The sequence below is a fragment of the Psammomys obesus genome, unplaced genomic scaffold (genome assembly GCF_907164565.1).
Source record: "Psammomys obesus unplaced genomic scaffold, mPsaObe1.curated_primary_1811, whole genome shotgun sequence".
In the NCBI taxonomy this organism is placed as follows: Eukaryota; Metazoa; Chordata; class Mammalia; order Rodentia; family Muridae; genus Psammomys; species Psammomys obesus.
The window spans coordinates 9,559,579-9,631,667 of record NW_026585580.1 but is presented as its reverse complement, the minus strand read 5'-3'; the positions used below and the strand labels follow the sequence as shown (position 1 = coordinate 9,631,667).

Genomic DNA, 72,089 nt, shown 5'->3' with positions numbered 1-72,089 from the left:
AGGAGGAGGAGGAGGAGGAGGAGAAGGAGGAGGAGGGACAAGGCAAGGCTGCCCACTCTCTACATACCTCTTCAACATAGTTCTTGAAGTTCTAGTAGGGCAATAAGACAATTAAAGGAGATCAAGGGGATACAAATCAGAAAGAAAGAAATCAAAGTATCACTATTTGCAGATGATATGATAGTATAGCTGATTGACCCCAAAAACTCTACCAGGGAACTCCTACAGCTGATAAACACCTTCAGCAATGTGGCTGGATACAAAATTTACTCAAAAAAATCAGTAGCACTCCTGTATACAAAGGACAAAAGGGCTGAGAAAGAAATTAGAGAAACAACACCCTTCACAATAGCCACAAAGGACATAAAGTACCTTGGTGTAACCTAACCAAGAAAGTCAAAGACTTGTATGAAAAAAATTTCCCGTCTCTGAAGAAAGAATTAGAAGAAGATATCAGAAGATGAAAAGATCTCCCATGCTCATGGCTTGGCAGGATTAACATAGTAAAAATGGCCCTCTTACCAAAAACAATCTACAGATTCAATGTAATTCCCATCAAATTACCAACACAATTCTTTACAGATCTTGAAAGAAAAATTCTCAACTTCATATGGAATAAAAAGAAACCCAGAGTCCAGAGTGCTAACCATTACACTATGGGAAAAAAAAAAAAAAAAAAGAAACCCAGAATTGCCAAAACAATCCTCTACAATAAAAGATCTTCTAGAGGTATCTCGATCCCTGATCTGAAGCTGTACTATAGAGCAACAATACTAAAAACTGCATGGTACTGGCATAGAAACAGAATGGTGGATCAATGGAACTGAACAGAAAACCCTGACATAAATCCACACACTTGTGGACACCTGATCTTTGATAAAGATGCCAAAACCATACAATGGAAAAAAGATAGCATCTTCAACAAAATGGTGCTGGTCTAACTGGATGTCTACATGTAGAAAAATGCAAATAGATCCATATTTCTTACCATGCACAAAACTAAAGTCCAGGTGGATCAAAGACCTCAACAAAAATCCAGACACACTAAACCTGTTAGAAGAAAAAGTAGGGAAGAGCCTTGAACTCATTGGCACAGGAGACAACTTCCTGAACAGAACGCCAACAGCACAGGCTCTAAGACCAACAATCAATAAATGGGACCTCATGAAACTGAAAAGCTTCTGTAAAGCAAAGGACACTGTCATCAGAACAAAATGACTACCTACAGGTTGGGAAAGGATCTTCACTAACCCTATATCTGACAGAGGGCTAATATCCAGTATATATAAAGAACTAAAGAAGTTAAAAAGCAACACATCAAGTAATCCAATTAAAAATAGGGTTCAGAGCTAAACATAGAATTCTCAATAGAGGAATATCGAATGGCAGATAAACACTTAAAGAAATTGTCAATGTCATTAGCCATCAGAGAAATGCAAATCAAAACAACCCTGAGGTTTCACCTTACACCCATCAGAATGGTTAAGATCAAAAGCTCAAGAGAGAACACATGCTGGAGAGGTTGTGGAGAAAGGGGAACCCTCCTCCCCTGCTTGTGGGAGTGTAAACTTGTACAACCAGTTTGGAAATCAATCTCGTACTTTCTCAGACAACTAGGACTGGTGGAGAATGGAAAAGTTCATCCTGAGTGAGCTATCCCAGAAGCAGAAATACACAAACGATATATACTCACTCATATAGACATATAATATAGGATAAACCTACTAAAATCTGTACACCCAAAGAAACTAATCAAGAGGGAGGACTCTGGCTAAAATGCTCAATCCCCATTCAGAAAGGCAAAGAGGGTGGACATCAGAAGAAGGAGAAAACAGGGAACAAGTCAGGAGCCTGCCACAGAGGGCCTCTGAAAGGCTCTGCCCTGCAGACTATCAAAGCAGATGCTGAGACATACAGCCAACCTTGGGCAGAGTGCAAAGAATCTTATGAAAGAAGTGGGAAATAGCAAGATCTGGAGAGGACAGGAGCTCCACAAGGAGAGCAACAGAACCAAAATATCTGGGCCCAGGGGTCTTTTCTGAAACTGATACTCCAATCAAGGACCATACATGGAGATAACCTAGAATCCCTGCAGAGATGTAGACCATGGCAGTTCAGTGTCCCAGTGGGTTCCATAGTAATGGGAACAGGGACTGTCTCTGACAGGAACTGACTGGCCTGTTCTTTGATCACCTCCCCCTGAGGGGGGAGCAGCCTTACCAGGCCACAGAGGAAGATAATGCAGCCACCCCTGATGAGACCTGAGAGACTAGAATCAGAAGGAAAATAAGACCTCCCCTATCAGTGGACTTGGGGAGGGGCATGTGTGGAGAAGGGGAAGGAAGGGAAGGACTGAGAGGGGAGAAGGCAGGGAGCTACAAGGGGGATACAAAGTGAATAAAGTGTAATTAATAAAAAATTAAAATAAATAATAAATAAAAATTTAATTTAAAAAAGCTGGTTGTTTCATGGCATCTAGTAATTTATTCAGCCTGTATTATTTTCATTATAAAAGTAACTATTGTTCTTAGAAATTATACCTATACGACCATGATAAGTGGTTGTAGCACAGCCCTAAACCTAGACTTACGAATTTTAATGAAATCTGCCTTTCAAAATAACTAGATAAAATAACAAATAAAGTAAACTGTCAGGTCCTGAATATTAAAATTGTAAATGATGAGAGGTGATATTATTAAAATGTAGTTTTCATATATGGATACATATCAAGGTTTCCCTATTGTAAACAACGAAAGTAAAAACTGCTGTTGAACAAGAAACTTGGAAAAGAAATAGAAACTTAACAAGAGATAACGAGCTGGGGCAAGAGTTCACTTACTGGAGTACTTGCTTGATGAATGTGATGACCTGAGTTTGAGCCCTGGAGCCCATGTACGAAGTACCGAATGTGGTCTTACAAACACGTGGTCCAAGCGCTTGGGAGACAGAGGCTGCCAGATCCCTGAGGCTCACTGACCGGAAGACAGTCTTCTCAAAATGGGATTCTTCCCAAGCAACAACAACAACCCAGAATGGTTAATAATATTCATGCTGACTATTGAGGTGACTATTTTTTTGCTGCCACTGCTGCTTATGTAAACTAATTTCATTCAATACTTTGTAATTACTGACAATTTTTAATACAGCTAACATTTTAGAGGAATGTTGGTCACTCTTACACCAAAGACGGTAAAGTATCACCAACATATTTGCACATTATCTCCACACATTTGGTTTCAATATTAGGTCTAGTACTCACCAATAAATATTTTTAATTAAAATATTCTAGAATCTGGCAATATTAAAAATTGTATTCATAAACCTGTTTATATAATCGTGTCTTCCATATTTTCATTTGGATTATAAAGTCCAAACTAATTTATAACCCCTTCATGAGTAAGTTATCATATCAACCCCAGCATGCACGTTATGGACAGCTATTCATTTATCTGATAGGTTACAGTAACTTCAGCTTTTCTCTTTTGATACGCAGTTGGTTAAATTGTCCTGCAGTCCTCTTTGGAAAGTCAGAATCATGGATGGTACCTAAGCTTGCCAAAAATAGTTATTTGACCCTGCTTGAGGAAGCATGGCCCCTACTGTAAATATCTTTCTATTACGGATTGAGCTTCATGGTCGATTAGTTCAACTCAATGCAAAATATAGATTTATTTGGAGAAGCTTCAATAAGAAAATTTGAAAAAGAGCTTACCATCAATTTTTTTTTCACTTGACCAGATAAGAGAAAGCAAGCTCATGATGGTGATTTAAATAGGCAATCAGCAGGGTGTCAGATCAGGCTGATGAGTCCCTTGGAGTATGGCAGATGACTTGATCACCAAAATACCGGAAGAAATTTCCCCCCAAGTCCTATAAGTAACCATACCATGAGGTATTCTGATAGTCAACTGTCTTTCATTTTGTCCTTGAAACAAAATGACTTTTCTTTTGTTCAGTACTCTGCTTTGAATTGAATAGTACACAGTGACCTCAAGATACTATTTATGATAGAGAGCTCACTTACTTTTCAAAATGTCAAATGTGTAGTCAAGTGGCAAAAAGTGATTTCTCTGTGGAGACTTAAGTTAGAAAGTAATAAATGTAATTTTCACAAAACATCAGTTTTAATAGCTATCAGTGTGTTATAAACACAGTGAAATTTACAGCTGGCTCTGAGTCAGCACTCTGTCACCTCTGTCCTCAGCCACTACCTTCACAAACTCAGAGTTGAAAAAGGACAATTCACCTCACCTGTGTATATAGCAGCTGTCTGTTACTGGAACTCAAGGGCAAATAGAATAAGAGTCTCAAACAACAGTGATTTTGTCTTCTAATCATTCATACACTTGGAAAGTTAAAAAAAAATGAACACTTGTATAATGTGACATATGCTCCTTATTTGGCCTTCAAGAACCCCCCCCCCCAATTATGCCAGTGTGCAACCTCTGAGAAAGTACAAGAAATCATGTATGAACCATATCAGTCTTGCTCCAGTATGATCTACAGGGTCACGGCACTAACATTTCCAGGGAACCTGCTGCAGTTTTGGTATTATCAACCCTAAGTGTTGATTTGGAATATTGTTGTTATTAAGACTCTCAAGTTAATTTTTTAAGCATGAAAGCTTGAGAAACACCAATCTAACAGGAGTACTTAGCTTGATTTGGATAGAGGGTATCATTAGCTGCTTGCTCTGGCCACAGTTAAAGTAAGTTTCCTAATGTCTCAGAACCTCTGGCTCCATGTCAGTTCACTAATTTACATATCACTTGTTCTGACACCAAACAAAATCATTACAACAATCAGATAATGACAAAAGCAAGGTGGTTTTATTTTATTAATTACTATCGCCACTCTTAATTTTCCAATGGAGCAAGAGTATTATTATTTTTCATTAGTTTATGTTAAAGTATGTTTCTGTGATATTAAAGAATGTCTCTGATGTTCCCATGTATCTGTTGCATCTTTGTTTCTGACACACGGAAGTATTTTTTCACACCACTCCAAATTTTTGTTATGGACGAGGCCACAAAAAGAGTCTAACTAATATTTTGGGAGAGTCACTTACAGGATGAACATGGGCTGTTGGAGGTTTCTGCTTTCTTCTGCTGCCCACACAGATAATAGAGATCTCCTCAATCTGTAGCCTTAAATATGAAAGATCAACATATACTCTATTGGCAAAGGGCAAATACATGTCATGCAAAAGATATAAAAACTGCTCTCTATGGAACATTGTATTTTGGAGAGATATGTTACTGTAACAAGTCTACAACTATAAAACTATTTTGCAATTCCAACTTTTTTCTTTTTTAAATTAATTTACTTTTTTATTAATTACAGTTTTTTTTCACTTTGGATCCCAGTTATAACCTCTTTACTCTCCCCCTCCCAATACCACCTTTTAAGACTAGTGTTGACTTACACACTCAAATAAAAGTAGAAGTAATCTCACTAAACACTCACAGGTTAAAACACTATTTGACTCAGCCTGGCCCTTTTTGTCTTCTCTACACAGTCTAACACAAACACATATACAAGCACACACACACACACCTTCCCTGTGGGCTTACAACTTGAGCTTCCTGTAATCTCTGGTTCCTACAATATGAAACTGTTCTCATCCTAATATTGCATACTTACATGCTTTTCCATATTGTAAGGCTGGAAAGTATCACTGAAAATTTTAATTTTTCTGAAGATGAATGATTTAGGCTTATATTCATTTTTAACTCAAAAAATTTTAAAGTTTCTTGAAATCCAACAGAGTACTCCAGAAAGATTAAATTTTCTATCATTTATTTAAAAATTTCTATATCTGAAATAAACATTCTCTAAAATATGATTTACCCTAATTTTAATTTTTATTTTTTATGACCTCCACCACCAAATAATATCTTGAACAAGGGTAACCTGTCTTTACTCTTTTCCATAATGTAAAATATGGTAATGAAAATTGCGATTCAGACACTTGAGCTCCTATATATGAAGTCTATTTTTCCATTCTCAGTAGTTAGAAATATAAGAAAAGGTAGATATACCAGTAAAATTTCCAAAGATCACCAAATATATCAGAAAACCAAAGGTATACCAGTGTGATTCTAAGTGATACAAAATTGTTTCTAAAATTTATACTCTGGAATGTTAATGATGATCAAATAATAATAATTATTATTGTTATGATGATGATACTAACAATAGATACCACAAACTGAAAATTTACTATGTTATAAATGAGAAATTGGTGTGAGGATGTTTTCCTTTTTTTTTCCCCAAAATCCCTTTTAGATAGGCATAATTCCATTTAAAATTGGAAACTGAGACTTAAGAGTTTTAGAAACTTGTCCACAGTGGCATCATTAATTTTTTGAAAATCAAGTTTAGAATTATTCTACAGAGCTATCTGTCTGCCCCCTCCCTCCAGACTGAACTATAATGTACGATCTAATGATCTTTCTTGAAACAATATGTTTTGGGAAGAATCTTTAACCAGGAAGGACTGTAGCTTAGCTCTAGATCTATGTCTGGATTAAACTCTCTATTTGACTTTGGAGAGAGCCATTATCACATCTGAAAAGCTAAAAATACAATGTTTTTCTGTGGTTTTTACAAAGAGATACTCTATGAAATAGCAACTTACAAAAATCTATATGTGTAATCACTTTTTATTCTTAAAATACTTGACATTGTCTGTCTGCGAGCTTCTATTTAACCCTTCTTAAAGTCCACAGGAGGATGTTTTGCAGCTCACAAAAGCCATGCCCCTCAAAAGAGGAAGCTTTCAGCTGACCAACATCGCAAGCTCTCTCACCGGCCAGGGATCCCCCAGTAAGGAAAAAGCATTCTCTCACATCCCACACTTGGGACTAAAACAAAAAAACATATTCACATGAAACAAGTAAGTTTCCAAAGATACCAAGAACTTCCACTTCACATGATATTTTCACAACTGTATGCATCCAAATCCATGTGCTTCAAAACATACAAAGAAAAAAATAGTGGTATCACTGAAAGAAGGCAAATTCAAAATTATACTGAGAAAGAGAGCTGTCAGCAACAGGGTAAATGTAAAAGATTTGACAAGGAGTTACTAATGTGGACTAATTTCTGCACACAAATTATACGAATATCCTGAGATAGGTCTGTTAAGTACCACAGTTAACTGGGAAGTTTAAATTGAGGTTTAGGATCTCATAGTTCTGAGTGCTGAAAGTCTAAAATCAGAATACTGGTGGAACATTGATTGACATCTGGGCTCACATATGGAGAATATAAGCACAGGTGGGCAATTGAGGTTTTGTTTTTTTATTAATCCTGATCTTTTCTTTTCCTGAATTTCAGCTTTATGGAGGATAAAATAGATTGGTATATGTTAATGAATGCATTTCAAAAATTTGCTTTTTTTTGTAATGATCTAAAGAAATTCACGGAATAGTCAACTATTTAGAGATGACTCCTATACTTGATAGGAAATGGCAGCATACATATTTTAAAGATGGACCATTCCTTTCAACTCAGTATGAACACTTTTATTTCATTAGATTTTCATTTTTTTTCCTCTAATTTAAAGTGGTGCAAAAATGATGAATGATAAACACTCCTTTTGTTGTTGTTTTTTAATTTGCTTTTAGTTGTTGTCATTTTATTGTTTTGAGACACTTTCTCTGCCTAGCCTTGGCTCATGAGAATTAAAGTTTTGTGAGTGTCAAAATAGTCTATTTGGAAGTGAGTTTCTGTAAGCGGAAATAGGAAGCAGCGAGAGACACTTGAACATGATATTGTTAAAGTGGTTTTTTGTTGTTCTTCTTCTATTAATAAAACATAACTATTGAGTCAAAATCACTTAATATGATACATAAAAGCATCATGATTGATGAGTCAAGCACTATTCCAATTAGTTATAGGTATTTTTATGAATACTACAAGACTGACTGTATTGAGACAGAAAAAAAAATCTTCCTTTGATTAAAAAGGTCTCAGTGGTATGACCTATTATCCTAGGGGCTTACCCAAACAAATTGTCATCGCTAGAAATCTTGCACATGAGATCAAATATTTGCCTTCTGTCTATGGCACAGTAGATATTCATAAATCTAATCACACCCTTCTCAGCATTTGCATATCAGGCTTTTTATGACTTCCTATATTTATCATCTCCATTTTAATATAACCATCTCTTATATGAATTTTGAAACTTAATTTTTTATGTCATAAACTAGGATCCATGAAGTTTTTTCCATTAATACTATATAAGAACAAAAGGTACAAAATCCTTTAAAAAATTCATCTGAATAAATTGTAGTAAGTAATATTATTAAAATTAAATAATTTAAAAATCCAGATATTCTTTGTTCAGAAAAACTATAAATTTTTGAAGTTATTTTTATCAGATTCATATCACTTCTTTAAGCTGCTGTATTCACATCAACAACCTTAAAAAAAAAAAAAACGCTTTAAGATGAATCTTTGTCTCTTTGCCCTGAATTTTACAATTTTTTTCAATTTTTGTGGTCTTATCTTTGGTAATAATTTTATACCTTTTTTATTAAAAACAGACCTCTAAAATTCAACAGATAGCTTAAAGTATAGAAGAACCCATAAATTATTGTTTAAAAGACACCAAATGATATCAGATGATACAATTTAATATTTATTCATTAAAATGCATAAAGTAAGTACTTGCTTAACATGCCTTCAAAAGACCACTACTACTCTGGAGAAATGAATGTGAAAATTAAAATTTTAGCATGATATGGCTAGTTAAAAAAAGGACTTATAAAAATTCTCTAAGAGGACAACAGTATTATAACATTGCAGGCAAAGACTGTGAGTCATTAGTCACTACATAATAAAGGATAGTATTGCCAATTGGGTGGTCTAAATGCACCAGCATTTGCTGCTTTAGAGTTTCCATGTGTCAGAATTCCGGGTATGCAAACTTGAATGTCTCTATGTTAAGTTTTTCTTCTGCTTTTTCTTTTTTTGTTTTGTCCTATTCTATTCTATTTTTGTTAATTATCATTTTAAATGCCTGTTTGTTTACTAATGAGAGAGACAAAGTGTATGGATTTGGATAGGAAGTGGGAAGGATCAGGGGGTGAAGAAGAGAAACCACTATGAAAATATATAGTTAAAAAAGATGAACTATTTTCAAGGAAAAAGGAATTTCACACACTGTACTTTGCTCCTATCAAATAATGTTAAATTCAAACTATCGTGAATCAACCTTTTGATACACAATTCATCCTAGAAATTTTATTTATTTTTGAAATTACAATTACATCATTTTACCCTTCCCTAATCATGCTCCAAAACCTCCATATACTTCTTGTGATCTTTCGTATCTGTGACTTCTCTTTTCTTCATGTATTACTGTTACTGGCAGCGTTCTTCTCTGGAGAAGGCTGTCTATCCTGACCTCTTCATGGCTTATTTGCTTGTGGTTCTTTGTTTGGTGTTGAGGCTTCATAGTCTTTCCACTGTTTATTTCGGCATGTCTATACTTGTCCCTCTTCAGCCCATGTTTAAGCAGTCTTATTGGTGAGACTTTATGAGTAAGGTTTCTAACATTATTTAAAAAATGCAATCTCACAGAATACTCTTTTATTCTCTAAATCTTAAAGTCTTTCTGCCATTTTACACAATGTTTCCTGCACCTTAGCTTTAGAAAAAAAAATTAATGTATTTTTTTGGACTAAGCTTTGTTGATTGCCTTCTGTTAAGGTCTCCATTTATTGAAAAGAGGAGTTTCCTTGGTGAGGGATGAGGACTACATTTATCTGTGAGCATAAGGACAAATAGTTAGAATATAGTCAGGGTCTGTCTGGGTTTGTAGAGCTATGGTTGTAGGTTCTTCTCCAAAATCAATGACTTCAGTAGCCCTGGGTAGTTCATGAGGTTTCAAGTAATGGGCATGATTTCCATCTTGTAGAGAAGATCTTAAGTTCGACCAGAGAGATGCTGATTACTAGGTATGCATTCCACTATTTCACCCTTGGGTTACTAGGCCATGAGAGTGATTGTTGTGCTTCATAGGTGTCAAAGCTTGGTAGGACAATTGGTTGTTTACCTCCTGTGGAAGCTTGGGTGATCCCTTCTGACACTATGAAAATTAGTCCTCAAGGAGGAGACATCCAGGTCAGTTTTGGCTCAGGGGCCTCTAGGCCCAGTGTCTAAGGTGCATGGTGTCTTCAGCAATAGGAAATTCTCTTCTACCTCTGCAGGTTGAATCAATACAAATGTTATTGCCTAACATTTGTTTGTTATTAACACATGTATGGATTCTGCTCATATCAATCTACTACTTAACAGGATGAGAAATTATATTGACATTTAAATTAAGTACATTTGATTCATACCCATAATAGTTCCCCTAGGAATTCTCTTTATAAAATGAAATTTATTATTAAATTGGTTGATTTGTGTATCATTTAAGTGAATTACTGGCGTAATGAGCAATCAATTTCTCATCAGTTCTATGTCTCAGTATTAAAGCCTATAACTGTACTAGATATAGACTGTACACCAAACACATTGGGAATTTGATGTCCTTATATGCTTACATTATCGGACCACTCATCATAGAATTTGTAAAAATAGAAAAACAATCAATTGGTTTTATAAAAAATATAAATAATAGTGATAAAAACCAAAGGCGACAGCAATCACTTTCTCTTTAATCTAGTTGCCAGGAACTTTAATTCTAACTAATCTCTACTTTAGATGAACATGCCACTGCTTTACAATTGAAAGACACTATTTAGTTCTTCTGATATATAAATTTAAAGCTTTATTTTTTTAATCTCAGGAAATCGTGTAAATTTTCTTTGAAAGTTGGATTATTTTGCAGGGTATAGTCAGCCACCTCAACAGCTTGAACAGGGCTGCATCGCAAAGGTCCTGTGCATTTGTTTAGAAATTTATTTTCACTATCTTTCGCTTCCAGGACATCGTTGTGTGCTGCAGTTTCACATGGATACTAAGCAGAACTTTCCCCCTCAGATGCAATACTAAAGATGCCCCCACCTCTCTCTCCTCGCACCTCTCTCTCCCTCCCTCCCTTCTTCTCTCTCTCACTTCTTTCCAGATACCACGGTTCTCCATTGCACAGAGTTTCTTTGCAAAGTCAAGTTCTGTAATTATTAAAGATGCTCACAGCACTCCTGACCTTCTATATATGTGCTGTAATGCTTTGCAGAAGTTGTAATTGACTTAACAACTGCAAGTATTTCTTTTCACTGTTTCAGAATACCTTTTAGGTTTGAATAGGATGTCCGTTTGGAATCTGCATTTAGATTCTGGATATTATTTTCCCAAAGTGGAGTGTTAGAGTCCATTTGTTTGTTTCTGCTCTCCCTCTGCTAATTTTCTCTGCGATGCCTGCACTGTCTGAGGACACACACAATGGCAGGTGATGATAATGGAGGCCCACAGCCCACGCCATGGGGATAAACGTCCCTTTCTTTCTAGCTCCTTATCATTTTCACATATTCTCCTCTGCACTAAAAGCCTCATTAGCTTTAACTCAAGTGGGCTGTGTTTAACTGAAAACTGTGTTTATCATTAAATGAGACTGTTTTTCAAAGTGACAAAAACAGTATTGCCATTGTAGTACTTTGAAGTCTGTTGCTGAGAGTGCTCCATTTGGCATGAACTCAGGGACAGGCTTTCTGATCACCTCCCCTTGGTGGGTGCAGCCTTGCCAGGCCACAGAGGAAGACAATGCAACCACTCCTGATGAGAACTAATAGGCTGGGGTCAGATAGAAGGGGAGGAAGACCTCACCTATCAGTGGCCTAGGGGAGGGACATAGGGGGAGAAGAGGGAGGGAGGGAGGGAGGGAGGGAGGGAGGGAGGGAGGGAGGGAGGGAAGGATTGGAAGGAGATGAGGGAGGGGGACACTGAAATCCAACTGAAATTAGACTTTGATATGATTTAGTTTTTACTCTCCCCAGATATAGAATCAAAATTTCCAGCAACATCTGGTAGTAGCTTCAATTAACTTCCAGAGTGAAGACATGAGAGAGAAAAAAATAGAAATTATATCTTATTAGATGTAAGAAAATGGGAAGAGAGTTTTTAAAAGATGATTTTATAAACTGTTACTAAACCATTCCAAAAATTAGAAGAAAATTCCCATTCACGCTAGTCCACATACAAAATCTATTATACTTCCTTTTCCCAGGGAATCTTCCTTATTACCTTAGAGTCTTCCTCATTACTTAGCCTTTCTGGGTCTGTGTGTTGTGACATGATTATCATTTACTTACTAGCTAATATCTGCTTATAAGTTTTTCCACTATGTTTATCTTTCTGGGTCTGGGTTACCTCACTCAGGAATTTTTTGTCATTTTCCTGAAAATTTCACCTCCATTGGAGGTATTGTATAATAACAACTTAGCCACCAAACCTTTGACCTACAGTCTGTCCTACCTGCAAGATGTGGAAGGAAAGTGGAGGTACAGAAGTCGGGGGTACAGCTAACCAATGCCTGGTCTATATTGAGACCCGTGCCATGAAAGGGAACTCACGCCCAACACTGCCTAGACGACAAGGAACTGAAGGTTGTATAGCTCACAGATCTAGGTTGGAAAAATAATAAAATGGTTACTAGTGATATTCTGCTATACTTGTCAGTTGATGCTTAGCCTAATTGTCATCAGAGAGGCCCCCTCAAGCAGATGATGGGAACAGATACAAAGACCCACAGCCAAACGTTAGGTGGCTAGAGAGGCCGAATTGGAGATCTCCACCTGGTCCCTTCCATCAGACTTTATGGAGGACCGTAGAAAAGAGGCAGGAAGAATTGTAGAGACCAGAGGGGTAAGGAACACCAGGAGAACACAGAATCAACTTAGCAGGGCTCATAGAGGCTCACAGAGACTGAAGAAGCAATCACAGAACCTGCATGGGTCTGAACTATGTCCTCTGCAAATATGGTATGGTTGTTAGCATGGTGTTTTTGTGGGATTCTTAAAAGTGGGAACAGGCATGTCTGATCCTTTTGCCTGCCCTTGGGCATCTTTTCCTCCTACCAGGTTACCTCACCCACCCATGACATGAGGGTTTGTGCCTAGTCTTATTGTAACTTGTTATGCTGTGTTCCGTTGATATACCTGGAAGGCCTGCCCTTACTTGAAGGAAAACAGAAGTGGAGTGGGTCTGGGGGAGAAGAGAGGTGTTGGATGGGGTGCTGAGGGGAGTAAGCAGAGGGAAACTACAGTTGGGATGTACTGTGTGAGAGAATATAAAAATTAAGAGAAAAACACCTGTGTGTCACAGCATAATATTGGCAGTAGTAATAGTAATAATAATAATAAACAGCACAAGACTATAACTAATAATCTGACATGTTCAAGAAATGTAAGAGGCCACATATCATGGCTCAGAGGTTAAGCGCACTGCCTGCTGCTCCAACTGATCCTAATGCTATTGCCAGCACCCACATGTCGGCTAACAACACTCTGTGACTCCAGCCCCAGAGATACCACGTCCTCTTCTGGCCTCTGTGAGCTCTAGTCACTTAAACAGTGCACAAACTCACACAGGGACAAACACTCATACACATTCAATGAGTAAGTAAGTAAGTAATGTTTTTAAAAAGTCATGTGTGGAATTATCTGTTAACTGTACTTAGTAAGAAAAAAAATCAGTAATTTAGTTTTAACCTCAATTTCTGAAGTATTCTTGCCTTACTAGTGAATAACTGTTGATTAGATTGCTTTTAGAGATTTGGGCATCTCTTGGACCGTCTTAGAAAACATTGTAAAATGAAGACCATTTTATAAGCATGTGGCCATCTTCTTATTCTAAGAATACCAGGCCTTATCCCTTTGTATTTTCTTCCCCAAACCAGCTCTGCTCACAAGGCAGTCATAGCATGCTCAGAACTTAACTCAGTGAGTAAGAAAGTTATATTTGGAGGTGAGCAATTATTTCTGGAATTTCTTGTCCTTTGAATCAACTTGCACCCACAACAACATCCTTCTCAGGAATACAAGTGCATTTCCAACTTGACCTGCAATTTTTCTTGTAGTAAGTTCTCAAGTAGAGTTTTTTTTTTTCTCTGCTACTTAAATGTATGAGGCCTAATTCAGTCTCTGACCTACATATTTTATTTGGCATTAAGTGAAGAAAGTTTCAATATTAATTTAGTGTTTTGCTTTGAGAAAATATTCAGGAGAATAGACGGCAAAATCACTTAGAGGGCTAGCAGTGTATGCCACAGATATGGGGCCCGGGAAGCCGTTCACACTTGGCTTCTTTCTCTCTCCTTCTGCTCACAGTTCTGACTATAAATAGAACTTGACTGTAATTAATTTGATTTTATGCTTACAAAGAAATAGGAAAATACATCAAGGTCATCACTACATTTAAACTAATATAACAAATCCATGTAATGTAGGAATTGTAGGAAAAGAAGACTTCATTTTCTTAAAATATAGAATGAACAGAAAGGCAGTTCTCTTTCTTCCTTTATCTTAAATCTTCATTTCTGTGTCTCTAATGACTCTCTCTCTGTCTCTCTGTCTCTCTCACTCTCTCTCTCTCTGTGTGTATGTGTGTGCATATGTATGACATAGCACATGTGTGGAGATCAGAGGATACCTTCAGAAGCAGGACCTCACCTTCTACCTTTTACCTAGAATCCCTATTTTTCCACTATGCATTCTAAGATAGCACTCTGGAAACTTCCCATCATCCTCCTGTCTCTGCCTGCCCTCTCCCTCTAGGAATGCTGGGATTAGAGACATCTCAGTGCCATATCCTTCTTTACATGGGCTCTGTGGACTAGACTTAAGGCTGCCACACTTGAGTAGCAAGTGCTTTGCCCAGGGGTAGTTTTTAAATGTAAATATTATTTGCAACATTTCGTTTTAGTTAAATGACAAAAATCACGTATCTAGGTGTTGAGGAAAATGCAGTGACTTGTATACAACCCACAATATTCTGTGTTAGTCGTTCCTCTATGAGACTCACAGTGATCTCAGAGGCTCATATACATATGTCACACATGTGTTAGACATGGATAATGAAATACCACTGTACATTTCAGTAGTTGATTTCCATTATCCAAAAAGGTTAAAATGTATGGGGATTTTTCTTAACATTTCATAAAACATTTAAGCTCATTAGAAAAACATCTAAAATTTAGACACAGTAGAGTCCTAAGGGACCCAGAGTGACAACTCATGTTCACTTCAATTTGGACAGAGACTTTATTAAGGTTCCCATAATTGGCATATTTTTATGGATTCACTTTCTAATTTGGCACCGACCCTCACTTCACTGTGTAGCTACAATAGTGGCATGCTGGATTGTTATTGGTTTATTTCATTATTACTAAATTTAATTATTTTTGCTCATGTTCCTAGATATGAACAGTGTTCAGTTTCTAATCTAACAAAATAGACTGTTTTACAAATCAGCATTTTAAATTAGAGATATTTTATATTAAATACAATAAAGAAAATCATCAATGAAAAATAGTTTGTGTCTCATTGTTCTTGTGACTAGTGAACCAAGGGACCTTTGCAAGTTAGGTCATTAATAAACCCCTTACTTTCACACCAATGAAATTTCATGGATTTAGTAGCACATAATGAAAAGGATGGAACCTCAAGCATGGTTCTCTTTACCTAAACAGAAAGTGAAGAAAAACAGACTGGTGTTAGGGATAATATTGATTAGCCTTCTGAGTTCTCTGGGCAAACTAGGTGACTTTGGCAGCTCCAGCAGCCTTCTTGTCCACAGCTTTGCTGACACCCACAACAACAAAAGGACCCAGGGGAGGATAGGCAGAGAAGCTCTCCACACACATGGGCTTGCCAGGGACCATATCAACAATGGCTGCATCACCAGACTTCAAGAATTTAGGGCTGTCTTTCCAGCTTCTTACCAGAATAGCATCAATCTTTTCTTTAACTTCGGCAAACTTGCATGCCATGTGAGTTGTTTGACAAGCCAGAACAGGAACACAGCCAGCATTAATCTAGCCCTATGGCGTCAGCATCATCACCTGAGCAGTGAAACCAGCTGCTTCCACTGGCGGTGTTCCGTTTGTGCTCTCGCCAGCCAATTTCAACAGACGTTACTTCTGCTGTGACGCGGACTGAAGCAAAGGTCACCACCATGCCAGGTGTGAGATGAGAACACGAGTCTCCACTCTGCCCACAAGGACAGCGGTAAACCGACCAATTTTATAGACATCCTGGAAGGGCAGCCGCAGAGGCTTGTCGGTTGAATGAGCTGGTGGCAGAAAACAACCCGAAACATGCAGCAGCGTGGTCCCATTGACAACTGCCATCCTTGCAGGGGACTTTCCATCCCGTGGACCATTTGCCTCCTGCATGTTTCCATCATTCCACCGAGAAGTTGACATGAATGCTACCGTGCCAGGGTTATAGCCAATTTCCTTGACGTGGGTGTTGACTTCCTTAACGAATTCCTCCTACCATTTTGGCTTTGAATTTGCTGTGGTTTTCACACCTGTGTTGTAATGGCAAATCCATTGCAGAAAATCACCCTACGAATCTTAAAAGAGCATGAGTCTCAGAGGGCAGACATTGAGCATTAGGCTATAGAAATTGATTCATAGTATTTGATGCTGACTTTGCTTTGATTTGGTTGAACTGTGCTCTGATTCTTTGATCTTGGAGTAAGCCAGTATTTAATTTGTTTTATGATTTTTTTAATTTTTTATTTAACTTTTATTAATTACACTTTATTCATTTTGTATCCCCCATAAGCCCCTCCCTCCTCCCCTCCCGGTCCCACCCTCCCCCCCTTTCTGCATGCATGCCCCTCCCCAAGTCCACTGATAGGGGAAGTCCTACTCTCCTTCTTTCTGATCTTAGTCTATCATTTCTCATCAGAAGTGGCTGCATTGTCAGGGTTCTAGGTTATCTCCATGGATAGTCCTTGGTTGGAGTATGAGTCTCTGGAGAGTTCCCTGTGTTCAAATTTTCTTGTTCTGTTGCTCTCCTTGTGGAGTTCCTGTCCTCTCCAGCTCTTACTATTTCCCACTTCTTATATAAAATTCTATTCACTCTGCCCGTCAGTTGGCCATCAGGCTCAGCATCTGCTTTGACAGTCTGTGCAGCAGAAGCTTTCAGAGGCCCTCTGTAGCAGGTTCCTAGGTTGTTTCCTGTTTTCTTTTTCTTCTGATGTCCATCCTCTTTGCCTTTCAGGATGGGGATTGAACATTTTAGTTAGGGTCCTCTCTTTTGCTTAGTTTGTTTAGATGTACAGATTTTAGTGGGTTTATTCTATATTGTATGTTTATATGAGTGATTTTATGATTTTAAGGGAACTTATGGTTATGGACACTATATTTTCAAAGAAAAATTGAACTTTTAAATTGTTTGAAATTTTTTTAAAGACTGGAATTCTTTTTTTAATATTTTTACATTAATTACATTTTATTCACTTTGTATCCCAGCTGTAGCCCCCTCTCTCATTCCTTCCCAATCCCTCCTTCCCTCCCTCATCTCCTCATAGGCCTCTCTCCAAGTCCACTGATAGGGGAGGTCCACGTCCCCATACATCCGATCCTAGCTTATCAGGTCTTATTAGGACTGGCTGCAGTGTCCTCCTCTGTGGCCTGACAAGGCTGCTCCTCCCTCGGTGTCGGGGGGGGGGTGTCAAAGAGCCAGCCATTGAGTTCATGTCAGAGACAGTCCCTGTTCCCCTTACTAGGACACCCACTTGGAAACTGAGCTGCCATGGGCTACATCTGAGCAGGGGTTCTAAGTTATATCCATGAATGGTCCTTGGTTGGAGTATCAGTCTCAGAAAAGATCCCTGAGCCCAGATATTTTGGTTCTGTTGCTCTCCTTGTGGAGCCCCTGTCCTTTCCAGGTCTTACTAACTACCTCTTCTTTTATATGATTCCCAAGACTGGAATTCTTGATGTTATTCTATAATTTATATAGTGATATTAGCATTAGATCCTGGAAATAAACAAGAAAGTAAAAATAGTGGTGTGTTTGACAAGCTGACAAAGGTTGTCTACTGTACTTGTTAACTTTCATCAACTTAACAAAAACTAGGGTCACATGGGAAGAAGGATTCAATTCAGTTCACCTCAATTGAATTGCCTCCATATTATTGGCCTATGGGAACACATGTGAGGCATAATATTAACTAATGACTGAGGTGGAAGTTTGCAGTCCACTGTGAGCGATGCCATTGATGGGCAGCTGGTTCTGGGTTATATAAGAAAACAATCTGGTTAAAACCATGGAGGGCAAACAGCAAGCAGCTTTCCTTTCTGTTTCTTGCTTCTAACCCCTGCTTTAAGTCCTCAGTGATGGTCAGAGATTGAAAGGCAAATAAAACTTTTCCTCACTAAGTTGGTTTTGGCCAGGGCTTACCCCAGCACCCAAAACCTAACTAGGAAACTAGAAGTGGGTGATATTTCCAATACGCTAAACTCAGAGCTAGGGAATGGCTCAATGACTGCCATACAAACACGAGGAACTATATTAGGATCTTCTGCAACCACGTAAAAGCTGGGTGCAGTGGCACACATCAGTAACACTACTACGTGGGAGGGGAGTGGACGGAAGTAGAGGATGCTAGAAGCTCATCGCCCAGGAAACAAGCAGAACCTATGAATTCTAGGTTCCGTGAATGACGCTGTCTCATTAAGTAAGGTGGTGGGGAACAGAAAAAAATTTACTGAACATTATAATCATAACATGTTTATATATATATATATATGTGTGTGTGTGTGTGTGTGTGTATGTATAATAAAAATAGATGATAGATAGATAGATAGATAGATAGATAGATAGATAGATAGATAGATAACATTTATGAACTGGTCTCAAGAATGACAATGTAGTCCCATTTTCTATTGGGCATCTCCCTTCATGAGTCAGAGCCTCACCTCTCACACTCTCTCCCTTATAACAGCTTTATTCTTTGTATTCAGGCTTAAGCACGGAAACAGTCCCTTGTTAATTCACCAGATTACAGTCCTATCTATTATCAATATCACATATCCTGTCTACTGCACCATAGGTAATACTTTTATTTCATCTATTTTAATTATCTCACTTAAGTCATATGACATTTATGCAAGTGTCTTTTCTCACCACCATGATCCAATACCGAACCAATAAAAATAATAATAATAAACAGCTCATCGGAGGAGGTCTTATTCTGTCTCAGAATTTAGAGTAATGAAGTTCAGCATCATGAAGGAAGCATGGTGGAAAGAAAGGTTGGTGTAGTGTGCCAACCACGAAGCAGAGAAAGACAATCACAGTTGTCATACAGGGTTTTCCTTTTTATTCAGTCTTGTATCGGGGATGCAGAAACATATGGGATGAGACTTTACACATTCCGTGTTAGTCTTCCCTCTTCACTTACATCTCTATGGAAACACCTTCACAGATGCAAAAAAACTGTGTGGCTCGTCAATATACTAGGCATTTATTAATTCTCTCAATCCAGTAATGGAAATTAAACACCATTAGTTCATCCATTGTCAACTTGACACTTAAGCATATTATATGTCTTATATGTAAACGTATACATATATTAAATTCTCAAAGAATTAAAAACATTATACTTAAAGAACTCAGATGTGGTTGATCGGCAGCTCAGTCTCCATGTGGATCTCTGAGTGCCTCTATCATGAACTCAGTTGAATGTTCTCTGATCACTCGCCCCTGATGATGAAGCATTGCCAGGACACAGAGGAAGAGGATCCAGGCAGTCCTGATGAGACTTAACAAGTTATGGACAGATGGCAATAGTGGAGAACTCCCTCTTTCAGTACATTAGGTGGAGGGGATGGAGGTAGAGGGAGGGAGGGTGGCACTGGGGAAGTTGAGGGAGGGGACTTCAATCAGAACATATAATGAATAAATTGTGAAGAAAAAAAAAAGAACCTGGGGAAATTATATATCATTATGTTAATCTTTCAGTGCAGTACTTTTACAGATAAAGATGACAAACAAAACCATTTTCCTATAGTTAGGGTAATTTTATATACATGTATGAGAAATATATGTATATGATTATATACAGATATATGACAAATACATAAATAGACATTGATAGTTTTGATATTCTATAGGATTAAATGCAGTATTTATTAAGCTCCTTTTCCATCATGTGGTTGCCTTCACTTTCCCTGTTTTCTAGTTAAAATGCCATATTGTCTTAGATGATGCCAGCATATCTACCACATTACTACCTGAGCTAAGAGATAAAGAAAAGAAGACATTGTTTTCCACGCCATCCCTTTATGAGTTATTGTGTTAACAGTATCACTTACTTAGGAGCAATTATTTGTATATTACTCTAATATAGAAAGAAAGAAATTTATAAGTATTTGCTTTATATTTATTATTTTAATTATTCAATTAGTTTCTGTGAGGCACATATGATTCTACTTATTAATGATGGTGCCACTAACACAATAAATAAAGTAGATTCATTAAGATTAACTTATGCCCATAAATAGCCAGCTACTGATAGTGCCTTGCAAAGAAGGGAAACAGGAAAAGATGTTCTGTGGTGGGAAAGCGAGTCTTGGCATTTAAACCCTCCTGTTGTCAGATAATGCTGCATGCTGGAAAAATTTATCTCCCCTCACCCAGTTCCTATCTTAGGTCTGTCATATCTTCATTGTGCAGTAATTTTATTGGCTACTTTCCAGTTCCCTTTTGTATCGTTCGTCTCTCACGCAGAATTTCTCATCAAATCAATTCTTTATTTTACTACTTATCTAAAGTGATAAATATTTTTGTTGTTGCACCAAAATTGTCTTCATCTTCAATCTTAATGGATAACATCTTGGGTTTAGCACTCCCTCTGGCTCCTTAGAGATATTTTGCTTTTGCCTTTTAGTTCCCATTGATTATTTTGCAGAATCATATCTCAGTTAATTAATTCTCTTCAACTTCATCCAATTTACTGTTAAATCCAGTCACTGACTTCTCAATTTTAAATACTGTGCTTTTTCAATTCTAGAACTTCTACTTGATGTATTTAAAGATCTGCTAAACTCTCTGATTTTTGCTTTTATTCTGTGTAAGCATACATAAAGTCAAGAACTCCATAAGCTGGTGCTATTGTCATTTGCTGTGTATTTTTTTTGTTTTTGTTGTCTGTTTGTCCATTACAGATAAGTAGATAAGGGCATAGAGTTTTACTCATTAGGATTACTGAAATAATGTGATTTTCAAATATGGATGGAACTTGGACCAGGATGTCTCCAATAGCCAAATGTTACCTACTTTCTTTGTGATTCTAAAGCAAGATTTTTGAACACAGATAACATATAAAAGTAGAGGGTGAGCTATTTTGGAAGAAAAATGGATCAGCGGTACAGCAGAATGGTAATGAAAATCTTTACCCATTTTTTAATCACAGTTTTCTAAATGCTTGAATTGGAATCAGTTCTTTGTATACCTTATTATTTTTGTTTTTGAGCCTTACCATATAGAAATCTAGTATGCACTACAATTTAATATTCAAGAGCATTAATTTGGTGACAAATTTACTTTAAAAATACTTTCATTTGTTGTATCAATATTTAGTTCCCTAAATTTGAGTTCCTGCATCTGCAAAATGAAATAATAATAAAATAAAAACTCAAGAGGCTTTTTGTTTCTTTGTGAAGGCTAACTATCTTTACAACAGATTGAGCTAATTGCAGAAAACCTCAACCGGCAAAATGCAGAGTTATAGAGCCATAACCAAAACATCCCAACCAAAACTTCTCCATTATACCTGCTGCACCTAAGGCTCAGGGAAAAGGGGGCAGAAAGAATGTAAGGGCAGAGGAGAACAGCAATGAACAGGTAATTTGCTGTGAGACTGTTTCTCCTAGGAATGTCAGAAACTTCACCCATAAAGTTTCATCAATAGGACTGCCTGCCTAAATACAAGCTAGTCAAAGACAGAAAAGGCAGACAAGCTAATGCAGACAGGGAAAGCCCAGGAGCCCTCAACTCCTAACAAAGATCTACAGGCAACCAAGGAATATTGAGAGCTGGAGAAATAGTCTTTCCCAGGGAAGAGTACACTGATTAGTTATTTAATACCAGCTTGCCAGCCCTGAAAACATACATACCAGCAACATTATACAGACTGAGCAGGTTGTACTCATGTGTTTAAGAGAGAGAGTGTGTGTATGTGTGTGTGTAGGAAGAATTAATGAAAAAAGGCACTAAGAATTTGGAAAATAAAAGAAAGTACATATAAGAGTATTTAGGAGGAAAGGAAAGGAGAAAATAATGTGATTATATTAGAATCTCAAAAATTTAATAAATAATTTTAAGTAGACTTTTTAACTAGTGGTAATCATTGAAGTACTATCGTTTGCCATACAGTAAATGTTCCATAAGCAAAAATTTTTAACAACTTCTTCCAATCTTTGATGGTCATAATTTCTGCACTAAAATGTTGCATTCTTGATATATAACAACCGAAGATCATAAGCTTAGACCTGGTAATAAGGACTTTTAAATTCTGACTACATTGTTTGGTTGCAGGGGGGAGTGTTACATGACTGGAAAATTATTATGAACCCTCAGTAATCTTTCTTTAAAAAGTTAACGACAGAGAGAAACTGATAAGGCTTTAAATTTTTGTATTTATGTTATGTGTGTGTTTTGTCTGCACGTACATAACTGTGCCACTTGCCTGCCTGTTGCTCACAGAGCTCGAAAGAGGGCATCGATCCCCCTGAGACAGTAGTCAGGAATTGCTCTAAGTCTGCATGTTGGATTCTGGGAACCAAAGCCAGGCCCTGTGTAAAAACAAGAAGTACTCTTAGCTACTGAGCCATCTCTCCTGTCCCTGAGAAACTGAATGTTTCAAGAGGATTTGGTAGTTCGGCACATGCACTGCTCTTGCAGAAGGTCTGAGTTCAGTTCCCAGACCCATGTACATGTGTGCGCATACCAACACACATACATATTATTAAAAATAAAAAAACTCTTACACTTAATGAAAACCTACTAAGCAGAGGATTTCTGTTAAATTCCTTTTTACTAGTAGTCTTCTCTTGTTAAGTTCATACAACTTGACTTTCCTGTTTTAGTACTTCTCTAACTTAGGGGAGACTTCAAATATTCCTTTTTATAATTGCTCTTAAAAGATAACTTCTTATGTTATTACCATGTGCCAAGGGCTCTGTGAAAACTTCCAAGGAAGCAGAGGAATATATGAATTTAGAATATACTTTCTTTTGTGATAACTGTAGCCTGATATAAAAGTCAAGTAGAGGACATTACTCTCCTGAAGTATTACACACACACACACACACATATATATATATATATATATGCGCAGTATTTTTTTTAATTAGGCCCAACAAGATAAGATGGCTCAACAGGTAAGAGCACTTGCAGCCAACACTTTCTGCTGTTTTAACAAAGGGCTTGAGGCTGGTTTTGTGTAACATGGAATCAACATATGGTCACTTCTAGTAGGGCCTGTTGAGATGAGGCATCATGACAGCCATGCGAGCAGAAGAGATTCACATGGATACGGTGAGCAAGAGTGAGTTAGGGACCAGGCCTGCTTTCTTTATCAGAGCTCATTTCATAAGAAGTACCTCATTCCAGGAAAATGGATTTAATCTGGAAGAAATAACTTTAAGGACTTTATTATCTCCCGCTTAGTCCTAGTCCCTAAATGTTGTAGCACGCCTCAGAGATTACAGTACCTTTGCAACCGTGGTAAGAAACTTCAAGGACAAAACTTTGAGGGACATACAGCCAGAAAACTTTCCAAAACCATGGCTTGAACAAAACTTTAAACATTCAAATTTTTATTTACACGGTTTGCCCCTTAGCATCACTTAACTATGATTGACCACAGGTGTTTTGCAGGAACACCCACCTCCAAGCACACATATGGTTTATCATGGTTAATCACCTCTGGGAAATTTTATTACATTATTTAAATCTTCAATTCATATTATGGGAAGGTGTACAGCTCTAGTCAATGGAGACAAAATTTCCACCCTTAATTTCTAGTGACTGGGCTACAATCTTAAATGCGTCACTTATTCTCTCATTGGGTCTCGTTATATAAATATTTGGGGAAAGTTTGATGACTTAATTTTAACATCAAAAAAGAGAAAAAATAAAATAATTTCTTTTTCTGCTTATATGACTATATCTGTATACTGACAGATAATGATTTACTTCTAAGTTTCTAGAATTTAATTCCACAATCTTTTTCTCCTCACACAAAGATTTTTCAACTTCTGCTTCTCAGCATATTGACAGATAGATGCGTTATAAGACTGTATTCCTAGATTAAGTTCTATAAGGATGTCTCCATTTTAATAATATAATATCTAATACTGGCATACAGCTAGGATCCCAATTGACTAAACTATTTGCAGCATAAACTGTGTAAAGATAGCCTAATTTGAGAATCACTGGAGTAGTAAGAAAGTCTTGATGTTCAACAAGGTAGATGCTGTTAGTACTGTCTTAAAAGACTGCTGTAACTTCTATTATAAACAAGGTTTCTAGATATAAATCATAATTTAGTTGAATATTACTCAAATACCCACCCAATGAGGAAGAGTTAAGCTAATGCTTAAACTGTAGAATCTGGTAAATTTAATGTTGGTAATTTTTTTAAAGCTGTATGTACTTGTCAGAACAAAATATACCTTGACTTACCATTCATCTTCACTTGTGACAGGTAACACATCTGTGTTAATAACCACATAATAACAAGTAGGCAGTATTAGCACTAGCTTCTTGATAAGAGGATCGATGAGACTGTTAATGTGAGCAAGTGAGGAAAACAAGCTCTGACCAGAGATAGAATCATAAATAAGACATTCAGAAAGAAAATGTGTATCCACACCGTAGGCTTGGGGAACCCTCCTCCACTGCGGTGGGAATGTAAACTGGTACAACCACTCTGGAAATCAATCTGGCGCTTTCTCAGACAATTAGGAGTAGTGCTTCCTCAAGACCCAGCTATACCCCTCCTAGGCATATATCCAAAAGCTGCTCAAGTACACAATCAGGACATTTGCTCAACCATGTTTGTAGCAGCTTTATTTGTAATAGCCAGAAGCTGGAAATAACCCAGATGCCCCTCAACTAAAGAATGGATACAGAGATTGTGGTATATCTAAACAATGGAATACTACTCAGCAATTAAAAACAAGGAAATCATGAAATTTGCAGGTAAATGGTAGCATCTGGAAAGGATCATCCTGAGTGAGCTATCCCAGAAGCAGAAAGACACACACCGTATATACTCACTCATACAGACATATAATATAGGATAAACCTACTAAAATCTGTACACCTAAAGAAACTAACCAAGAGGGAGGACTCTGGCTAAAATGCTCAATCCCACTCTGAAAGGCAAAGAGGATAGACACCAGAAGAAGAAGAAAACAGGAAACAAGTTAGGAGCCTCCCACAGAGGGCCTCTGAAAGGCTCTGCCCTGCAGACTATCAAAGCAGATGTTTAGAATTATGGTCAAACTTTGGGCAGAATGCAGGGAATCTTATGAAAGAAGTGGGAAATAATAGTAAGGGCTGGAGAGGACAGGGGGTCCACAAGGAGAGCAACAGAACCAAAAAAAAAAAAAAAATGAGCACCGGGGTCTTTCCTGAGACTGACACTCCAACCAAGTACCATGCATGGAATTAACCTAGAACCCCTGCACAGATGTAGCCAATGGCAGTTCAGTGTCCAAGTGGGTTCCATAGTAATGGGAAGAGGGACTGCCTCTCACATGAACTGATTGGCCTGCTCTTTGATCACCTCCCCCTGAGGGGGGAGCAGCCTTACCAGGCCACAGAGGAAGACAATGCAGCCACTCCTGATGAGACCTAATAGACTAGGATCAGGAGGAAGAAAAAGAAACCCTCCCCTAGCAGTGGACTTGGGGAGAGGAGTGTGTGGAGAAGGAGGAGAAAGGAAGGGATTGAAAGGGGAGGGGGGAGGGAACTAAGGGAGGATACAAAGTAAATAAATTATAATTAAAAATAAAAGAGAAAAGAAAATGTGCACCATTCCTACTATGAGAAAAAGTGCTTTTAAATATGAAAGTGTAGGAGTTGAAAAACTTCCAACAATGATGTCACTGGAGTTTAACTTTTCCTCCAGATAGAACGTTAGGTAGAGAAAACACAGCTGAGGATCCAGGACCTGTTGTCAGGAGGATTTATACTTCCACGTTGGTTTTACAGTGCACCTGTGAATCTTCTTTCAGTATCTTATAAGAATTCTAGGTGTTGTGCATAAACTGTATCTGTTGCATGAATTATTCGTATTTGATATGAATCAGATATTGTTCATAATTTTATTTAAAATTAGAGCAAGACACCAGTAAGTCTGTAATAAGTCAAATATTGAAAGGAATGGTAGAGAAAGATAATACCCTCGGTCATATGATGGTCATAAATTAGTGTCATAACAATCACATCACCAGGGATGAGAATCCTTCAGAATTTTTTAGACTTTTTGACATTGAAAAGAAGTTCACCAACAGCAAACATCTTTTCTAAGTTTGTATTTTGGAGTTACATTCAAAGTTCTGTCACTTAAAATATTTGGAGCCCATAGATGCTGGGTTCCTTATGCACAGCTAAGCTATACCCCTTCAACAATAGCTACAAGATATTTGAAATATTGTCCTTCAAATGTATTCATTGGTTAATACCTAATTTTCAGTCATTAATTGAGTTTTAATATCAGAGAATTTAGTATCAAAACCTATTTTATTATTGAAACGACAGGAATCACTCAGTTAGAGAAACAAAATATAATTTTGTCACAGAAATCAAATAGTTTGTAATATATGGATAGAGGTTGGAAATTCATTAAAGATAAATATCTGCTCAAAATATGCACATCAAAGGCTGCTTTCAATATTAATGGGGAATTACAAAGTCCTGTTACTGCATTAATTGTAATTTTTCATTGTTAGAGAGAAATTACCAAGGGTGTTCTTATGATGGATTTTAGTGTATATATAAATGAGTTAATCTAATGTGCATTGCCTTGAAGATCATTCATAGAGACTTAACTGAATTTAAACTTTTAATAGTGTAATTGGATAAAATCAGTCACTCAGAGGTATTTTTTAAAAACATCTAAAGGAGGAAGAAAGCACCAAGTGTGAATAATACTTCTTTTATTTAACAAGAAGAGAAGTCATCCTCTGCCCACAGAGGCATGCCTTATATTATGTGAAAATTTCAGATCTGAGCAATGTCAAACTGGCTATTCCTACAGCCCCTTTCTAAATTTTTGGGAAAACATGTTATAAATTTACCATTATTTTGTGAACAGGGAATTTGTCACTTCTCCAAGGAAAAATAAAACGTTTTCTAAGATTTAATTATATACTGTGAAACACCAGGACTTTGCCAACCACAGTGCCATTTTTGAAAAAGTAAATATCTTGTAATTTGCTGTGCAAATTACCCATCATTGAATATCAAACGATCATGCCTAATATCTGTGCCATTTAGTAGGAAATAAACACAGTGTCTGAAATTTTTAGATAAAAGAAGTAAAGAGAGATGGTGGGAGCTGGGGAAGACAGGAAAGCAAGATTTGAATTATAGAACCTATGAAATAGATTAGGATACAAAAATGACCTGAAATGTTCTAAACTATAACTCACAATTAATATGTAACAGTAACTAAGAATATGAGTATGTGCTTTTAAAATTAAAGATTCCATTAAGATAAGTCTGACTGGGTCTATTAGACAGAGATTAGTACCCTGCCATAGTACACATGGAACCACGGGGCATCAGGGCAGTCTGGAAGAGAAGAAGAAAGACCTAAAGAGGAAACAAAATTGCAAGCACCCTGACCTCAGACTTGCTGAGCTGAGAGCTATGAGGCAATGTATTTCTTTTGTTTAAACTGTGCCTGGTCTATTTTGTTGTGTCATCCCAACAAAACTGATAACTGAACAATAGTCAGAACACACACTACTGATTTAACACGTGTTTAATAATGAGAAGACATTACTAAAGATTTTATTAGATTTATTGGGCTAAATAAAGCGATGGAATTTAAAAGGCAAAATAATGGGGTTTAAATTACTTTATCAAGTGGCTATGGGCTCACTGATTGTGTCTTGCATTAGAGAAGTAATGATGTCAAACTTACAAAAAAATGAAGTTTTATTATTCAAAATCAATTAAATAACCATTTTTGGGACAACTATACACACTTGGCATTGTACAAGAAGCCCTGTGAGAAACCCTAACCTCAGAGTGCCATATGCCAGGTAAGACAATACAGCCAGTCCTGATGAGACCTGATAAGCTAGGATCAGATGGAAGGGGAGAAGGACCTCCCCTATCAGTGGACTTGGGGAGGGGCATGGGAGTAGATGAGGGAGGGAGGGTGGAAATGGGAGGGAATGAGGGTGGGGTCTACAGCTGGGATACAAAGTGAATAAACTGTAATTAACATAAAAAAATAAAAATTTTAAAAAAGAATGTCCTATGCTTAAAGACTGGATAATGTCTTCTCTGCTCTATCACCTTCCTGGGAAAATACACAGAATCTAGTTCTCTTTAACCACTTTATTTTATTTTATTTTTCTATTAATTACAGTTTATTCACTTTGTATCCTAGCTGTAGCCTCCTCCTCATCTCCTCCCAATACCACCTTCCCTCCCTCTTCTTCTCCTATGCCCCTCCCCCAGTCCACTGATAGGGGAGGTCATCCCCCCCTTCCCCCTGACCCTAGTTTATCAAGTCTCATCAGGACTGGCTGCATTGTCTTCCTCTGTGGCCTGGTAAGGCTGCTCCCCCCTCAGGTGGAGGTGATCAAAGAGCAGGCCAATCAGTTCATGTCAGAGACAGTCCCTGTTCTCATTACTAGGGTACTGAACTGCCATGGGCTGCATCTGTGCAGGGGTTCTAGGTTATCTCCATGCTTCCAAGGGACCTGGCACCTTTACACTAATTAACATAAATTAAAATTTAAAAATTAAAAAGAAGCTCTTAAGCTCTTTAACCACTTTTAAAACACATAATCAAAAATTGTACAAGACTGATCAAATGAAGGATCATTCCCACAGAAGACAATTGTGTGTGTGTGAGAGAGAGAGAGAGAGAGAGAGAGAACTGTGCACATGTGTTCAGGCCAGAGTCCATGTGAGTGTAATTTTCAATCACTCCCACATGTTTTTCTTCGGCATTTCATACATGCATTTCACACATAGGATCTACCAGATCTTACTTCACACTCCTTTCAGCTGCACATCCTCCTGACAATCCCACATTCATATCTTTTTGTTTTGTTTTGTTTTGTTTTGTTTTATGATGCACTGAGTATAACTAGGGTCATCTGTGTGATTGTGAGTTTGAATGGGCCCACTGAAAACTTAAGGGCTCATTTGCGGCTGCACAATTGAAAATAATGATGCCTCCTCTATTTTTTCTTATTTATTTGTTTGTTTGCTTATTATTCACCTTATATCCTGATCATAGCCTCCTCCCTCTTCTCCTCCCAATCCCACCCGTTCTCCCTCTCCTCTCCCCTATGCCTCAGATAATAGGAGCCTCCCCACAACCAACCCACACCAGCACATCAATTCACATCAGGACTGAGTTCATCTTCTTCCTCTGTGGTCTGGCAGGGCAGCCCTGTCAGGGGTAAGTAATCAAAAAGCAGGCAACAGAGTCCTTGTGAGAGATGGCTCCTCTCCCTTTTCTAGACGACCCACAGGAAGACAGAGCTGCCCATCGGCCATGTGTATATATGAGGCTTGTGTCAAGTCCACACATGGTTCTTGGTTGGTGCAACATGGTGTATCCATGAGCTCTACTGGGCCCAGTTTAGTTGGCTCTGTTGGTCTTGTGGAGCTCCTGAACCTTATGGGTCCTTCTATTCTTCCCTCCAACTCTTTCACAAGACTCTCTGTATTCTGCCCATTGTTTTGCTGTTAAGTCCCAACATGTTTCGATCTACTGCTGGGCAGAGTGTCTTAGAGAACAGCCATGCGAGGTTCCTGTCTTTGATCATAGCAGAGATTATGATAGTGTCATGGTTGGCTCTCTCCCATGGTGTGGGTCTCAGGTTGGGCCAGTCATTGGTTGGACATTCCCTCAATCTGTGCTGTATCTTTATCCCTACACATCTTGTAGGCAGGGTAAATTTTGGGTTGAAGTTTTGTGGGTGGGTTGGTGTTCCCCTCCCTCCACGAGGAGTCCTATCTAGTTAGAGGGTGGCCTCTTCAGTCTCCATGACCCCTGCAACTTGGAGTCTCAGCTAGAGTCAACACCATATGCTCGATGATGATCACTCTTCCATAGTCTTCTAGAGGGTAAGGTTAAGCAGAAATGAGGAAGACTTGAACTTCTCCTTCCATAACTGATTGATCATATAGTTCCAGCACTACTGAGGCTAGTGCAGGTAAACCATAGCTTTGTTAAGTTCAAGATGGCAATGACTGTCACTCCTGGATGGTGACATTAGCATTAAACAAAGCAGTTTCATCTTATTTTTATAACAAAGCCTTTCACTGAACTAGAGTCACAGTGATTCACTATATTTTTCTAGCAGCTAAGACTCCAGTGATCCTCTTGTCTCTCTCTTGCCAGCATTGGTAGTATAGGCATTCCATCACATGTGGCTTTTTACACAGGCACTGTGATTCCAAGCTCAGACCCTCATCTCCCCAGTGACCAAGCATCAAATCTTTCAGGCTGTTGAATTTTTGATGTTATCACCTTGAATATCCACCCAAACATTACTTAAACTTCAAAGGAAGTTGGCTTAAGAGACTGAAATGTCTAATAATGGAGGAATGCTGGTAAAATTTGACCCTGATGGTCACTACAGCACCAAGTTCCCATCCTTAGTTAGGCATGAGTCTCTCAAACCTCTTCTTCAAGTGACAAAAATGCTCCTGTACCTGGAAACAAAATGTTTGTCATACTTATAGACTCCACTTTCATAAAAAAAAAATGCTGCCCTTATGTTCAAACAGCCACACCAAGTGAGGCCCACAAAACAACAGCAAATGCATGACCTGAAAGTTCATGAGAGACTAATTCTGGGTAATACGTCAGACATTAAGACAGGGAAATCATTCATATTTCTGGCATTTGAGTTACAGTTTCTGGGGTGGAGCTAAGAATCCGTGTTATCACAAGCTGCAGCTGACCTTTCTGAGTGCTGAACTTTGACAAGTCCAAATGTAGAACAGTGGCTGGAAACTTGGCTTCAGGTCAATGATATGATCAGTAGGTAAAGGCACTTGGCATCAAGTCTAAGTTCAGTCCTCCCTACCTTGTAAAAAGAGAGAACCAACTCAATCAAGTTGTCCTGTGAACTCTACAAATTCATAGTGACAATCACACATACACACAAATGCACAAACACATTCATATGCATAGATGACATATGAAAGAAAGGAATAAACAAATATATATGTACGTGTGTGTGTGTGTGTGTGTGTGTGTGTATACATGAACCTTGGATTCATGTTAGTATCACATGAGGGTGAACCTAAAATAATGCCATAGCATGAGGCCATCTCAAAGGCTCCATCATTTCAGCATGAAGTGAGGATTCATCAGTACTATGTATCACAGCTCCCACATGCTGGGTTCAGTTATCATGATTAGCTTAAGTTACACCTTCCACAAACACTGCTTAAATTTCAGTGTCAATGGTATATTAACTATGAGCAAAAACACAGGAAAAAAAAACCCTTCACTATTAGTGCTTCAGTACACAAACATTTCACAAATAACAAGTGCACTTTGAGATTAGTGAGTGGTCACATCGCATTTATAAAGCACCTCCACCACTGCTCACAGAATATCTGCATACAGTTGGCACATATATCTCTCTGTGAGAAGGTCATAATGACATGACAAATGTAGATAATCAGAAAAGAAAGTTGGCCAACAAAGATAAAAGAGAAGCTTGGGAAGGCAAGATAACACTGGAAGTAAAAAGGTAAACATAAAGAAAATTGTAAAAGGAAAAGTTGACTATGGGAATGTAGATGTGCTGTTCTTGGTCTGATCAACTCTCAATCTGAATCAGAAAATTTTAGTTAAGAAGAATGTTCTTGGTTCTGTTGCTCTCCTTGTGGAGCTCCTGTTCTCTCCAGGTATTTCTACTCCCCCTCCCCACTCCCTTCTTTCATAAGATTCCCTGCACTCTGCCCAAAGTTGGGCTATGAGTCTCAGCATCTGCTTTGATACCCTGCTGGGTAGAGTCTTTCAGAGGCCCTCTGTGGTAGGCTCCTGTCCTGTTCCCTGTTTTCTCCCCCTTCTGATGTCCATCCTCTTTGCCTTTCTGAACGAGGATTGAGCATCTTACACACAATCCTCCTTTATTAGCTTCTTTAGGTGTACAGATTTTAGTATGTTTATCCTATATTATATGTCTAATCTGAACACAGCAGTGTTTTCTGAAACTGATACTGGGCAGAGGGATCTTTTCTGAGACTAATACTCCAACCAAATACCATGCATGGAGATAACCTAGAACCCCTGCACAGATGTAGTCCATGGCAGTTCAGTGTCCAAGTGGGTTCCCTAGTAATGGGAACAGGGACTGTCTCTGACATGAACTGATTGGCTTGCTCTTTGATCACCGCCCCCTGAGGGAGTGCAGCCTTACCAGGCCACAGAAGAAGACAATGCAGCCACTCTTGATGAGACATGATAGGCTAGGGTCAGATGGAAGAGGAGGAGGACCTCCCCTATCGGTGGACTGGGGGAGGGCATGGGTGGAGAAGAGGGAGGGAAAGTGGTATTGGGAGGGGAAGAGGAAGGGAGCTACAGGTGGGATGCAAAGTGAATAAATCGTAATTCATAAAAATGAAAAAAAATTAAAAAGGAAAAAGAGAAAGGAAAATAAAAAAGAATGTTCTTACATCAGTGGGAAAAAGTTGTGTAGGAAAGAAACTAAGAGCGAGTGACTTCAACAAAAATTTTGCATTATAAGAAATCTAAGGCCCAAGAGGATGCCTCGGGGCTTAAAGTACGTGCTGTGAAAACATGAGAATCTGAGCTCACATCCCGTTCCCCTGTGTGGTAGCTCATGCCTCCATCACCAGTGCTGTGAGGAACGTCCCTGGTAGCTTACTGTCAGCCTAGCTTAAATGAGCTCTTGGTTCAGTGGGAGACCCTGGCTCGAAAGAAATGAGATGGGCAGTGATTGAGTCAATTTCTAGCCTCTACACACTGGTAAGAATGTAACTGCATATACACACACATACATACATACACACATGAACTCTTAAGATACTAAATTGCGTAGGATAAAATGTTGGAAGCCAACACATCAAAAGAAAATAAAGTACGACCTGTCAGTATTGTAAGTTATACAGAACATAAGCACTGTTCAAATTATATTTAGTAATTTTCTGCAAGGTAAATTTTCTTTTATTTTTGAGACTGCAATATAATTACGTCATTTCCCCATCCACTTTACCTCCCTGCAAACCCTGTCTTTCAGAAAACAGCCTCTTTTTTATTAACTGTTATTTCATGCTATATTTACATATATTCCTAACTATAACCTGCACAGCCTATATAACGGTATGCATATGCATGTTTTCAGAACTGATCATTTGGTATTGGATAACCGATTGCTCTGCTATTGCCTGGGGAACTCTGCTTCTAAGAATGTCAGCATTTCTTAGTTGCCTGTAGCTCTTTGGGTAGAAATGTATATTTTTCTTACTCTTTATGTTTTCAGTTACAGTCTAATAATAGCTCAGTTTAATTTCAAAAGTCTATAGTATTAACGAGGCAATAAAAGTGTTTAAGACTTTGAAGAAAATATATAAAGTTCAGGGAGCAACTGTAATTTTCTTGATTTCCATAATTAGGATTACTCTTTCCTGGCTCCGGGTTATATGGCCATTCCTATAGCTATCTACCATCATGAAAAGCCCAAAGAGCTTGCATGGTATGACCTACATATCTTTTGGGTTGTAGCCATGAATTCAACAGATAAAGAATGCACTATTAAAACAATGAATTCATACGGAGTGTGTTTAGACTTTTTTCTTATAATCATTCCATAACAAATACTTACAAGCCTTTGGATTATGGTAAATATTATAAATAATTTAGAGATTATTTAAAACATATGGGAAGTTGTGCTTAGAATAAAATACATATACTATTACTATAAGGAACCTGACATCATCAAGTTTTACCATCCATAAGGATTCTGGAACTAACATCCCATGATACTGAGGGGCAATGGTATTTATGAGGCTCTCAAAGGTGCTGGCATTGCTGAGACCCACTAGTCAGAGCAGAGACTATAAAAATATGGTCCACGAACCATTAGCATCAACGGAAACAAAGTAATTTATTAGAAATGTTCTACCTTGTGGTCTGCCCAAGTTGGAATTATGCCTAGTAAGTGTGTTTTGTTTGTAAGATTCTCATGGAAACTGCCTATCTATTGCATACTGTAGATGGAGAAGCAATGATGGAAAATGGAGAGCTTTTCTTCCTAATACTTCAGCTGAGCAAAAAGGCAATAGTTGTAGATACTTATGATGTCATCAGAAGTTGTCTTAGCTCTGACTGATAAAAGAAGAATAGAAAGATCTAAGCAAACCTTGTTTTTTAGGTTGTAATGAAAGTTTTTCAAATTCGGTGACATTAAAAGGTCTGTTGATTCACTTGAACAGAAATACTTGACATATACAAATGTTCATTACAAACAAATGAAATGTTGAACTTAAAAAAAAAGAAGACATTCTCATTAACCTTTACATGAACAGATAGAAAATGAAAGATTTCAATAGATTCTGCAAAAGATCCATAAAATATAGCCACCAAGAGAAGTATTTGCAGCATTAATAGAGTTGATTTTACGAACATCATACAAAGAATTTCAAGGTTATTTTCAGCCATAATCATAAATCTTGCATGAGCTACCAGACTGCATTTGAATATCCAAGTAGACAATTACTGATGCAGAGTGGGGTTTTTATCATAAGCCTTGACTCTTCGGTTTGTACAATCACATATCCCATATACTTAGCAGTGGCAAGGAAGCTTGTGAAGCATCTTCTGGACTCCTGAGATGTGTGGCACATGTCAAGAACAAAGAGAAACAAATCATGAATAATTGAAAAGTTTAAAAAATGCCTTTTTATTAGGAAACTTCTTAAAGTTACTCTTAAACTACTCTGGATTTCACCATGGTACCATAAAGTTATAGCCAATGAGGAATGGTTTTTGCTTTGAAATAAGTTTCATTGAGGTTTATCTTACTTCCTCATGGCAATGATGAGCATAGAAACTTTCCTTAGATAATTCAGATAGGACACTGAGCATTTTAGTGATTATTAAGACTGGCATAAACTCTCAATAATTTGTGCAATGTTAATTGATAATGCATGGTTTTTCTATTCAGTATGACTTTATGAAAAATAAGGCAATGTTATAATTTTCCACCAAGAAATAGAACAAAACTTTAATTTTTGCCTAAAACAACTTAGAAACGAAATAAATGAAGTAATGCAGAGCAATGCCTTGTAAGGGACATAAAGAGTTTATTTCCAGTGAGTGACAAAGATTTTTTTTTATTCTCCACAAGGCTCTAGTCATCATCTCTGAACCCTAACCCCGGCCCTGATTCTTGGCTTCCTGTATGTATCTGCAACCAAACCCAGGTCCTCCTCTGCAGGAGAAGCAAGTGCCCTTAACCACTGATTCATTGCTTCAGTCTCAATTCAACATCAGCTTAATGCTGGGAGACTTTTCAGCTACAGTGAAAGCGCTGAAATTCAAATGAAGCTCATGCAACTCCACAGTGCAGGAAGATCAAAAGTATAGAAAGATTCAGATAGCCACAGTTTCTAACACAGAGTCCACGTAAACAAATTCCAGAGAAACTTTGAAAATTCAACTGGTGAATTATGTTGTTTTCATCTCTATAAAGTAACAATATACCCAAGGCTGGCTAATTTATTAAAGAGATTGATTTTGCATACAGGTTTAAAGACTGAGAGTCCATCCATGGTCGATTACCTCCATTTGCTCAGTGTTGGTGTCAGGTTGGGCCTCGTGAGGATAGCTGTACATTGACTGATGAAGTGGTAGTTTTACAGTTGTGTTCAACATCTTCTCAGGAGAATTTTTCGATCGTCTCATCAAGAGCACAGGACAGGTGAATTTTGTCTATTGCATTTCAGGAGAGAGAGAGAAGTCTGAATGGATTTTTGTCTGCTCTCGGAGATAGCTAAAGTCAGAGCTGTGGATAAAGTTCTATGTTCTAGGTTTACATAATCAAAAGCTAAAGAAATTGCAGTTTTCAAGTAATCCAGAATGTGCCTGGCTCCGTGTGAACCTCACATTAATCAAGCCCAAGAAAAACTAACCTACAAAACAGATTGCTAATATATTAATTCAAATGAGACAGGACTTCCAAAGGTCAGGAGTCTGGTGTCAGCTGGTCAGTATACCCTCAGTGCGGTAATAAAGTCTTTATGGGAAGCAGGTGTCGTCAGAATATTGCTTGGTGAGCAAGGGCAATTAGGAAGATTATCATAATGGTTATGATGGTCTGAGGCAGCCAGCAAACCCTGTGTCCTTCTCCTTGGACAATTCTGAAATTACTCTGATGTATTTCTGTTCTTTTATGACCTCTTTAATGGACTCTGCACTCAACTTCTACCTTCATTTAACCTATTCTTATTTCTCTTTTAAAATGCTAAAACCACATGGATTATAATGCCCTCAGAATGTGACACTATAAATTTGTTCCTTAAATTTTAGCAATGCCTTTTTCATTTTGATCCCATCCAGGAAGTAGACCTGTGTCTTGGATTGGCATGCTGGTTATTGTTTATTCAGAGAGCTGATTTCATGTGTCAAATATTTTTAGTTATCATAAAATTCTGATATGGGAGTTTTCTTCATTCATGTGTATGTTATCTGTTTTGAAAAGGAAAAATATTTTTATTTATTTTTTTGGAAAATTATTTTAAATATACATAAATACAAATGGAAAAGCTGAGTATAATTCTTCAAACATTTACCTTAACAATAAGCCTAGTATGACTGATTGATATACACTGGTCAGATTTGTTTAAAATGAGATATATATTTTAAATATCATAGTTTTAAATACTTTAATCAAATTGTATGATAACATGCAAATACAGCATATTTAGGGGAAAATGATCAGAAAAGTGCATTTATTCTGATGTTAAAATTTTACTTACCTGCATCCATAAATGTTTGGCAATCTTGGCAAATAATACACTAGTTTTGCTACCTGCAAAAATTAGTTTTTATATGGAAATAGCCTCATCTTCTTTTTCTTAGCCATAACATTTTTTCCTAATATTTGAGATTACTTTTAAAATATCATAGCTTGACTGACATGTATTCTGTCATCTCACTATGAATGTAGTGTACTCATAGTTTGATATATACATGAAAAATGTTGTTCCATAATCCTAATATATTTCTATATTATTAATTTTGTTAATTTATTATTTCTCTTATAATTAATATTTATTGTTACATAGGTGTAAATGTTATTTACAATCAAAATTTCAGACAATTATTAGGCAGTTTCTATTGACGTTCAAAATATTAATTGCCATGACATAACAACTACACTTAGAAATATACACTTTGAGATAAAAGCATCAGTATAGTAAATGTGCCTATGAAGTAGTTCACAAAAGATGTGGGCTATTATTTTTAAAAGAAATCCTGAAAGTTACCTAATATATCAAAATTATAATAATTATAATTCTTTTAAAATCATAATCTATATTTAAAAATCATCATTTAATAACATACATCATGCTTTGTGTTCATTTTACTAAAAAGTGAGGGGCTTTGCCAATAGATAAGTACAATACATGCAGCATATACACTTTGTGATCTGAATGAAAGGTAAAGAGGCCCTGTGTCAAAAAACAATGTAACTGTTTTTAAAAGTCAGATTAAGATAAAACCTAACATATTTACTTCTGTATTAATCAATAAATATTTTAATGTAAAAATGCATAGTATGTCATGACGTTTCATCCTTTGGAGTTTCCTTTGCATTAATTTCTTATTCTTATTTGATACTATTCTTTATTACTGTTCAAACCATTGCTAAACTTTCTTATTGACTAGAGGAACATGATTATGTACAAATAAGTATTTTTATTACTTTGAGAGTAGAGATTATTTCTCTCATTATTTGCCACTACTTTTACCTAAACTTCACCTATTAAGTATATTTAACAACAAACAATTAAGATGTTTATTAAGGTGAAATAATTGATAATCACTCTTGGAATGCAGTCCAACTTTCTGATTAGGATGCTTTGATGCAGTCCTTAATATCAGACTTCTTTTTTAATTTTTATTTTTTATATTAATTACATTTTATTTACTTTGTATCCCAGCTGTAGCTTCTCCCTCAATCTGTCCCAATCCCACCCTCCCTCCCACATCTCCTCCCATGCCGCTCCCCCAGTCCACTGATAGGGGAGATCCTCCTCTCCTTCCATCTTACCCTAGTCTATCAGGTCTCATCAAGACTGGCTGCATTGTCCTCCTCTGTGGGCTGATAAGGCTGCTTCCTGTTCACAGGTAGGTGATCAAAGAGCCAGCTACTGAGTTCATGAGTATGTTTCACCCAAATTCACATGTTGGAAATTGTACCTTCAATATCTATATACTATATTTCTATAGTTTCTTTAATGAGGTAAGATTAAAAAGAATAATACTTAAGTCATTGACTGAAAAGGAAAAAATGTCATATCTCTGTGTCTCTATCTTTCTTATATACATGTCTCTCTGTCTCTCCATCTGTCTCTGTTTGTTACTGTGTCACTGTCTCTTTCTCTCTGTGTCTCTCTCTCTTTGTCTCTCTCTCTATCTTTCACTCAGATACACACACACACTCATACACTCACACTCATGCTGACACAGAGGACGACCATGTCAGGATACAATGAGAACTTCCATTGTTTCCTAGTCTGTAGAGTTATTACAGCATCTCAGGGTTATGGATACATGGCTTACTATAAACAATGTGGGATACTATACTTCATTCGTTTTAAAATAAAAGGAAGGAACAGCACAAAAGGCTCAAATACATGGAAAATTTGACCCAATTATTGATGAAATAAGAGTTGCCCACTATTTGTGGTTTCTAGGCTAGCCTATGGGGTATTTTCTTAATGACCGCAATAATAAAAAACAACATCTTCAAGAATCTCAATTGTTGTCATAAATAGGTAGAGGATAAATCAATAGATAGATGACAGATAGATAGATGAAGGTAATAATAGACAACTTTTACGAGCAGCAATGTATTTCCTATTTTCCTCCAAGAGCATTACACCTAAGCTCAGAAAAAGCTGTGACTGAATGGCAACATTGCAGAAGAGATGCACTATGCTGCTTCTTTAAGATGGAAACTGTGGGGCTGCATGGAGCCCTTGCTCCTCCTCTGGAGCTCCTGAGATCAGTTTCCAGCACCCACATGGTGGTTCTCAACCATCTACAACTCCATTTCCAGTGTACCTGATGCCCTCTTTTGGCTTCTTCAGGCACTAGGCACAGACATGATGCACATATATTAATGCAAGCACTCACATACACAGATAAAATAAAAATAATTAAATATGTTATTTAAAAAAATGAAAACTGCCCTCATTACTTATGTTTACAGTTTATTTTATTATAGGGAAAATATATACATGGACTAAGAAATTTCTTAGGTCTTACATCTATGACATTACCCAAGTAAGCATAGAATTAGTTATATAATGACATTGCTTCTATATATATCCATATCTGTGTAATTCTGTACATATCACAAGCATATGTTTAAGGCAGTGGTACAAATATTTTCTTTATGGCATCTTTCAGAAGACATGTTAGGAACAGATATATCGATCTAGGTATCAAGCACAACCAGTTTCTTCGGATAACTCAAGCTCCAGTCTTAGCATTTAGTGAAACTGCAGAGGAAAATATCCCCTGGTTATTTTTTGACAAGAATATTTTCAATTTTTTTTTTAGAAACCACTTTTAATTTTCCACTGTCGTTATTGTTCATTTTTTTGTAAATGCATAAACATTACAGGTATTATTATCAGCATAAGCAATACCTGCGTTATGATATGTAAACTTATATTCACTCGCGGCTAGCGCGGAAGGTAACTGAGGTTACATGGCTCTGTGTTATGGACAACAAATGTAAACAGAAGCTGCACTGCCCCTGGACCCATCACTCAACAGTGGTCCTTTGAGTTAACAGCTGATTGTCTCCCTCCAGCCTCAGTCATGAACATTTACCTGTGAGAAACTCACAACTCAATATCCCAGCTCCTATTTCAAGTGACTTTACACGCATTGCTCCTTGCCTCCGGAATCTTTTCTTCTTTTGCAGCAACAACAACAACAACAACAAAAAAGACCTGGGAAATGCTAACATTTTCTTCTTGAGAGTCACCCTTATTTCACCAACTTTTTCATGGTTCAACATAAGTTTTTTTTTTTTTACTCAAATAAAATTAATTAAATTTGCTTCCCTATATTTGAAGATGTTCTCCTTGCAAAGCTCTCACTGCATCATTTTCATGTCCATCTTGCCCTGAAGATGTAATGGAAGCTCACCCATCAGCAGCTGCATCCTTTCTAGCAGTGGGGTAAATTAAGGAGACAATGTCTCACTATAGTGTCTCTGCATTTGTTTAGGTGTAAGAGTTTACATATTTGTGTCTGAAAATACCCTATTGTTTAGAAGAGGTCTATTTACTTTGCTGGATATTTTTAAATATATCATTATTGATTATCTTCAAATCTTTACTTTAATTAGGTGTATGTCTATTTATGTAATATATTAGTGTATATATATATATATATATATATATATTAATAAATTGCCATGTGCTATTTAAGCTTACTGAGAACTGGTTGTGGAATCAAGGTATGCCTTCCCCATTTCAGACCCAAATGTGTTTTCCTAGTGTCCTCCAAAACTCTGGTCTGGAGTGAGCTGGCCCCCTGTCCTTGTCACAAGTTAAAAGGAGAACAACAAAATTACCTTGCTCTTGAGAACAAAAGAATAAATTCTTCTAATAAAAATTCTGTGCCCTGGAGAACAGCTGTGAGGCAAATAAAACCCAGCACTATGTGTCGCCTTCCTAAAACCTACGGCTCGCATAGTATGTATCCCATAATATAAAACATGTCCGTGGTGGGAAAAGCAGATTGGACAGCTCACTAAAGCTGTGATGTTATAGCTAGAAATGTCTTTACTGATCTGGGTGCTCTTGTTGGATGGTGTAAGTGCCTAATCCGATGTTCTGCTCATCTATCTACTCCTTGCCATCTTGTTTCTTTACTCTTACTTGATTTATACTTAATAAATCACTCAATGTAATTGAAAATATGGCTATTATGAATTATTATCCATATACAAAAATGTATTTTTTGAATACTGGAGACTGAACCTATGTAGGCCTCATGGATGCTAGCCAAGTATGCTGAGCTACATTCCCTATCCTCTCCTACTTGTTTCCATTTTGAGATAGTCTAAGTTGCCCAATCTGTGCTTGAAATATGTATCCCAGGCAGGCTTTGAAATTGTGATCTACCTCCAATAGCCTTCCAATAAGCCAAATCTTAAAACTGTTTAAATCTACTCTAAACTATCAACCACAATTGGCTGCCAATACTAAAACCATCCATTATTTCAACAAACATTTATGAATCACTAAATATAAACTTCAAATATCAAATTTTAATGGCTATTAAGAATTTAGTTATTTAAATGGTCTCATGTGTATATGGATATAGATGGTGATAATATCCATCATCAAAGCCTGGGGCTTTCAGCATTAAATATTAGCTTAATCATGAAGCACTGATTAAATAATTAAACATTTAGTAACTAATTAAAATCCATGGCTTTAGTTTTTATTATAAGCCATTCTTGCATGCATAGCTTAATGTTGGCTGAAGTCCATATATGAACATGTTGTTTGCCAGAATCCTTACAAATTTGGTTTGCGAGTAAATTTCGGTGTGCACCAGTATGCCTCATGTATTAGGGCATATCACCTAAGAGAGTACAACCTATTTTCTATTTTTATTCTTCACATAAATATACAATATAAACCTAGTAGCAAAAGATTAAATATTTGTTCTTCCACAAGTTTTCTAGTTTTGAAAGTTGACACTTATTTATTCATAGATTAGTTAATGATAATATTTCTTTTTAAAAAACAGATTTTATTGAAAGGTTTGATATACGAGAGTCAGAACCATGGATATGTCCTCAGGCTGGCTCTCAGTGTTGGAACAATACAGCTAAAGATGGAATTGTTGTTTTCCATGTAATGGAAGTCTCAGATACGTCACTTTTCTTTGCACCTACGACTACCTGTATTTTCCTACATCTACTAGTATTAAACACAAACTAGGGTCAGATGGAAGGGGAGGAGGGCCTCCCCTATCAGTGGACTTAGTGAGGGACATAGGGGAAGAAGAGGGAGGGAGGATGGGATTGGGAGGACATGAAGGAGGGAGCTACAGCTGGGGTACAAAGTGAATAAACTGTAATTAATATAAAAATAAATAATAAAAAACACAAAACAGAAGGTCTGCAAGTATACAATGGGGAGCATACCTGCTTCCTGTTTCACTCCCAGCTTCCTTAGTACCAAATGCAGAAACATTTGTCCTAGCAGGACCGCATGAACTTCTTGAGATGTCTTATCATGAACTATTCTCAGGCCAACCCAGCAACAGCCTGGCCTCTTCCCAGAGGACAGATGCACCAATAAGTCACAGTTTGTCCTGCAAGTTGTTTCAACATCTGCAACATAGATAATGACCTGCCTTTTGTAGCACAGGCATTTTGCATCCAGATTATTCAATAGATTTCTCTTTTCCTATATATGTTTAAATTTTATTTTGGTCCTTTCTTAAGCAAGTCCTTTTTTATTACTTTTCAGAGATATGTTCGCCACCATTAACTTCAGTCAGGTTACTTATCACACGTAACACAGAAGATACACATTTCATGTATCATGTCTGTAAGAATATGTAGACAATTAGACAGTTGTACTGTCTGGCTTAAATGGCTGTATAATATATTATAGTATTTATTGTACAGTTATATTTATAATACTTATGACCCAAATCAGCACTAGAATATTAACTTTATAGATTGCTATTTACTTATGTTTTACTATACAACTGCTAAAATTTTTACTGATTTCAAATATGTTTATTATATCGGTGTCTCTGGGTCAGAATCATGGCAGAACAGCCGAGTTCCTAGAATAACTTGAGTGATATCAAAGTGCTGGAGAGTCAGGACTTTCACCAATGTCAAAGTCACTCAAGGATAAGTTCCCCACCGGAGACCAATCATAAATACTCCATCCTTGCAGGTAGATGTCTATCTAAGGCTGCTCAAAATCTGGTTAATTCCTTCTCTTAGAATGTTATGAGAGAGAAGAGAGCAAAACACACCACACACACATGCACAAACACAGAGAGAGAAAAAGAAGAAAATTGCTGATGTGTTAGATACAGACTTCAAATGGAGTCTCCAGTAAAGAATAAGAGGAGCAAAAAAGTACAAATATAATCATAAACTCATTGTTCTTTAAACGAGGGCACAGTTTAAATATGCCCTGGTTTGTATTTCTCCGTGATAAGCTAGTTTTCTTCCAGTTTTAAAGGGCATGGTTTGGGGCAAAAGATATCATCAAATATCCTTTTCCCCCCAGGGACTTCAAAGAAGGCAAAAGATGACATAGAAGAAGTTTATTTATTTTTACCAGAAGCCAGAACTTGACTGTGGTAGGGGGACTACAAAGAGCAAAACATATGTTTAGGAGAGGTATGGACTGGAGAACATCATTTCTGTTCTGGTAGTACACACTGAGAACATTTCCGTGAGTAGAGTCTTTCAGAGGCCCCCTGTAGAAAGTTCCTGTCCTGTTTCTTGTATTCTCCTAATTCCAATGTCTATCCTGTTTGCCCTTCTGAATGAGGTTTCAGCCTCTTCCCTAGGGTCCTCCTTGTTGTTTAGCTTCTTTAGGACTATAGATTTTAGTATGTTTATCATATATTATATGGCAAATATCCACTTATAAGTGAGTATATACCATATGTGTCTTTCTGTTTCTGGGTTACCTCACTCAGGATGATCTTTTCTAGTTCTCAAAGTTTGCTTGCAAATTTCATGGTTACCTTGTTTTTAATTGCTGAGTAGTATTCCATTGTGTAAATGTTTTACAATTTCTGCATCCTTTCTTCAATTGAGGAACATCTAGGTTGTTTCCAGATTCTGGCTATTATGAATAATGCTGCTGTGAACGTGGTTGAGCAAATGTCCTTGTTGTATGGTTTAGCATATTTCAGATATAGGGCCAGGAATGGTACAGCTGGATCTTGAGGTAACACTGTTCCTAATTTTCTGAGAAAGTGCCAAACTGATTTCCAAATTGGTTATACAAGGTAACATTCCCACCAGAAATGGAGAACGGTTCCCCTTTCCATCAGGGTATGGAAGGAGATACTGAGACTCATAGCCGAACTTTGGCAGAGTGCAGGAAACCTTATGGAAGAGGATGGAGATAGAAAGACCTGGAGGGGACAGGAACTGCACAAGGAGACTAACAGAGCCAAAAACCTGTGCCCAGTGGGGCCTACACAGACCGATATCCAACCAAGGACTATGCCCAGTGAGGTCCTTAAAGCACCTGTTCAGTTTCCAACTGGTTCCCTAATAAAGAGGCACAGGGGCTGTCTCTGACTTGAACTCAGTGTCTGTCTCTTTGAACAGCTTCCCCTGGGGGTTACAGCCTTCCCAGGCCACAGAGGAAGATGATGCAGCCAGTCCTGATGAGACTTGGTATGCTAGGGGTCAGATAGAAGGGGAGGAGGACCTCCCCTATCAGTGGACTAGGGAATGGGCATAGGGGGAGAAGAGGCAGGGTGGGTGGGACTGAAAGGAGATGGAGGGGGCTACAGCCGGGATACAAAGTAAATAAACTGAATAAATTGTAATAAATAAATAGTGAAACAAAACAAAAGGACATTTCAATGATTCCTCAGCATGGCATCCAACATCGTGCCAAGAAGACAGTGGTTAGGAGCGGACAGAAACTGCAGTGAAATAAGAGAGGCTGTAAATCAGCTTTAGATTTCCATATAACTTGGTGGAATGGTGCTCAAAAGTGGGAGGGGGAGCTGGAAACACAAATGATGCTACTGGAGATGTCTTGGAACAAAAATAGAGGCTGGAAAACTTCCATATTCAACAAAGGATTCTGCTCAGGGTGAGCGGTGATGGTGTGTCACTCAGAAAGCTAGATTTGGCAACCCACTGGGAAAGAAGGGTGAGTAGTGGCTTGAGTTCTGAAGGACACTCCTAACTTCAGACAGTGGAAAGGAGCCCTTAGAGATCCTGACCCAAAGAGGAACAGAGTCAGTTGCTGAAGGGGAGGGGACTTGAAACAGCAGAAAACAGAACTGGGCGATTGAGAGGAGGGTTATGGTATTAAAATTTATGAGTGGGGGTTTGAGAATCCAGAGCCAACATCACACAGCAACTAAAGCTACAATCAAAGCAAAGAAATATAGAAAGGAGAAAGGTATTCTCAATATACACTGAGTATTCCCACTACATTTTCTTGTGATATTCTTCTAATGAAGTAGAATATTTTAACTTAATTGTAAACTCAATTAATGTGATTTAGGTTAAATCATCTTATTTAGCTATGTTTTCCAACAAAAAAAAATTGACAGATGGCTTACACAAAGAACTAACAGATTAATAAAATTTGACAGATGGCTTATAGACGTGGAAACATCAATTTCTTGGTACACTTTAAAATTTACACAAAACATCTGTAGATAGTAATGAGTCTGACTCCTTTCTCATTTTGTGACAATGCTGTTTAAAATACATCATCGAGTGTGCATTTTGTTAATGAAATTGTCTGACTCAGTCATTAAGGCAAAGTTTTCATTTTCAAATGTTACGCTCAACACTTGTTAATCTGTTGCTTTATTTATTTTAGTCTCCAAGGTATAATTAGTCTGCATTGATCTGCTTGACATACAAATGGTCGTGCTTTTTTTGGAACTATTAGGATCTGAGGTTTTCAGTTTCCCATAGGTGCACCTCTTGCTTTATGCAATTGACAGATAGGATTATATGTTCTTGCTGTCCATACTTCACATGGTTATCTCTTTTTGTGTGTGAAAACAGAAAGCATACACTACTTGCATTTTTTTTTTAAGAATACCAAATACCTTTAGGATTTGGTCTGTTGGTGCTAACAGGGCCCAAAGTCTCCACAGTTCTTTCCTGCTAATGCTTTCAGCCTTTTCCTTTACCCTATATTCATTCAACTGTGACTCCTTACCAATCTGCAGAACCCCTCTCTATCAGGGATCCCACATCCACCACCCTTGCCTGGGACTCGGGGTCCTCACAGCTGCCACACTTAGCTAAGACCCAGAGTAGCAAATAGCAAAGAACAGAACATGCACCAAACAAGTCTGATGCCAGATTTCTACACACAATTCAAGTTCAAATAACTTTGAGATTTCATCTCCAGTCATAATGACAAAAATTAAGAACACACCGAGAGCAAATGCTGACCAGGTTGTAAGGAAAGGGGAACCCTCATTCTCTGTTGGTGGAATTGCAAATTGGTGTAGCCACTCTGGAAGTCAGTGTAAATGATCCTTAAAAGGGGAATACTAAATCTGCCCTACGACACAACACTCTGGCGCATATGCACAAGGATGCCAAGATGCTACTCCACAGATACTTGCTTTTTCACCAGAGTTCACCGACATGCTCCTCACAACAACCAGGGAATGAACACAATCCAAATGCCCTTCAAAAGGTGAACAGATAATGAAAATGTGGTTCATTTTCCTCAATTGAATACTATTCATCTCACAAGAAAATTTCAGAGAAATTTTCAGAGAAAATGAAGAGAACTAGAAAAGATTATATTGAGTAACATAACCCAGACCCGGAGAAAAAACATTGTATGATCTCTCTCATGTGTACTTTCTAGCTCCAAATTTTTACACGTGAATTTGTAATCTGGAATACTTTTAGAAGCCAAGATAATAAAAAGGGACCTTGAAGGTAGAGAATGAAGGCTGGATAATGGGATACAGGCAATATAATGGAATAATGAGAAGAAGTGGGGAGGGGTGAGAGTTTAGTGGTGGAGGGGAGGGGAAAACAATATTGAGAGAAATGAAGAAGGGATGAACAACATGAAAGATGTTTTAAATAGCCAAAAGCAATCTATTGTTTCATACCTACCTAAAATTGTATACAAAACATATAACTGTATGTAAATTCAAACACACACACTCCTGAAAGTGTGTGTGTGTGTGTGTGTGTGTGTATGTGTGTGTGTATGAAGTTATGATACTTTGATTATATGAGAAACTACCTTTAGAGTTGCTGTCCAGGGTAGCCTAAGAAACTACCAGAAAAATATAGGCTATCATTGTTGTCCTTGGTTACCTCCCAAAAGATGAAAGTAAGTCCCTATTACATAAGATATGACATACTTTGGAAACAATGGTTGGAGTACTATAGCTGCATCTGACCCTCAAGTCCCCTCCCTGAGGACTAGCTTTTGTAAAATTTCATACACACACACACACACACACACACACACACACACACACACACACACATATATATGGAACTTCAAAATGGGACAAAGTGTATGAGTACAAGGGAATAAAGAAAAAAGATGTTGTGAGTTAAGAAGACATCTATGAAAGAATTGTAAACCCACCTTAGGAAGGCATCCTGAGCCTAGAACAAGGAGGAGCCAAGCAAAAAGGAATGGTTAGCCTGAGTTTTGAGAGAGAGTCTGAGAGTCAGAGAGACAACAGTGACTAGAATACACAGAGTACTGAAAAGGATGCAGCTACACAAATATGTCATCACTGCAAGTTTCATAGCTCCAAGGACAGCACGAGAATTATGATGCCATGCCAATATATACCCAACATATTCATTCACCTATAACTATATCTATCTATCTATCTATATCTATCTATCTATCTATCTATCTATCTATCTATCTATCTATCTATCTATCTATCCAGGGATTACTTCAGAGATTGCTTTTGTCTCCATTGTATGTCCTTGACTTTCTCTCCCCGCCTCAAACTGACTGCTGATTTTTCCTTGGCTCCTCCTCTTTGTTCTAGGCTCAGGATGTCTTTCTTAGATGGGTTTACAATTCTTTTATAAATGTCTTCTTACCTTGCAAGATCATTTTTCTTCATTCCCTTGAATTCATATGCTTTGTTCCATTTTGTAGTGCTTTCAAACTGGGAACTAAATCCATCTCTTCCCTCCACCTTAGCTGAATACAGAAGTAATATCAGTGAAGTATGACCTCAATACAAATTGAAGCAGGAGTCCAAAACTGTTACAAACAGAGCATGAGAGTGTAGGCTATTTTGCTAAAAGTTAAATGGCTATATATTTTATAAATCATTCTACTCAAGAAATGGGTGTTATGGTTGATAGAAACTTGGCTAGAACATTAATTTGAAAAGGAAACCATATGGTCAGTTCTGTAAAGATATAATTTTTATTCCATGATGGAAAGAAAAGGCAAATGAGATGATAAGTTAACCACACTTGGAAATCTTTTAACAAGTAAGGCCTAGGTCATCAAGAGTTTCAAGAACCCTTCTAGGTGGTGTTGCTTTCATCTTAATGACAACATGAGATATCAGTTTTTTGTAAAGAATGTTTAAAAAAATAATACCTTGAAACAAATATATTGAATATACACATGCAAAGTTCACAGTATATGTAAATTAAATGCAGAGTGAGAGGGAAGCAAATAGTATGATCACAACTGAGTGGGGAAAAGTAAATATACCTGTCATTTGAAAGTGAAAAAAGGAATGAATTCACTTCAGACAATGAAACAATGAGGACAAGAAGTGAGGATCAATGATTCAATCAATAATTTTAGGATTCTAGAATATGAAAGTGTTTGTTAAGATAAGTCAAGTTTGGGGAGAAGCAAGGTTAGTTTTCTACATGATGATTTTTAGATAGCTTTAGACTAATCAAATGCTATATCCAGTGGAGACTTTCATATGAACCTTATTTTGAGTTGACGTATGAATCATCTATATCGGATAGTGATCAAATCTTCAGGAAAGAATGACTTTACTTAAAACAAGGAATAAAACCAAACCTTTAGAATGACAGCTTTCTAGACACAGGAAACATCCAGGCAGCCCAAGAAATGGCAACCCATTGCTATTGACTGGCCCCAAGAGGAGAATATTTACCTAAGTGCAATGTGATTTTCAACTAAGTCTATTACCTGCACACTGATATAGACATACCGGGAAATAAAAATACATCTTTTTAAAACTGTGTCTTCTCAAAACTATAGCTTGTGCTAATGAAATTTACGCTTCCAGAACTATTTTCTGCTCTACGCACCAAAATTTAAGTTTAAAACTAAAGAAAGATGCCCATAACTTCTTTTTTCCTTCACTCTGTTTCTTTATTAGTAGGAAGACAGTCCCAAAATCAACAAGGAGAGTGCTGGAGAGCAGCAGGAATTAAAGGGATTTTATTTGATTCTACTATTATACTAGTGAGAATAGTATTATATTATACTACACATTATTTATATGTAATATACAACTATATTATTATTATATATTGGAAACTAACAAATTAAGCCTTACTTCTTATATTTAGATTATGTTTGATGTTTTTCATTATCTAACAGTATAATTAAGCTCTTTGCATGTATTATTATATTTGGGGGTTTTTATGTAGATAGAATATTATCAGAATTTAGAGCATTTTAATACATAAAAGTTACTTCTAATTATTATTAAAAACTAATACTACAAATGTATAACTGACAAAATTATTGTTTACTTAGGCCGATGCTAATTTAGTAAAATAGTAAGCATATTTATTTATTTCGTTTTGTTTTTTTGAGACAGGGTTTCTCTGTGTAGCCTTGGCTGGCCTGGACTACTCACTTTGTAGACCAAGCTGGCCTGAAACTCACAGAGATCCACAGGGATTGTAGGTGAGCACTACCATGCCTGGTTTAAATACTTTTTTTTATTTAAAATTTTAAGTTTAGTTTAAAATGAGAGAAGTACACCACTATCAGATAAAACTGCTTTAATTTGTGATAATTTCACCATCTCTCTAAACTCAACATTTCCTGTGTTCTTTACTGTTTATATATTTTTGTGTACATCTATATGCATATATCACTCTTGGCTTTTATCATGATTTTATCATAATCTGCTTTGGCAGTCCACTAACGAAAAACTTCATCCAAAACATAAAAATCTCTAAATATCTTTCTGCTCACTTCCAGGGGGTCCAAGAAGTCATGGCAATGGTGATCATCCCCCCCTTTCTCTATTGGATTCTTCACTTCTTATCCTACTTGCCAGTCTGCTGACTATCGAAAACACACATCTGTGCACTTATTTTATAGAGAATGTAAGTACTCTCTCTACCTGTCTAGGATGTAACGTCAAAAGCTCTATCACTAACTAGAAACCTCTCAAAAGCTCAGCAGAGAGAGACAGAGTTAATGGATATTCAGTTCACTAGCAATATACCAGAAAGGATGTGAAATTTATCTACTCTTTGGGTAATTTAAAATCTCTCCCTGAAATAAGATATATCATCAAAAATCTCACACTTGAGTCCTATCAACTTTGTTCTTCTTTCTTGTTAGATGTGGGTTTTGTGCTTTAATGCTATGCTACTAACCCATACTAAAACTCAGCGCGATCAAACATGTCACCAGCTGCTTATATGGAGCTCAGAGTCAAGAATCTCTAGACAAGCTTGTTTCTGTATTACAAAATCTAAAATTTAAGACTTATGACCCGCTGTATATGCGTGTGCAATAGAGATCACGGATAGGCAGGTAGACAGATAGATAGACACACAGACAGATAGATAGATAGAGATAGACAGATCTATATTTATATTTAATGTTTGAATTTTTCCTTTTTATTATCATTTATTACAATTTATTCACTTTGTATTCCAGCTGTAGCCCTCTCCCTCATTCCCTCCCAATCCCACCCTCCCTCACTCTTCTCCTCCCATGCCCCTCCCCCAGTCCACTGATAGGAGAGGTCTTCCTCCCCTTCCATCTGACCCTAGCCTATCAGGTCTTATCAGGACTGGCTGCATTTGTCTTCCTCTATGGCCTGGTAAGGCTGCTCCCCCCTCACAGGGAGAAATGTTCAATGTCCTTAGTCATCATGGAAATGCAAATAAAAATGACCCTGAGATTTCACCTTACACCTATCAGAATGGCTAAGATCAAAAACTCAAGTGACAACACATGCTGGAGAGGATGTGGAGAAAGGGAAACCCTCCTCCAATGCTGGTGGGGATGTAAACTTGTACAACCACTCTGGAAATCAATCTGGTCCTTTCTCAGACAACTAGAAATAGCACTTCCTCAAGATCCAGGTATACCACTCACATATACAACAAGGACATTTGCTCAACCATCTTCATAACAGATTTATTCATAAAAGCCAGAATCTGAACACAACCCAGAAGTCCCGCAATGGAGGAACAGATACAGAAATTGTGGTACTTTTACATAATGGAATACTACTCAGCAAATAAAAACAAGAAAATCATGAAATTTGTAGGCAAATGGTGGAAACTAGAAAAGATCCTAAGTGAGGTATCCCAGAAGAGAAACACACACATGGTATATACTCACTTATAAGTGGATATTAAACATATAATATAGGATAATTATATTAAAACCTGTACACCTAAGGAAGATAAGCAATAAGGAGGACCCTGAGTAAGATGTCAATCCTCATTCAGAAAGGCAGACATCAGAAGAGGGACAAAACAGGGAACAGGACAGGAGCCTCTGAAAGACTCTACCTAGCAGAGTATTGAAGCAGATGATGAGAATCATAGCCAAATTTTGGGCAGAGTGCAGGGAATCTTATGAAGGAAGGGGGAGATAGAAAGACCTGGAGGAGACAGGAGCTCCACAAGGAAAGTAACAGAACCAAAAAATCTGGGGCCAAGAGTCGTTTGTGAGACTGATACTCCAGGCAAGGACTATTCATGGAGATAACCTAGAACCCCTGTACGGATGTAGCCCATGGTAGCTCAGTGTCCAAGTGCGTGCTCTAGTAAGGGGAACAGGGGCTGTCACTGACATGAACTCAGTGGCTGGCTCTTTGGTGTTTGACTTCTTGCGTTTATTATATACTTTGGATATTAGCTCTTTGTCAGATGTGGGACTGGTGAAGATCTTTTCCCAATCTATAGATTGTCTTTTCATTTTATTTACAGTGTTCTTTGCCATAGAGAAGCTTTTCAGTTTCTTTCTTTTCTTTTTTTAAAGGTATTTTAGAGTTATTTTTATTTTTATTTAAATTTTATTTTTTTATTAATTACAGTTTATTTACTTTGTATCCCAGCTTTATCCCCCTCCCTCATTGGAGGGAATGAGGCTTTTCAGCTTCAAGAGGCTCTATTTATTAATTGTTGATCTTAGAGCCTGAGTTGTCCATGAGGGAAGAGGACACATTCAGTCCTGATGTAACTTGATGAGCTGGAGTGGACAAGAAAAGGAGTTCCCCTTTTCTGAGGAAAGGGGAGGGGAAAGGGAGGTAGAGTAGGACTGGGAGGGGAGGAGGGGTATGAAAACCTTGAGAATGTTAAAGTGAAAAAAAATTGAACAAATAAAACACAATAGTTCTGGGACTCAGCAGCATGAATGCCGTGCATGGAATGTCTGAAGAGGAATAGCTAATTTTATCATCATCTATAAATATTGTCAGCCCAAGCCAATGAAATGGGTGATAAAGCATTATGACGGGGATGCAAACTGTTCACCTACATGGGAAAGACCTAGATCTCTTTTCACCTGCGATTTGCATTTGGTTATTATGTGTGTGACATGAGGATGTTCTCAAGAACAGAAACAGATATCCCAGGTGAATATAAAATATAAGGAGAAATTACAACATTTAAAATTATTTTGAGCTCTTACTATTTCCCACTTCTTACATAATAGTAAGAGCTGGAGGGGACAGGAACTCCACAAGGAGAGCAACAGAACAAGAAAATTTGAACACAGGGAACTTCCCAGAAAATCATACTCCAACCAAGGACTATTCGTGGAGATGACCTGGAACCCCTGCACAGGTGTAGCCCATGGCAGTTCAGTGTCCAAGTGGGTTACATAGTAATGGGAAGAGGGACTGCCTCTGACATAATCTGATTGGCCTGCTCATTGATCACTTTCCCCTGAGGGGGGAGCAGCCTTACCAGGCCACAGTAGAGGACAATGCAGCCATTTTTGATGAGAACTGATAGACTAAGATCAGAAAGAAGAGGAGAACCTCCCCTATCAGTGGACTTGGGGAGTGACATGCATGCAGAAAAGGGAGGGAGGGTGGGATCGGGAGGGGAGGAGGGAGGGGCTTATGGGGGAATACAAAATAAATAAAGTGTAATTAATAAAAAATTTAAAAAAATTATTTTGAGGGTGTCATGACTTGCATCAAAACTGATAGGCTCGTTTTTAAATGCACATGAATGATATAAATTAGTTGTAAAGTCACTTGTACCATGGTAAGTTAAAGTCCACCACAGACTTTCACAGTCCCTCTGTCCTGTGTTATTTGTATGACTCTTTCTTGCCTTACACTGGTTTAAACCAACTAAGAGTGAAAGGGTGAATGTAAAATCTTAAGAGTTCTCTGAAAGAAGTATTTTTTGTTCTTTGTTCCCATGAAAAGGTGATATGAACACAAAGCAGAATAATGACCAGAATTTGATATTAAACAGTATTTTTAATGAGGCTGAATCCCCAGGGAAACTTTAGAAGAAAAAAAGAGAAAAACTCCTGAGTTTTCATGAAAGAATGGGCCTCTGTTCCCTTCCAGGTCCCAGGTTCTAACTTCCATGATTGGCATCATGAGGACTTGTTGGTCTTCAGATTCCAGATGCATGTGGTCAACCGAGAGCTCAGGGTAGATTAGAGAAATGGAGGAAAGTATGCCCATAATTTCATAGTACTGGCTTCTTCATTTGAGACAAGATAATGATCTACCAAAAGAGGGACAGTCAGGAATTTTGCCTATATTCCGTACAGACACTCAGTATTCATACTTCCACAAACAGTGAGAGCATCCTGCTCTTCAGGTGATGGATGAAATGTCTAAATGAAGAAACTCTGCATCATCATGCAGAACCAAGTGCTGTGAAATGTTTCTAAGCTGAATACCACACCTTAATGTGCCTACTGCATTTACTTTGGATTAGTCATACCTGATTATTCTTCTAAATCCTTCTTTAAGCTCCATGGCCGGTCCTGGTGTAGAAGAAACTAAGAGCAGAAAACATGTATATGAAGATTTTCAGCTTAGAAGTACTCATTTGCTGTCTGAAGTTTTGCCTACTGCAAACAAAGGTTATGCCTTTGCCCCTAGGAGCTGCTGTGAAGCCTTTGACACTGAAAGACTGAATTTCTTTATTCAACTTGTATCCAAGATGCTGAACCAGCCCATTTTTTGTTTCCAATCATCCAAAATTGAGTGAGCAAAAAGTGCCTCTGCTACAATTGTTGAGTTTAAAAGAAAGCAGGTTTAAAACGTGAGGCCAAACAGAGAGAGAGATAACAACAACAACAACAGTAATTTCTGCTTGTGGCCATCCAGGCAGTGTCCCCTCCTGTGGGGTGTTTCTCCAGTGAGAGCAGCCATTGGCTGGCCGCTCCACAAGCTCTGAGCCACCATTATCCCAGTAAATCTCACAAGCAGGACAGCTTGTGGGTCAAATGTTTTGAGGCCGGGTCCCAGCACCAGGAGCCATGCCTGGTTAGAGGAGAAGACTGGTCCAGGCTCCGTACCCGCCATTCCTAGGAGCCCTCGCTACAGTCACACTCGTAGATTCCAGGACATTTCTGCTGTACTAGGTTTCCACATTGCCCCCCAGGTGTTCCCCAGTTCCGGTCACTTCTCCCCATACTCTCTCCATCTGCCCCTCCCCCCACCTAATCCTTTTGTTCCCATACCCACCCACTCCCAGTCCACCAGCAAAAGCAATTCTATTTCCACTTCCCAGGGAGATCCGTGTTTCCTCGCCTGGAGCCCTCCTTGTAACTTAATCTCAGGATCTGTGCATTGCAGTGTGATTTTCCTTTTCTTAACCTATAATATCCACATATAAGGGTTTATATTTCTAGGTCTGGGTTGCTTGCTTATGAAGATTTTTTTTCTAGTTCTATCCATTTGCCTGCAAGATTCATAATGTCATTGCTTTGTTTTTTTTTAAACAGCTGAGTAATACCCCATTGTGTAAATGTACCACATTTTTCTTTATCCATTCTTTGGTTGAGAGACATCCAGTTTCTGCCTAATATGAATAAAGCAGCAATGAACATGGTTGAGCAAGCACCCTTGTGGCAGGATAAAATGTCCTTTTCGTGCATGTCCAAGAATGGGATAGCTGGATCTTGAGGTCGGTCAGTTTCCAACTTTCTGAGGAACTACCATACTGATTTTCACAGAGGCTCTACAACTTTGCATTCCTAGTGGAGGAGTGTTCCCCTTGCTCCACATCCTCCTCAGCAGGTCCTATTGCTTGTGCTATTGAGCTTAGCCATTTTGACAGGTGCAAGAAGGAATCTCAATGTAGTTTTGATTTGTGTTTCCCCGATGGTTAGGGATGTTGAACATTTCTTTTTTAATTATTATTATTTTTATTAATCACAGTTTGTTCACTTTGTATCTCCCCTGTACCTCCCTCCCTCCTCCCCTTCCAATCCCACCCTCCCTCTTTTCCACCCGTGTCCTTCTCCCAGTCCACTGATAAGGGAGGGCCTCCTCCCCTTCTCTCTGATCCTAGTCTATCAAGTCTCATCAAGAGTGGGTACATTTAAGTGTTTGAAATTAAACAGCCATTTGAGATCTCTCTATTGAGAATTTTCTATATCTGTACCCATTTTAAATTGGCTTATTTGGTTTATTGATGTCTAGCTTCTTGATTTCTTTATATATTTTGGATATATATTGGATGTGGAACTGGTGAACATCCTTTCTCTTTCTGTAGGCTGCCATTTTGTCTTATTGACAGTGTCCTTTGCCTTACAGAAATTTTTCAGTTTCCTGAGTCCCACTTATTGTCAATATCAGTGCTTGTACTATTGGTGTTCTGTTTAGGAAGTTGTCTCCTGTGAAATTCGTTATGGCCTAGGGATCAAACATGACTGGAAGGGGAAAAAAGTCAATGAAATAATTTCTAATGATATTCTGCTATACTCAGAGATCAGTGCCTAGCCCAATTGCCATCAGAGTTGCTTTCTCCCAGCAAGTGATAGGAGCTACAGCCAACCATTAGGAAGAGTTTAGGGAACCCTGTTAAAGGAGAGTCAGAGAAGTCAAAGACACTAGGAAGACACAACCCACAGAATCAACTAACAGAATCCACAGAGACTGAAGCAGCAGTCAGGGAACCTGCATGGACCTTCACTAGGTCCTCTGCATTTATGTTATGGTTGTTTAGCTTGGGTTTTCTATGAGAAAGCTAACAGTGGGAGTGAGGGTGTTTCTGATCCTTTGCCTGGTCTCGGGACCCTTTTCCTCCTACTGGGTTGCCTTGCCTACCCCAGATATGATGGTTTGTGTCCTGTCCTATTGCATCTTGTTATGCTGTGTTCAGGTAATATCTCTGGGAAGCCTGCTCTTTTCTGAAGGAGAATGGAGAAGGAGTCAATTTATGGAAGAGAGGATGTGTATTTGGGAGTTGGGGGCTGGGAGGGCGAATGGAGGGAAGGCTATGTTCAGGATATATTCTGGAAGAGAAAAATAGAAAAAAATAATTTAGCAAAACCTAGTCAGAGGGCTGTGGCAGTGTAAAATATGGCATACACTCAACTTATATGTATATCAAAGATGGAAATAACATCCCTTAGGAAACGAGAAACAAACATGGGAAATTCAAAGAGAAAGTATTATATGTGTTGACTAGATCCTTTGGAAAGCCTTATTGCCTCTACCTGTTTAGAGCTGGTAAATGTGATCAGAGCTTAGTTTGGTTAGTTGGCTAGTTGGTTGATTTCATTGGTTAGTTGGTTAATTTTGTTGCTTAATTGGTTTATTTGGTTGGTTGGTTGGTTGGTTGGTTGGTTGGTTGGTTGGTTGGTTTTAAAGATAAGGTCTCACTACACGCCTACACTAGCCTCAAACTCTTAGGCTTTGTTATTTTTTCACCTTGTCCTCTTGTGAATTTGGAGCTGAAACAAGCTCACATAATTTAATTTGTAAGAATGCATTGTCTACCACTCCTGGGTATATACCCAAAAGACACTCCACTATACAAAAAGGACACTTGCTCAACTATGTTCATAGCATCTTTATTTATAATATCCAGAACCTGGAAACAACCCAGATGTCCCTCAACAGAAGAATGGATACAGAAACTGTGGCAGTTTTACAAAATGGAATACTACTCAGCTATTGAAAACAAAGAAATCATGAAATTTGCAGGCAAATGGAAGGAACTAGAAAAGGACATCCTGAGTAAGATAACCTAGACTCAGAAAGACAGACATAGCATGTACCTACTTACAAGTAGATTTTAGCCATATAATACAGGGTAAGCATACAGAGAACAAGGCACAGATCCAAAGAAGATAAAGAAAAAAGAGGATCCAAGGGGGGATGCATAAATCTCACTTAAAAAGGGAAATAAAACAGATAGAGGTAGTGACTGAAGAGAGTGAACAAGGTAAGAGAGTGGGTGCAGAGAGTTAAGAGACTGTAGATCAGACCTGAGGAGAGAAAGGGTGAGAAAGCAGAAGGTCTGTAGAGAAAAGAGAAATGGAGGGTGGGGGTATCTCTGTGACAAGGCAGAGACATAAGTCAGGGTATAAGAGACCTAAGTCATATCCCTGGGAGGAAATCAGGGAGATTCAAGCAAGCAGTGACTCCAGTAGCAGAAGCCATAGAGTCGGAAGAGGACACTTTCTGACTAGACTAGCCTCCTGGCAGAAGGAGGGAGACTCAAACCCACCCACAAAAACTTCAACTGCACATTTAAGCTGCCTACAAGATGTGCAGAGATAAAGATAGAGCAGAGATTGGGGGAATGCCCAACCAATGCCTGGCCCAACCAAAGACCTACAGTAAGGGAGAGTGACGACGTCTGACACTAGGAAAGACACTCTACTAAGCTTGTAGACAGGAGCCTGACAGAGTTGTCCTCAGCAGTACCTCAAAGCATATGCTGAGACTCACAGCCAAACATTGGGCGATGCTTAGGGAGTCTTATGGAATAGTGGGAGGAAAGAGAAAAGGACCGGCAGGTGACAGGAGCTCCACAAGAAAACCAACAGGGCTAACTAATCAGGGCCCAGAGGGGTTTGCTGATATTGAAGCATCAACCAAGAACCACACATGAACTTGACCTACAAAGATATAGCAGATGGACAGCTTCAGCTTCATGAGGGCCCCTAGTAAGAGAAGTGGGGACTTCATTGGAAAAGGACTCACTTGTCAGCTTTTTGATCACTCCCTCCTGGTGAGACTGCCTTACCAGGCATGGAGGAAGAAGACATGCTCAGTCCTGATGCAACTTGATGAGCTGGAGTGATTGGGAAAAGGAGCTCCTTTTTCTGAGGAATAGGGATGGGAAGGGAAAGGGAGAGGGATAGGGCTACAAACAGGATGTAAAGTGAATAAAAAAAATAAGTAAATTTTTAAAAAATTAAGGCAAATAGAGGCTGGAGAGATGGTTCAGGTGTTAAGAGCACTGTCTGCCCTTCCAGAGGTCTTGAGTTCAGTTCCCAGCAAACAGATCTCTCTATAGCCTCTACTGCCTGCCCTCTTCTGGAATGCAGGTACACAGGTAGAAAAAGCACTCATATACATAAAATAAACAAACAAATAATTTTTTTTAAATTAAAGCCAATGATTCCACTAGTAATTACTCTTTTGTAGTCATAGTAAGTTTTTTTTTTTATGAAAGCGAAGTCTGTTAACATTTCGGATATTACAGCTTGGAAACCACAATTTTACACTGAGTGTTTACATGTGATTGCCATTATATCTGTTCTATAAATATTTATTGAAGGAATAAGACATTGGTAAACAGATTTTCTTCACTTCTGCAGTGATAAAATTGGTGGAAGTAGAACAGAAAGATTTTCAGTTTTCCTTTTTTTTAGGTCAGAAATTTTTCAATAATGTTTAATTTTACTTTATATAATCTGTAAAAAGTAATTTAAAATAATATTTTTCTATAAAATATTTATTCATATTAATAATAAATAATATTTCATAATAAATAACACATCATTCTCATACTAACTTAAGAATTATGAACTTGCATAATATACCAGTCAAAAACAACAAAACAATTTTTAAACCATATTGGACACTCTAACCCATTTTTTCATTAAGCTTGAAGGGCCTGGAAGAATGTCCACTTTGGAAACTTCAGGAATCATTCAATTCAGTTAAGTATGTTCTCTCAAAGTTAGTCTATATTCAATGACATATAACAAGGTTTAAGGCATTATCTAAGCATGTATCTGTAATATATTAAATTTTTCCATAGTCGAGAATATGGTATAGTTTAATGTATGCATTGTTAAAGAATTTTTCATGTTGTAAAATGTGATAAGTGCCACCAGTAATAAACCTGACTCATCAGTTTTGTTTTTAAACAATTTTCATGAAAGAGAACAGCAAATGATTATTAAAGGGTTTGGGTTTTTTTTTTTTAACTTTTATTAATTACACTTTATTCACTTTGTATCCCCCCATAAACTCCTCCCTCCTCCCCTCCTAATCTCACTTTTCCTCCCCCTTCTTCACGCATGCCCCTCCCCAAGTCCACTGATAGGGGAGGTGCCCCTCTCCTTACTTCTGAGGCCACAGAAGATGACAATGCAACCACTCCTGATGAGATCTGATAGACTAAGATTAGAAGGAAGGAGAAGGGTTTGGGTTTTTTGTTGCTTATATTTCTTTAGCTTCCCAAGATAATTTTTTTGTGTGTGTTATAAAAGCTTTTGTTTACATTGCTTGGAAGTTTGTGTTTTTACTACATAGGCCAGAGAAAGCAAGACAAAGTAACACTTTGCATATGGTTTATGATTCTGATGATGGGGACTCTCAGACACTACTGGGTAGAATGCTTTATAATGGGTCTAGTTTTTTTTAGTTTTCTTTATGGTTTTCCATCTGTGACCACATTGTTGTCTCCAGTCAATGCTCCAGTTGTTCATAGCATCATTTCTACAAATAGTGTAAAATAGTTCATTTTAAAAATTTTTTAATGGGTAAAATGTTTATGGGAAGTGAATATTTCTCTCTGTGATAATTTACCTGACCAGACAGAGCTAAAAATACACATTTGTTTTACTCCTGATCCCCCTAATAGAAAGATGTCCTGCCAAAACGATGGTTGTGAAAAGCATTTCCTCAGAAAGGGGTTGGACATAATCTTGGGTTTGACTATCTAGTCTGTAACACACATCAGAATCATAAACCAAGATAATTGTTAGAGTAATATATCCTGTCTAAATAGAGAGGCCATGAACTTGAGAGAGAACAAGTGGAAAAAGGAACTTAGAGAGGGTTGGAGAAAGGAAAGGGAAGTGGGGATGGTGCAATTTTAATTTCAAAGAATAAAAACAGGAAATGATAGCCAAGCAGGTAAAACTTTGTGGGAGAAATAATAACTACATTTTCATAATAATCACTGAGTTTTAACAATTGAACTGTGATGTGTCAGAGGCAGAATTAACAAAAGGTGTGTTTTATTAAGTGAAAGTGCGAGGCTCTGGGTGAAAATCTGATGCCACTGGCTTGAATTCTGCTCTGTCTGTAGAGAAGGAAGATGCCCATTCTCACTAGAGTAAAATATCTGAGAGGTGACACTGAGGACAACGTGGTTCACATGACTCAAAGCCCTGGACTTTCAACTAGCCTCATGGAATTGTCTTCATCTTTCTTCTGTATTCTATAAGAGGGTCCCACACCAAATAAATAAATAAATAGATAGATAGATAGATAGATAAGTAAATAAATAAATACATAGATAGATAGATAGATAGATAAATAAATGGATGAATGAATGAATGAATAAATGAATAAATAAATAAATAAATAAATAAATAAATAAATAAATAAATAAATAAAATGGTGTCAATTTAATACCTTAATGACTTAAGTTTCTATATGAGAAACAATAGCCATTAATTTAAGCTTACCTACTAGAGCTCAATGTCAAGCGTCTTGTCATTCAGGTTAAAAAATAGCTCTGACATATTTATGGATAAATGTTGTCAGCACAGTTTCCCAAAGACTAATGCAATCTTAAAAAGAGACAGCTTATGTTGACATATATTACTATTTAATTCTTTTTCCAATGACAAGTAAGAATTACTAAGATTTCAAAGGGAAATGAAGAAAGTGGCGTTGTTGTAGCACCTTTTCTACTTTCTTAAAGTACTTTAAATTTCTAGGCCTAATCCAGATCAGTGTTTGGTAGGTGCTGAAATGAAGGACACAGTTTCTTCTTCTGGTGAGTTCCTTCCTCCAGTTTCCAAAGGACTGCAGGCCATTACCCCATTACCGCAGACAATGCTTTGTAATTTGGGAAATTATATGAAATCAGGTCATTTAAGAAAAATTTCCCTAATTTTTAAAGGTAAATTATCTCCACTTTTTCCTACTCAAGCCTTAGCCTTGTTTCCTGATGGCTGCCACACTGATTTCTAGGAAGCAGGAGACAGACAGTAAGCCACAGGTCATGGGCAATTGCCTAGATTGCTGGATGATTTACAGGAATCTCTAACAGCTTCTAAAAGAGTGAGCTGAGCTGAGTAAAACACAGTACACTAGATTTACACCTGAAAACGTGAGAAATGAAAACCTTGACCTATAGTGCCCCCCCCCAAATGGGGATAGAAGAGCCAACTTATATTAAGTGTTTTGAGGCAATTAATTCATAGAAGGGTTTTCTAGTTCTGAGCCTTCCGCTAAGGAGTTTTCTACTGCAGGAGAAGTGCTGATGGTTAAAGAGTCCCCACACAAAAGAAGCCGTATAAAATAGCTGCATTTTTAATAAGGGATAATTTAAAATATCTCAATATTCTTAACTAAGTTAGACACAGTGATTAATTTCCATGATATTTAAAATTTTTTGTTTGAGGGTTTCCTGTGTAAGTATACTGTATCTGCATCTTTTCCATCCTTCGCCTCCATCTTTTTCTGTGCTCTCTCCCTCAACAATGTCTTCTCAACTTCATGACCTCTTCTTTATTTTTTTTAGTTTGATTACATAAATACATACCTGTACACACACACACACACACAAACACACACACACATATATATCATGTACATATATAATACATACATCCTGAATCCAAAACTTAGTCTTACCTCTATTTCTCTGTGTTTAACGCATGGCCTCTTAGTATAGTTACCTCACCCTTGAAAGAAAGCATGAAGAAGTAGGAGAAGAAAAAGAAAAGAATTTTAAAAAAGCTGATTCTCCCTTCCTCCTCACCCAACAGACTTATCTGTAGCTCTTTGTGTAGGCAGTCATTCATGTCCCTCAAAATAAAAAGGAAAACACAAAAAGTCATTTTTTCAAAGAAAGCAACCCCTTGCACATCGAAAATTCTGAGTACTTTCTAAATGCTTACGTGGCAGAGAATACACATAAAAAAATCCAACATGAGTTCCACTTTGAGAGGATGGATTTAATCAAAACAATGAAATGGAAAGTTAAGATAAAAGGGGAAATAATGTAAGTGAATTTAGCAATATGAAAAGCTAGAGCCAAAAGTATGAGACAAGAAGCAAGGAGAGAAAGCATTTACACTTTGGAAATGCATGGAACTTATTAGGTGATATTTTGTCTAATTTTATGTTACCATTTACAAAAGGTGAAGTTACTCTGCATGTGTAAGTTAAGACCAAAAAGATGACAAGTGTTTATTTTTAAAGATGGGTGATTACAAATTGCTAATAAATACATCATAAAACTGACATTTTTACTTACCAATGTATCCAAATGCTGCTCTCATCACTGTCTTAACACTGACTTTTTACTTCCAAAATCACATTTAAAATAGGACAATATAATTTAAATCTTCCCTGGTTGAATTTTAGTTGCTATACTACTAGGCACTTTTTTACACTATGTGTTAAACACTTTCTACTTTGATTTTTAAAGGGGAAGGCAGAAAGTATCTTGAAACTGCAGGCAAAAGAAAAAGAAATGTTAATTCAACTTTCTACGGCCCAAAAAAAAATTATCTTAAAAGATAAATTATCTTTTAAAAATGATGAAAATGAGCATTTTTAGGGTTTAAAAAAAGTCTGTAAGATGTTTAAATGAGATTTTCAATAAAAAAAGAAAGCTAAAAATTAGTCCACAGACTAAAAGATACAATTCCAGGTAGATAGGTAGATATCTAGGCCTTTAAAAAGATTTATTATGAAAATGCCATATATATGGGTAAATTTATTTTTCTCCCAATTTGCCTAAAGTATATGAGAAAGCTTTTTAAATAGGTTATCTAATCCAAAATGGTCATTCCTAAAGAACATATACGTATGGGAGACAGTAAATTAACTCATCAGGTCATACGTGTGTGTGTGTGTGTGTGTGTGTGTGTGTGTGTGTGTGTGTGGTGTGTACTGAAATATATAATTAACATTAATAAGTAATAAGGCACAGAGTGTTGGCTGGGGAAACTGTGTGGTGTATTACAATATTCATCTTTGAAACTCTCAAAAATAATACTGGCATAAATACTAAGAAAAGATACAGTGTTGTATTATGAAGGGTACTACTTGTAAAACTATTTCAGTCAGAATGGGACATGGAGTAAAGGAACCTGCGCAGTAAGATTTCCATGTGTCATTTGAATTGATAAAATAGTAGCTTTGCATATACTGTGGAGTGTTTAGCAGACAAATAATTCCTATAACTACCCTTACATTAAAAAAGCAAAGTGAAAATAATAGCTAAGAATGGAGAAGCTTACGTGTAACTCTAGAAGAGACTGGGATGGTGGATCCTGGAGGCTTCCTGGCTAGTAAGTGATAGCCAATAAATGTGCTCAGTGTGAAATTCTTTCTCAAAAAACAAAGATGGATAGATCATTGAGGAAGACCCCCCAATGTTAACCTCTGTTTTCGCCATTGGCCTACACATGGTTATTGTACATATGCCACACACAGAATAAGGAAGGGGGGGGGTTAGAAGGAGGCGCGGAAGAGGCAGGGAAGAGGAGAAAGAAACGGAAATGGAATAAAAAATAAATCAATGAGATAAGATATTTTCTGTAAATCATATATATAAGGAGATGATTTTTTTCACTATATAGAAGTGCTTATATTAACATAAAGTTCAAGGTACACTGTACAATCTGAACAGCAAAAAATGCCATTTCATAATGACGAAGAGTCATAAAACTAGGAAATCCACAGAATTATAAGTATCCGTGAGTCCATTTATAGAGCTTCAAACAATGAGGTGACATGTCAAGTATGCTGATATTTAGGGGATTAAAACCTCAAGTTTTCTTTGCAATTTTCACTTTTATTGTAGTAAAGCTTTGATATATTAATGTAAGCATTTTACGATCATATGGGTAAATGTTAGGATTCCTTTACACTAAAGATCGGCCAGGTAAATTCCGTAGTTATGCTAAGAATGAACCCCAGTACCACAAGGACATTATACAGGACAGATTACCTAATTCCTAAATCTTTTTGAAGCTTAAAGAGGATTTCTGAATGCTTTTTTTTTTACATTTTTAGATATTCCACCATTTATGCTAGAAGCTAGACACTTTTTTCTTTTATAGAAAATAAATTTTTCATACAATATATTCTGATTATAGTTTTTTTTTACCCCAACTTCCAGTTCCTTCCCACATCCTCTCCCATCAAGATACACACTCTTTCTGTCTCTCCATAGAGTACAAACAGGAATCTAAGGAATACCATACCATACAATACAATAAGATAAAACAGAAACAAACAAATTGAAAAAGGACAAAAATAACAGCAGAAAAAGAGCCCAAGAAAAAGCATAAGAAACACATAGACGTAGAAACACACAAATAGAAATCGCATAAAAAGACAAAAGCAGAATCCACAATATACGTAGAAAGGACATATAAGGTTAAAAAAAAATAATTGACCCAACACAACCTTATGAAATGCAGAACCTCTAAAGATGCCATTGAGAGCCAAGCATGGTGGTACACGCCTTTAATCCCAGTGTTTGCAGAGGCAAATGGATCTCTGTGAGTTCGAGGCCACCCTGGTCTACAGAGTGAGTCCAGAACAGCCATAGCTACATGAAGAAACCCTGTCTAGAAAAAAAAAAAAAAAAAAAAAAAAAAGGAAAAGGAAAACAAATAACAAGAACAAAAAAAAAATGCCATTTATTTCATTTTGTTTTGGCTATTTTCTGCTGGTCATGGGACTACCCTTAAGAGTGCTCCCCCAAACACCTGCTGATCCTCTTGTAGAGAAAACAAGTAATTTCCATTTGCAGTGGTTAGCAATTGGAAGTAGTTTGGGGATTAGGGATGAGGTATGTGTCTGCTTCTTGTCTCACTTCCAAGACTCCATCTACTGCAGATGCATTCAGGCCCCACACATGCTACCTCAGTCTCCGTGAGTTCACAGGCTAGGATATGCTTCATTTACATGCCGTGCTTCCTTCGTGTCCTCTGTCCCCTCTAGCTCTTCTATTCTTTCTGCCTCTATTTCCTCAGAATTCTCTGTGACTTAAGGGGAGGGATTTGATAGAGATATCCCCATTAGGGCTGGGTCTTCTAGGTTTCTCATTCTCTCACATTGTTCAGTCGTGAGTCTCTGGACTTGTTCCCATCTGCTGTAGGAGAAAGCTCTAACGATGGCTGAGCAGGCCACTGATCTATTAAGTATAGCAGAATAGTGTTAAAATTTATTTTATTAGTATATACATTTCACATTTTGTTTTCCCATTAGACCCTGTTCTATGTAGTCTCATGTTCGGAGTGACCCAAGCAGGTTCAGGTATGTCGGTCTTAAGTCAAATCAGATATTCAGGGGGGAGCCAAGATGGCGGCACCAGGAGAACACCGTGTCTGAGAAGCAGGACAACACACTCCAAGCAGCGACCAGGAGACTGAACTCTGGGCCCTAAAAGAACAGCAATCGATCGTGTTTCCCAGGTGAGGGGAGGCTCCCACGGCTGGACCCAGCCAGAACCCGGAAGAGAACCAGGCTAATGCAGGCTTTGGGTCTCCGGGCTGGTGCTGCAAGCCTGCTTGTCCCGATCAGTTTCCCAAGCTGATTGGTGGGCACATGGGTGCCTGAGGCTGGGAGTCCCAGTCGCAAAAAAACCCAACGGGGAAGGAAAGTTGCCAGACTGGTCACCGATCACCCAGTCTTTCCCTGGAAGGTCTCTCCGACCTTGGCGGGTACCTGCCGCCATCACAGTTGAGCTCCTGCCTTGCACGGATCTCAGCTGCGCGCCCAGCTCAAAATCCCTACTCCCTCTTCGGAGGAGGCAGGAGGCATCCAGCAGAATCTGCCACAGACCACATTGTCTGTACCCCAACCCGAGATCGGGGCTGAGAAAACCCAATCCTTTCGGGCACTCCCCCAAACGCCGCCATACCCTGCCGCAGTGGAGTGGAAGAATAAAGAGGCACACAGCGGCTTCACAGTGCCGGAACTCCAGTGCTGCCAGACACTCCTAGCAAACAAACTACAGCTCGGGATCTGGGACTGTGGTCATTCTACACGTCCTGAGATTATCCTGGGTCCAGCGCAATAAGGTCTAGCAGCAAGTTCTATCACCGGCGCCCCCACCACCACCACCACCCCCCACCCCACCCCCACCGGCAGAGAAACGCCGCCAGCTCAGGTTCCGACTGAGAAGCCCCAACCCCTGCTGGCACTCCCCTGAGAGCACCTCCATAAGCTTGACCTAGCAGAGGAGAAGGTCAGAGGGGAAGGACAGAGAGGCAGCCTGCCAAGGACACAGCACCCTCTCTCCAGCGGCCCCTAGCAGAGAAACCCAAGCTCTGGATCTGAGGACACTCAACCCTACCCGGTACTCTCTTGGGATCAGCAAACATAGATTCTACCGCTAGGCTGCTTCTGGCAGAGAGATCTGGACCCGGGATCTGGGATTGAGTACACTCACCCTAACTCTTTCTCGTGCCACCCAGGGACCAGTCAACATAACCCCTCCTGGCAGAGGGAAAGGACAAAGAGGCAGCACACAGGAAAGGTGGACACCGAGTTCTGAGGCCACAGAGTCACAGAGCTGACTGATAGCCTACCCATGCACTTCCGCAGCAGGACCAAAACAGAGAGTAGTGAGCAAGGGGAACCTCTGTGCATTCCAACTGGTCCTGCAAGAGAGTGAGTGAGCCTTCTAGGGAGAAATTGCCCCTGACCCAGGGCCTCTCCACAGAAGCAACCAGACGAGATCCCTGGCACCCACACTCCTAGTGTGGGCATCAGAGGGATTCTTGGGATAGCGACCCCAACAGTGAAGCCTCTGCCTTGTGGGTCCACCAGGGTAATCCTGCGTAATAGAACTGCGTAATAGTGGCTTGCAGGCCACTGCAATAGTCAGAGAATCCACGAATGCACACTGCACCCGCTAAAAGCGCACGCGAATAGCGCCAGCGTCAAATTCTTTACTTAGGCAAAACTGAAAACAAAGTGCACACTCCCAAAGCAGTGAACCTCTCTCATCTTCCTGAAAAAACAGTCCAGAAAACAGAAAGAGAGGATCATAGCCCAAACTACAATCTCGAGGAACAACCAGTGAGGATTATAAATAACCAGATGGCTAGAGGCAGACGTAAGAACACTCCCAACAAAAATCAGGACACAATGACCTCACCAGCAACCCCACAAAACAATGGACACTTCAATTCACTAGATATACAAGAAAATGACCTCAAAACTATGTTTCTCCAGCTACTAGAGGCCCACAGAGATGAAATGAACAAAGCCCTCAGAGAAATAACCAAAGAAATCGAGACTAACCAAGAGGAAACAAATCGTGCTCTCAGAGAAATGACCACGAAAATTGAGGCAAACAGAGAAGAAATGCACAAAGCTCTCAAAGAAATGTCCACACAAATGAAGGCAAATAAAGAAGAAATAAACAAAGCTCTCATAGAAATACAGGCAATTATACCCAAAGAAGTAGAGGCACAATTAGTGATACATAGAGAGGAAATGGACAAAAAAATAGAAGCTATCATTGAAAAGCAGGAGTCCACATTCAAACAGATGAAGGAAATGGTGCAAGACATGAAAACAGAATTAGAATCAATAAAGAAAACACAAATAGAGAAAAACCAGGAGCTGGAGAACATAGAGAAAAGATCAGGCACTACAAAGGTAAGCATCACCAACAGAATACAAGAAATGGAAGAAAGAATCTCAGGAGCTGAAGATACACTTGCGGAAATTGACACGTCTCTCAAAGAAAAAATAAAATCAGAAAAGTTCCAAACACAAAACATCCAAGAAATCAAGGACACCATGAAAAGACAAAACCTAAGAATAATAGGAGTAGAAGAAAAAGAAGACATCAGGCTCAAAGGTCCGGAAAATATTTTCAAGAAAATTATAGAAGAAAACTTTCCTAACTTAAAGAAGGAGATGGCCATAAACATACAAGAGGCCTACAGAACACCAAGTAGACTAGACCAGAAAAGAAATTCTTCACGTCACATCATAGTCAAAACACTGAACCTACAAAACAAAGAAAAAATTCTAAAAGCAGCAAGGGAAAAAGGCCAAGTAACATATGAAGGTAGACCTATCAGAATCACACCAGATTTCTCAACAGAAACTATGAAAGCCAGAAGGGCCTGGACAGAAATCATACAGTCCTTAAGGGACCACAGATTCCAACCCAGACTACTATACCCAGCAAAACTTTCAATCAACATAGACGGAGAATTCAAGATATTCCAAGACAAAACCAAATTTAAACAATATCTACATAGTAACCCAGCTCTACAGAAATTACTAGAAGGGAAACTCCAAACCAAAGAAAACAACTACATTGAAGGAAACAGAGGAAATAGATAACTACACAACAAAAAAACCAAAAGAAGACAAGCAATGAAACTCAGTGACACCACCAACACCACATCTAAAGTAAGTAACAATTGTTGGTCACTAGTTTCTATCAACATCAACAGACTCAACTCCCCAATTAAAAGACACAGACTAACAGAATGGTTGCGGAAACAGGATCCATCATTCTGTTGCATCCAAGAAACACACCTATGCAACAAAGATAAACACTACCTCAGAGTAAAGGGCTGGAAAACTGTCTTTCAAGCAAATGGTTCCAGAAAACAAGCGGGAATAGCCATCCTAATATCTAATAAAATAGACTTTCAACCCAAGTTAATCAAAAAAGATAAGGACGGCCACTATATTCTCATCAAAGGAAAAATCCAACAAGAGGACATCACAATTTTGAATATCTATGCCCCAAATACAAGAGCACCTACATTCGTAAATGAAACAATATTAAAGCTTAAATCACACATTGATCCTAAAACCCTAATAGTGGGAGACTTCAACACTCCACTCTCATCAAGGGACAGATCAACTAGACAGAAAACAAATAGGGAAATAAAAACACTTACAGAGACCCTAAATCAAATGGACCTAATAGACGTCTACTGATCTTTTCATCCAAACTCAAAAGAGTATACCTTCTTTTCAGCACCACCTGGAACCTTCTCCAAAATAGACCATATAGTTGGTCATAAAGAAAGCCTCAACAGATACAAAAATATTGAAATAATCCCTTGTATTCTATCTGACCACCATGGACTTAAGCTGGACCTCAACAACAACAGAAATAACAAACTGCCTACACGTACATGGAAACTGAACAACCTGTTACTCAACAACAGCTGGGTTAAGGAAGAAATAAAGAAAGAAATTAAAGACTTCCTAGAATTCAATGAAAATGAAGGCACAACATACCCAAATTTATGGGACACACTGAAAGCAGTGCTCAGGGGAAAATTTATAGCACTAAGTGCCTGCAAGAAGAAATTCGTAACAGCACATACAAACAACTTAATGGCCCAACTGAAAACCCTAGGAAAAAAAAGAAGCAGATACACCCAAAAGGAGCAGAAGGCTGGAAATAATCAAACTCAGGGCTGAAATCAATCAATTAGAAACAAATAAAACTATTCAAAGAATCAATGAAACAAAAAGCTGGTTCTTTGAGAAAATCAACAAGATAGACAAACCCTTAGCCAAACTAACTAAAAAGCAGAGAAAATCTATCCAAATCAACAAAATCAGAGATGAAAAGGGTGACATAACTACAGACACAGAGGAAATTCAAACAATCATTAGGTCATACTACAAAAGCCTATATTCCACAAAATTTGAAAACCTAAATGAAATGGACAATTTTCTTGATAGATTACATCTTCCAACATTAAGTCAAGATCAGGTAGAAAGACTGAAAAGCCCTATATACCCCAAGGAAATTGAAGCAGTCATTCACAGTCTCCCCTCCAAAAAAAAGCCCTGGGCCAGATGGTTTCAGCGCAGAATTCTACCAGACCTTCAAAGAAGTGCTAACACCAATTCTCCTCAAACTGTTCCACAATATAGAAACAGAAGGTACATTACCGAACTCATTCTATGAAGCAACAGTCACCCTGATACCTAAACCACACAAAGACCCAACAAAAAAAGAGAACTTCAGACCTATCTCTCTTATGAACATTGACGCAAAAATACTCAATAAAATACTTGCAAACCGAATCCAAGAACACATCAAAGATATCATCCACCACGACCAAGTACGCTTCATCCCAGGCATGCAAGGGTGGTTCAACATACGGAAATCCATCAATGTAATCCACCACATAAACAAACTGAAGGAGAAAAACCACATGATCATCTCCTTAGATGCTGAAAAATCATTTGACAAAGTCCAACACCCATTCATGTTTAAAGTCTTGGAGAGATCAGGAATACAAGGCACATATCTAAACATAGTAAAGGCAATATACAGCAAGCCGATAGCCAACATCAAACTCAATGGAGAGAAACTTAAATCAATCCCACTGAAATCAGGGACAAGACAAGGCTGCCCACTCTCTCCCTACCTCTTCAACATAGTACTTGAAGTCCTAGCCAGAGCAATAAGACAACTAAAGGAGATCAAGGGGCTACAAATAGGAAAGGAAGAGGGCAAAGTGTCACTATTTGCAGACGATATGATAGTATATATGAGCGACCCTAAAAATTCAACCAGAGAACTCCTCCAGTTGATAAACACCTTCAGCAAAGTGGCAGGATACAAAATCAACTCAAAAAAATCAGAAGCCCTCCTGTATACCAAAGACAAAAGGGCCGAGAAAGAAATTAGGGAAACAACACCCTTCACAATAGCCACTAACCACATAAAGTACCTTGGAGTGACACTAACCAAGCAAGTGAAAGACCTGTTTGAGAAAAACTTCAAGTCTCTGAAGAAAGAAATTGAAGAAGACCTCAGAAGATGGAAAGATCTCCCGTGCTCATGGATTGGTAGGATTAACATTGTGAAAATGGCCATCCTGCCAAAAGCAATCTACAGATTCAATGCAATTCCCATCAAAATACCAACTCAATTCTTTACAGACCTTGAAAAAAAGATTCTCAGCTTCATATGGAGAAACAAAAAACCCAGAATCTCCAAAACAATCCTGTACAACAACAAATCATCTGGAGGTATCTCCATCCCCGATCTCAAGTTGTACTACAAAGCAATAGTAATAAAAACTGCATGGTATTGGCATAAAAACAGAAAGGAGGATCAATGGAACCGCATAGAAGATCCAGAAATAAACCCACACACCTATGAATACTCGATATTTGACAAAGAAGCCAAATCCATTCAATGGAAAAAAGACAGCATCTTCAACAAATGGTGCTGGTCCAACTGGATGTCCACATGCAGAAAAATG

The 72,089-nt window shown here is 38.0% G+C and overlaps 1 pseudogene; it reads right to left on the bottom strand.

Annotated features, from left to right (window-relative positions):
* Window positions 1-15,670: 15,670 nt before the first annotated feature.
* Window positions 15,671-36,132, bottom strand: LOC129677293 (elongation factor 1-alpha 1-like; annotated as a pseudogene).
* Between the last annotated feature and the right edge of the window lie 35,957 nt (window positions 36,133-72,089).